Below are 72089 nucleotides of genomic sequence, written 5' to 3' on the forward strand. Positions count from 1 at the left end.
GTCAGCATCCAGTGTAAGCATCGCCCTTCCTCCAGGAGTGTAATCAGGCAGGTGGCCCAGGCGAGGGGCATTGGCGATGGGCTTTACAGTGTAAATAGGATTCACAAGCAGGAAGGGTGCTCTGGGCAGTTGGGTGACTTGAAGGAGGTGGCCCTTAGGGGGACAGAGGTTCTGGAATCCTGTGCCTGAGGCCTGAACCTGGGAGAGACATGCACAGACTGAGGGTCAGAGGGACAAAGCCAGCTCCCAAGAGTGGCCAGTAGGACCAGGTTTACCCTTGAAGGCTGAGGTAGAAATACCCTTTCTCCTCTTCCCCCAAAACCATGGCCTCTAACCCACCTCCACTCCCACATAGCTTACAGGGGACACAGAGACCTGCCCCACACAACCTGTCCAGTGGGGGTCCAGGTGGTCCCCTTAGGCCTTTGGGCAGCTTCAGGGGTCCCAGATACTCACAGAGTCCCCACCACATTCAAGGGAGGGAGAGCAGGGTTCTGAGTCCCACATACAAAGCCTGTGTCCTGGGTCTTCCTTACTCCCCCACTCCCCAGAGGCTCAGAGTCCTCACCAGGAAAATAGGTGAATGAAGGCCATCCCAGAACAATGACAAGGGCCAAGGGAGCCCTGGGTGTGTTGTCCATGCCCCTTCCCTGTCCGCCCTCACTCAGGGGCCCCAGCTTGAGCTCAGCTCCCTATTCACTTCTTCCAACTCAGATCCCACTTACAGTAGGACTCCGCCTTTTCAAGTGTTAATGAACCACGTCAATTATTTTGTTTTTTAAAAGTACTGGAACTTGATTTTTAAAATCTCCCTCACACAGTGAGACTAGAAGAAATCAGAAAGGCCTAACAATGGGGGGCTGGGCTTCCTGGGAGGCAGTGTAGCCGCTGTGGGGGATCTCCAGCCCAGCACCCACCCTCCTCTGGGTATTCACAGAACACAGAGCTCTGTGTGATCCCCTCCCTGACCCTTGTCAAAAAGCAGATTCTGACTACGGTGTGTGGGGGCTGAGCTCCTGGTGATGCTAATGTTCGGCTTACACTCAGCATCAGGGGCCATGGCAACACATGTCCAGTCTCGTTGGAGAGGACAAAGGGGCTGCTCTGGGCCAGGCAGAGCCCCATCAGTGCAGGAGTCTTGGCCCTCTCCTCATGGTCCAAAGGTGGTAGCTGCCTGCCAAGTCTCTCATCTGTATCCCAGGCCAGGAGAAGGGAATGAGGACAAACACCAGAAAGGGACAGAGAGCCTTCCTTCTTTTGTGGAGGTTTCACCCAGGCAGGTGGGCCTCCATTCACATATGCAGTATCTCTGGCCACAGGGGCCTCAAGGCCCAAAGAGGGGAGGTGAAACAGTGCTGCCCCTCAGAGAGTCCCATGAAAGGACAGCCCAGGACTCAGAACAACTCCAGGGTTCAAGAAAACATCCCTGAGAAGGCGATACCGAGCAATGGTGTGGAGTGAGGATTGTCCCAGGCTCTGTCCTGGGGCCATAGACCTGGCAGGTGGGAGTTGAGGGAGGGAATTTCCGGTGGCCTGGATTTGGGTTGTTTGAGGACTTCATCAAGTGGTGTTCTGGGGTGGGCAGGTGGGACCATCTGAACCAGAGTTTGGCAAAGCCACTCATTGGGTGCCTGCCACCATGACAGATACCACTAGAGGCAACACATGCTTTATTCAGCTACACAGGAAGCTGACACCAGGGCCCCAGTGGCACACCACAGGCAGCAGGGCTCTGGCCTAGCCCTGAGGTACCTGCTGAGGTCCTGAGTGGCTGGAGGTAGAGCCTTGAGCAAGGGGAGCAGGCCAGGGTCTGACCATGCAGGACCAAGGCCAAAGGCTGGAGCAGGCAAGGCACTAGGGATGCCGCCAGCAGTGGGTACTGCAGATGCCCCTGGGGTGCTCATCCCACTGTTCAGGGGACAGAGGGTCACAGTGCTGGAGCCGCTCTGAGCCAGATGCTAGAAGGAGGACCTGCCAACTACTGACAGGTCCAAACTATTTGCCTTGCAATGGGTAACCCCTTACTTCCTGGGCCCAGGAGTGAGGGGCTGAGAATAGGGAGAGGAAGTGGGGACCTTGGGTGGGGGTGCATGGCTGGATTGGGTTGTGCGGTCAACCTAAGACTTTGTGTCCAGCTGATCCCAGCAGTCCCAGCCATGGGGAACCCCTACCTCCTAGAGCATAATGGTTCTGGGGAACAATCCTCCATGCCAGCTCTGCCAGGACCGGAGATCACCAGCTCCACACATGGGGTGGGTCTCAGGCGAAACAGGGCTGGGTCCTTCCTGCAGGCTGAGGGGTCCCTGACTTTACTCAGAGGCTTAGTGTCAGCCTCATAGCAACCTATATGATGAACGAATGAGTGGACGGATACATGAACAAATGAATGAATGAATGAATGAATGAATGAATGAATGAATGAATGAATGAATACATTTGTGAGCACATGTCCTCAGCCCCAGGTCCCCACATGTCTCGTGTACAAGGACCAGCCTTGTTATTGACATTTTTCTCAAGTTACTTATCCCTTTGTTCCTGGGTTCTCAGTTACTGTCTCCCCTCCTAGAATGTTCTCTCCTGAAGTTGGTTGGTACCGTGGCTGAGTCTGGCATGAGCATGGTTGTCTGGTCTCTCGTTCTCTGAGCTGCCCTTGGCCAATCACCATGGCCATTGTCCTTCAGTTTTAACTCCTACAAAATGGGAATAGAAACCTCTGCCCTGAAAGGGCCTGCTGGGCAGCTGGGCAATAAGAAGCATGTGCCCTGCATTATGGCCCCTTTCAGCCCCTTCCTAGCACCAGCGCCCTCTCACCAGCTCCCCTTCTTCCTTGTGCAGTTATGGAGCACCAACGGTGTGCAGGCCCATCCCCCGGGCTCACAGTCTCCTGGAATAAAGCCAAAACATACAGGAGCCCGGCTGGGTGTCAGCCACCCATGTGAGCAGCCCTCCCTGCTTGGTCCTCCCTCCCCGGGCCCTGGGAGGAGAAGCAGGCAGAGACCCCACCCTCCAGTCTCTCTCCCCTGATCTGTCCACTGCAGGTGGCCTCTAGGGCTTTGCTTCTTCCCTGTTTGGCTGCTGGTTCTCCAAGTGCTGCACTACCTCCCTTGCTGGACCTCACTCTGGGTGGGCCTGGGCCTGTCTCAGCCCCTCCCCAACCTTCCTGGCAAGCTCTAGCTATGCTCCCCTCAGTGAGAGGAGGATGACTTCACCCCGACAGAATCTGGCAGCACGCGGTATTTACATAAACACTTTGCTCCCCCACCTCCTGCCCCTGGAACTGAAGTACAGAAAGGTGGGTAAGCTGCTCAGCTCCCCACCCCCTGGGTCCAGGCAGCTGGCCCAGACCACTGTTCCTCTCTAGAGCTACTTCTCAGGTGGCAAATTGGGCCAATTAAGCATCCCTTCCATGTGCAATCCCAGCTGGCAGAGTGCCAGGAGTCCTGTCTCCTGGCTCTCCATAGCCAGCCTACCCTGACCCCTCTTCCTGGACAGATCCACCCAGCTGAGAATAGAAACATTCTCACCTAGACCTCGAGCAGGCAATCTGGGAAGGCTACCTACAGGAGGCGGCAGCAGCCATGAGACTTGTGTATGAGATTTCATGAGGCAGATGGGAGGGTCAGGATCCAGGGAGAGTTGAGAGGCCTTGAGAGAATTTGGGCCACAGGAAGGGAGGGGACCTGGGCAGAGGGACCAAAGCATGAGGCCCACCCAAGGGAAAACAGCAGCCCCAGTTTGCATTTGAAGCCCTGCGGTGAAGACTAGTGGGCAGGGCAGAGGCTTGAAGGCAACTATGATGAAGGCACCAGCTGCCTCTGGACCAAGCTGATGAACCCTCACTCCAGCATTCCCCTGCTCTATGGCCACTGCCCTCTAACCCCTTCTGGTCACCACTCAGACCAGGGCTCCTGAGGGTCTCAGAACAGGTTCCATCAGTTTCAGGTTTTTGATCCCCGGTTGTCATGCCAGAGGCGGGCAGCTCTGGGTCTTCCTTGCTGGCACCCCTTACCTGGTGGGGTTGAGGGCCAACCTGGACCTGGGGCTCAAGGGCCAAGGCCTCCTCAGTCTTAACCCAGACCCCTGGGCTCTTGAGCACTGTCAGAGAGAGGGGGTCATGCTGGCTCCAGCCCCTCAGGCCTCAATTTCCTCATCCATGCACTGAGGGGATTGAGAAGGACCCTCCTGAAGATCCAAGGCTGAGTAGGGGAACAGAGGACTATGTCCATGCTGGAAGCCTTGGGACTGTATGGAGACAGGGGTTTTAGGACGACACAGAAGGGAGTCTGGCATCACAGCCCTGCCCCACCCACCTGAGGGGGAAAGGGTCCTCCAGGTCCCATAGGGACTCGAGCAGCTATGATCACTGGACAGAGATCAAGTGAAAGCCAATGGAGAGAGGGGTAAGGAGTGAGGGAGCCTCAGCACTTGCTGCCATTCTGAGCCCAGAGGGCAGAGGCCACAGGCAGGAGAGGCTATCCTGGATCCCACAGACCTCTCTCTGAGGGTACCCGGCCCAAGACAGGGATGCTGTCCCAAGAGTGGAAACCTAGAGTGTCCGGGAGCACAGGAGGGCTCCCCACACTCCACAGCTGCACCAGGCAGGACACCCCAGTGATGTGGGGTAAGAGGAGGGCCAGCCATCTGTGTTCACCCTCCATCTCCCCCAGGTCTCTGGGTCTCAGCCCCTACCTGAGAGAGGTGCAGATTCAGGAAGTCAACCTCTGAGAATCTAGAGCTGGCCCTGAAGTCTAGAGGGACACGGCTCTGCTCTGGGGTCTGGTCTAGGGGACACGGCCCTGTTGCCCTGGGGTCTAGGGGACATGGCCTCACCACAGGGTCTTGTATGGGGTTCCCAGCTATAATCAGAAGGGCTGGCTAATCCAGATGCCCAACTGAACCAGGAGCTAAGCTGCTTCCAGGCCATGGGTACAGGATGGCTCTAACCCCAGGGCATGTGGAGGGGCGGGACTCAGCTGGCCATGCAGCCCTGCATTCCTCTCAGCCGCTGGAGCGTGTCCCCTCTTCAGTCCAAACCTCAATTGTTCAGGAGCCTTCTTCAAAGCTGGGACTGGCCCTCCGGACATCCTGGACCCGAGGCCTGCATGGTTGGGCCCTCACATGGCCTGCCGTTCTGTGGGTCCTGCACCTGGACCCACCAAGCAGGCAGGGGATGTGGGGACAGTCCCTCAGGCCCCGCACAGACTGGGCCTGGGAGGCATGTCACTGCCAATAGATGTGGTGGTGGGTTTCTACAGAGCCACATGTGCAGAGCAGGCCAGGCACCTCGAGGGCCCTTGGGTGCTATCCAGCTGCACTCAGCTCTCCTTCAGGAGCAGGCAGCAGGCTAGGGCCCTCACAGCAGGACCCCTGAGGGTCCAGGGGACCACTTCCAGAAAGGCCAGCTCCTACGGGGCCTTCCTGTATTCTATGAGCATGCATTGCACACCACTGTGTGCCCTGAGCTCTCAGCCCCTCTCAGCTGGGGAGGGGAACTCAGGCACAGCCCAGCCCAGCCCAGCCCTGCTGGACAAGGGAACACAGCCAACAAGGCCGCTGAGACATTCCCCAGCTTGACAAGTTACATACTTGGCAGAAATTGGACCCAGGCAATGCTGGGAGGACCATTCAGTGCAGACGCCTGTAATAAAGACGATACAGCCCCCTGTTGTCCTGGTTTCATGTGCTTGTCACATGAGGCCCTGCTGAGCTGTCTGGCATGGAACCGCCCACCTCCCAAAGCAACATAAACGTCACTGACCATGGATACCACCAGCAGTGAAATGACCAATTTCCCAGCCAGCGCTGGGCTTCTCCTCCCTACCTGCTGTGTGACCTTTCGGAGCTCTCACCCTCTCTGGGCCCCCACCTGAAATGAGCTTGGAGACATGCATGAAGCAGGTGGGGGTGGGGAGGAGGAGAGAAAATGCCTCAGAGTGCAGGACTATGGGTCTAGTGTAGTCGTGACCACACAGAGAAATGGTCAGGGTGACATTGGAGGTTCCCCCGACCTGGACCAATACTCCTCTCCTGAGCAAGGACTCTTCAGCTGCCAAGCACTAGGCCTGAGCTGATGGGTCTGGATCTCCATTGCTTTCCCACAGTGGTCCAGCCCCTGGGTAACCCCACAGTTCACATACTGGAAGCTTCCAGGCTCTGTTCCAGCTGCCCTGCCCTGAACACACCCTTTCTCAGACACTAGGAAGTACTGGCTCAATAGTACCCAGCCCAGAGCTGGAATCCCTCCCAGCAATCTCAGCTCACACACACACTCACACACACTCACATAGTTACGCATACACACTCACACACGAGCCCTTTCCCCCATCCTATCCCCACAGCTACTCTCTGGGTCTGCCCAGCTGGCCCTTCTACCAGCCTCCTCTCAGACAGCCCTCACCCCACAGATCCTGCACCAGCTCTCTCACCGGCAGGCTCAAACCAGGTTCCTCAGCACCTGTGCCCCGACCTGGCTGAGAGAAGGCTCAGCTCCTCTCATCTCTAACCTGGAGGTCCGGATGCCCACCACCACCTTGCAGGGCAGCATCTTCAGGGTGTGGTCATGAGTCCCTCAGGCTTCATGTCCAGGCTCAAAGGACACCTGCCTGGTCACCCTGGGGCAGTCCAGTGCAGAGTGACAGGGACACCGTGGGTTATGTGCTCCAAGGAGAGCAGGGCTCAAGGAGTCACCCCTAAGCAGCCCACAGCCCCACTGCCTAGGGCTCCCCCCAGCGTCAGTACAGGGCCAGAAGCCATGCCCAGAGCAGCTGCACCACAAAGGGGGGCCTGCTCACTGCCTATTGCCCAACTTGACTCTGCTCTAAATGTCGGGTGCAGGGATGCCTCTGAGAGTGGGCAGGAAGGGGCTCAGCTTTGAGGAGGAAGCCCTTCCTAAACACCCGCTCCCTGTTGGGGCACCTCGTCTAACCACACGTGACTCTCCCCCTGCGGAGGCTCTGGGCCAGCCCCAGCAGTCCCCATCCTCACTGCCCCTATGACTTCCATGTCCACTGTCACAGTTTCTCCATGGAGACCCCCAATGCCCTGCTTCCAAGCCTCACCTCATCTATCTGCACTTGGACAGATGACCATGGTGGGCAGCCAGCAGGCCCACCCTCACCATGACCTGTTCCGGGATCCTGCCAACCAGCACCACCTGCTCACCAATAGCTCCTGGCCCCAGCTTTCTCCTGCAGGAAGGAATGCCCTCTTTTCTGTACCATCAGTTGCTCCCTGTTGCTCTCTCACTTCCCCTCACCCAGAACAGGGTGTGGGTGGTGGGGGGCACCCTCACCCATGCTCCTGTCTTTAGGGTGTCTCTATGCTGAAATTGTACCCATGATAGGTTGTCCTGTGTATTACTTAAAATATGATTTTATTGATTTTAGAGAGAAAGAAGGGAGAGAGAGAAACATAGGTTGGTTGCCTCCCACATGCACCAACTTGAGATTGAACCCAAAACTTGGGCATGTGCCCTGGTCGGGAATCAAATCGGCAACCTTTAGGTGGATGGGTCAACACTCAACCAACCGAGCCACACTGTTCAGGGCTGGTCTGTGTGTTTTTAATTTACTTGAGTGGTGCTGTACTGACCTTTTCTTCCGGGTCATGCTTTTGGATCAGCCTGTTTTGCTATTTGGCTCAGTTCAGGCATGTCTACCATCCCCTCTTCTCAGCCTTCCAGCTCCCTGGAGAGGGGAGGGGCTCCAGATTGACAAGAGGCAGCAGCACTTGGCTCTCTGCTCCTGCAATCCTGTATTTGAGCTGTGGCCAGTACAAAGACGTGTATTCTGCCCTCCAGGACAGTGACGGGGACATGGCTCTCTGGGTGGCTCTGGGTGCCTCCACAACCCGTTTCCTGTGGGGTAGCATGTATGCCCAGGCCCTGGCAAGAGTGCCTCTGAGGGCAGACAATGGAGCCACCTTCCCTCTTACTCCCCCGATATAATACACACCAGCACTCTGATTTCTCCTTGTGTTCTTGTGGTGTGTTCACAAAAGTTTTCACAAATGTACTTCCCTCTGTTAAGCAGATAGTTTTAATGTTTACATCCTTAATTTCAGCATTTGCATGTATCAGGTGCTCAACAGGTATTTTAATAAGTGAGTGAATGAATAGAGGACTCTTTTTTTTAAAAAGGCCTCTGGGCTGCACACCCTCTCTCCACTCCTCCAGGGGTCTGCACTCCTGCTCTCAGCTGACCTCTCCCCTGACCTGGGGTCATTGCTCCTGCCCCCGCCCCAGCCATCTCCAGGTAGAGCCTCATTCTCTGCATCTCCTGAACTGCTCTGTACAGTGCTTTTTCAAATAATTTACCAAAAAGAATGTGTAAACAAGTGAACTTTCTCCACCACCAGCACATTTTAAAAAAGAGAAAAAAGGGAAAAGAAAGAAGTGAACTTTCTGAGAACTTGCCTGTCCGCAAATGCCTCTGTTCTGGTTTTTCTGCAGGCCTGGCGAGGCACGACTCCTAGGTTGGAGATGGCAGTCCCTGCCCTTGAAAGGTATGGCTCCACGTTAGTGGAGCACCCCCACTACTGACGATGTCAGATGCCTATCCATCCTTCTCCAGGCTCCATGTGGAGTTAGGAATGATCTGGATGGCAGGTAACAAGACTCAAACAACATGAGTTTAAACAAACAGTTCATTTGTTTTCAATACTTGGAAACACACACATGCCAGAAATAGAAGAGGCAATATGGGAGTAGCTCAATGATGTCACCAAGCCTTTTCTATTTTTGCATCTTCATTCTTCATGCATGGCTTCCATACTCATGACCCCGGGATGGCTGCTGCAACTGCTCCATCATGGCCTATATTCCAGGCCAGAAAAGGGTGGAGGCGTAGAGGTGATGAGCAAAACAGGCATTTTCTTAGTAAGCTCTGCCTTTTCATTAGAGAAGGGACCCTCTCCATAGGAATTTATCAGCATATCTCCTTGGCCAAACTATCAGGTGATCTCGTGGCTGCAAGATAGCCAAGGAGAAGTTATTTATATTTTACTTGCTATATTTTTATTTCCAATAGTTCACTTTTCCTTTTATTGTTACTTTTCCATTGATTCTATTCTTATTTTGTGTAATTCCTTCACAAATCTTTCTAAGGAGCTAATGATTTTACTTAAAACTCCCTTCTGTGTCCTGAATTACCTCTATTTCTTCCAGCGTCATCTTTTTGTGTATCTCCCAAAAGCATCCAGAGTAATTCTATAACCACATTTCACTTCTGTCTAAAGCCCTTGGAATCCAGAAAGGCAAGACATCTTTTCAGACTGAAAGAAGGACAGAGAAGCCACTCAGAGGAGCCTCCCAGCCAAGTCTGGAAAAAACATCAGCCCTCAAAGCATAAAAGCAGCATTGCAAGATAAACTTCAAATTGAAAAAAAGACAATCCATATGTTGATAATAGTGAAAAGCCCATGAAGGGAAGTTACTTTGCAGAACAACATACAGTAACCACAGCTGGAATGGCAGGATTGGGACTTTGCCTGGAGAGCTCCTGGTGCCCACATAGAGCCTTGCCCAGGACCCACCTCAGCAGCCCTGAAGGGCAAACAGTACATGTTATTTTTTTAACAATACATGTTATATGGTCCTGGATCAGGAAATAAAAAACAAACAAGCTAAACAATGAGGTTTTTCCTCCAAGTTCAATTGCTGGGAGTCATGTGGGTGAGTGCCCATGTCATGGGAAGATGCACTGAGAGTGACAGGTTATGTGTTGGAATGGACCAGAGGCTTTCAAAGGGTAAAACAGATGTGTGTTTTTAGAAAGAGGACAAAGCAAACATGAGTAAGCTAACAGTGGGTGAAGTGAGTACGTGATCTGGGCTTGCAGGAGGCAGACAGGTGCCCCCGTTCCCTAGCCAGAGGCACATTGTAGCCGGAGGCTCATTTTATATAGGCCAGAAATTCTCATTCATAGTTGGAGGCGGAATCACATGGAAACTGCACCTGCCCCTGTGACAAAATGCACACGGAGGCCCTGCAGGCTGCGGCCCTGCTCCAGTTCCTGCCCTCCAGGTGCCCAGATCCCAGCACCTGTAATGCAGACACCAGCCTGCTGTGCTGGTCTCTCTTCTCATCCCCAAAGTCATGCAGACAAGCAGCAGCCCTCTCACTGTCCACTCCAGTGTCATCAAACCACAGCAGCACCTATGATTCCCTCCTCTGGCCTTCTCCCCGCTCCTCTTTCCTCTCCTCTTCTTCCTCTGCCCTCCCCTCCTTCTTTTGCCTTCCCCCTCCTCCTGCTTCCTCTTCCACGCCCTTCCCCCTCCTTTTTTCTCCTCTCCACTCTTCTCTCTTGCTCTGGGAAGGGCCTCTGCCTACCCAGCTAATAACCACAGCAGGAGCCTCTGGGCTCCTACTCCAGCCGTTTCCATGGACGAGGGCCCAACACAAACATGGATGCTGCAGCTCCCCTGCCAGCCCAGGACCCCCCACAGCACAGGGTTGGTGGGCAGATGAGGTCATTGCCACAGGGGCGGTAGGGGGAGGAGTACAGATATTTGTTTGGTCTTGTTACCATGGAAACCTGCTAGACCCCTCCTCCACTCCACTCAGTTTGCTGGTTCAGAGGACTAAGCTGCCCCAGGCCCCTAGCTCCATCTCCCACCCTGGCCTGGCCCCACCCAGAACCCAGGGCTGCCAGGGAGCAGCCATAATGGTCAGCCCCACCTCCAAAGAGTGGGGAAAGTGAGGCCTGGGAACCAGGCAACCAAAACACTTGTCCCCAGACAAGTATCCCTCTGTTATTGTCATAATTAGCTAGTTTATTAATAATAATAGGAAACAAGCAAAGGGAAGGCCAGACATTATAAGCATGATCATCTGGGCAGCTTTACCAGGAAGCTACAACTTCATGCTCCCCAGGGAACCACCAGTCCCTTCCCTGCAGATAATGGGAAAGGGGTTGAACAAAAGGGGAAATGGACACATGTACAGTGAAGCTGGGGTGATGTAGGTAGGGTAAGGGGTTGCCTATCAGTCTAGCCTGGGGAACAATGGATTGGCCCATCAGAAGCACATGAAATCTTGGAAAGTTGGTTGGTCAGTATAAAGAAGCTCCTGGGCTGCCTCCACACCTGTAACCAAACAGTAACCAAGACCAATCAGAAACCCCTCTGAGCAGCCTCCCAACCTGAGCCCTGAGCCCTGAGCCCTGAGCCCTGCAGGCTCCTCTTCTTTTTCTCCTCACCCACGGGGCCTTGCCCGTAAGCTGCAGGTACACCCTGTCCTCTGGAACTTCTTGAGGCCTCTTGCCTGCTCCCCCACAGACAGGAAGCAGTCTCCTAGGGGTCTCTGCCCACCAGGCAAAATGTGGTTGGATAAGGCAGATCTTCCCTACCTGAGGTGCTGGGCCAAGCCAGCAGCAGCTTTTCAGGTAGAGGAGACCAGAGGTGGGGCAGAAGGCCAGTCACAGGGCAAGGCGAGTGGCCAGAAAGAACAGCAACAGCCCAGCACTTCATCCTCACAGTACACACACACACACACACACACAGGCGGATACATGGACCCAGCCCCCCCCCCCACATGCTCACACACATGTACACACACAGACATAGAAACACTCAAAACTAGCCAGATGCACAGGGCAGAACCACCACACTCAGGACCCCAGGATCCAAGGAAGACCCAGGTGTCCAGAAATGGCTCCTTGGCAGGGGGGGCACATGCCCAGGCAGGAGGAGGGTAGACCCTGGTGGAGGCTCTGCACCAGCCTGTGCTACCCAGAAGCCCTGCTCCCTTCAGAAGCCTGGCCCCTGCCCTCTCACACTGGGTTGATTTCAGCTACAGTTTCGGCCACAATTTCCTAGGAAGAATGGCCCCATTCAAGCTGCCTGCTCCCTATGCCCAGGCAGCTCACAACCCCCTCCCACCAGGCACACAGACCTGAGACCCCCCCACTCAGGAGGAAGCTTTGGTCTTACAATGTGCAATGAGGAGGAGCTGACCCCTATGTATCCCCCAAGTGGTGGGATGCCCCAAGCCCCCCTCCACCCTGCTGCCCACTGCCCCATCCCTCATCCACAGAGCCAATGCCCAGCGGAGGGACCTCACAGGGCTGCCTAGTGGCCTTCAGTTTGGCAAAGATCTGTGCCAGGAAGTACACCTCGGGCTCCTCATGGCAGTGTCCCTGGGCCGGGGGGGGGGGGGTGCGGGGGGGGTACTGCCACCCTCTGCCTGGGCATGGATATGAGGAGGGTAACCCCACATTTTTCTCTGGGGGAATTAGCAGGTTCACATGGGACTGGAGATGGCCTGCCACCGAGGGTCCAGCAGGACACAGCACAGCTTTGGGGGAACACATGAGGTAGTTCGAGGGAAGACAGAGACCAGCAGTGAGGCTAAAGGGGCCTGGGGACTGGGGACCAATGAGGGTTGTGTGTTGTGCCCAGAGAACCCCAGGCTTAGAGCAGGTGAACAGATGGACCCATGGGCCCTGTTGGGGACCCGCTGCTGTAAGGAGCTGTGAGAAACCTGCTTCTGGAAGAGGCTGCAGCCTCAGAGCAGGAGGGAGAGCAGGCTTAAAGCACCCCACCCCCAAACACTCCTGGGGAAGGGAGGAGGCAGGGGCAGGTGCCCAATGTGCTGGAGGTGACTGCACCTCCAGCATTCTGGAGGCCTCTCCCCACTGACCAACAAAGGACATGGGCCTTGAAGTGCGGAGGGAAGGTTTGCCCAAGAAATTGCAGTCTTGTTTCCTAATGATCAAGGGAAGGTGTGTGTCCTGCCCTGCCTGCCTACCCGAGGGAGAGCTCAGACCTCCTAACCAGGGACCGGGCCTGCCCTCACCCAGGGCTCCATGGTTGCCATGGGTAGAGCTGTGTCCCCCAAAATTCACATCCACTTGACACAGTGTGGGACCTTAGTTGGAAATGGGGCCTCTGCAGATGTACTTAATGATCTCCAGCTTTGGGGAAACAAGGGTCTCAAGGCTCAGTCACCAGCTTGAGGCTATGCTAAGCATTGACAGTGGGCAAGCTGAACGTGCTGGGCTCCTGGGACCCCAGTGACGGCAATGTGAGAGGGACCATGCAGCCACTCAGATAAGGATCCCAGATAAGGTCTCTGCACCTGAGAGCTGTGGCCTCTCCAGGTATGACCACAAATAAACCACCATCCCACATATGGGTCCCGCTGTGCTGTGCTCGGGCTTCAAGAACACTCAGCTCCCTCCACACTCTCACATCAGGATCCACTGAAACAAGTTTTCATGTTTCTACCTCAACTCTTCTCTGTCCTGCCCAAGTCCCTACTTATTAGGTGTACCAGTTAATAATGCGGATTTTTTTCAATTGATGGAGTTACACATGTTGATATATATGCATTTGATATTTATGCTATTTTGTTGTATTGACAGCAAGCTTCAAAACTTCATATGTCAAATTTGCTGAAGGTGTTAACATCATAGATATTTTTAAGCTTAAAAATGTCGAATTTCGTGCCAAAAAAAGAGGATTTGTGGGAAGTTTTAATTCATTACTTTATTTTGAAGAAAAGTGCTGCTGAAAGTTATTGTATACTTCGGGAAGCTTATGGTGAACATGCTCCATCTCAAGATACTTGTGAACGCTGGCTTAAACGCTTTAAAAGTGTTTATTTCAATGTGAAAGACAAAGATCATCCAGGTCAACCTAAAAAGTTTAAAGACCAACAATTACAAGCATTATTGGATGAAGATGCATATCAAACTCAAAAACAACTTGCAGAAATTATTGCTCAGCAAACAATTTCCAGTCATTTACAAGCACTAGGAAAGATTGTAAAGGAAGGAAAATGGGGGCCACATCAACTGAATGAAAGACCAATGGAAAACTGAAAAGTCATCAGTAAAATGTTGCTTCAACGGCATGAAAGTCTTTTTTGCATCGAACTGTGACTGGCGACGAAAAGTGGATTTATTTTGAGAATCACAAAGGCACAAAATCATGGGTTGATCCAGGTCAACCATTAACATCGACTGCAAGGCCAAATCACTTCAGAAAGAAGACAATGCTCTGCGTTTGGTGGGATCAGGAATGTGTGGTGTATTATGAGCTTCTAAAACCAGGTGAAACCGTTAACACTGATTGCTACCGACAACAAATAATCAATTTGAACCACACTCTGATTATAAAACAACCAGAAAGTGCCAGAAGACACGGCAAAGTAATTTTGCTTCATGATGACACACCATCACACACTTCAAAACCAGTTAAAAACATGTTAAAAGATCTTGCCTGGGAAGTATTAACCCACCCGCCGTATTCACCAGACCTTGCTCCTTCAGATGACCACTTGTTCTGATCAATGGCACACGCACTTTCTGAGCAGCACTTCAAAACATACGAAGAAGTGGAAAATTGGGTCTCTGAATGGTTTGCCTTAAAACAAAAAAAGTTCTATTGGAACGGTATCCACAAATTACCTGAAAGATGGGGGAAATGTGTAGCTAGCAATGGACATTACTTTGAATAAAGCACTTTTGATGTTTCTCTTGAAATTATCGTGTTTTCTTTGATTACAAAATCTGCATTATTAACCAGTACAATAATCTGCATTATTAACCCTCCTCCCTCAGCCACTCCTCCCTCAACCCTCCTCCCTGGGCCCTCTTTCCTCAAGCCCTCCTCCCTCAGTCCCTCCTCCCTCAGCTACTCCTCCCTCAGGCCCCCCTCCCTCACATCCTTCTCCCCCATACCTCATCTCAGGCCCTCCACCCATAGGCTCATCATAACTACTCTGAAGTCATCAGACTGAGTCGGGCTATAATTTAAAATACGTTTATTTAGTGTTTCCATTTGTTTCTGATTGTGTTACACAAAGCCGTTAAATAAATACATTCTCCTAGTCACTCGAGTACACACCTACTCACTATATAGATGAGGTAGAGAAGTGGGTAGGCTGGCGGGAGAGCCTGAACACAGAGGAGTCAAGTGTGAATGCCCCTCCTCCCAACCTCCGGACTGGCTGAGCCCGGAACCCACATTCGAGGACCTGGTGGGGAGCAGGTGGCCGGGACCCGCCTGGCCCTCAGCATGGCTGCCCACCCCGCAGCTCCTAGAGAGGCTGACCCCGGGGCCCTGGCCCCACTGCAGACACGTTGCCTTCAGAGACCCTCCTGCCACACGAAAGAGAAGCACGTTTAGGAGAGACTCCATCCGCGCGAGTTGCTTCTTTGTTTAGCAAGACATTCTGATATATATTTATATATGAACAAGCCAGCCAGCAGACATTTTCAGTCTGCCTTGTTTTAAAAAATACTTTTCTTAATATTTATGACAAAAATAGCTAAATGTGGTATTTAATTTAAAAAATATATATCCTTCTTTTGACTTGCCACCTTTCCAGACCCAGTAGTGACTGGCTACAGTCTTGTCGTGGGAGTGTGCTGCTCCACCTGCTCTGGGCCCAGCGGGCAGGGATGCATGGGGATGACCAGGAGGCACCCCAGCTCACCCCTTATCCAGCCAGGCCTGCAGAGATGAGGGGCAGGTCCACATCTCCTGCCACTGAGGAGCCCACCTGGCTCCCTTCCAGGATGGGCCTCCACAGCAGTTATTCACGGTGTGTTCTCTGAACCACAGGAGAATAAACTTTACTATTTACACTATAAAACAGGAACAAAGAGACCCACATCAACATAAATAGGTTTTCTTTTAAAAACACAGTTCCCTGGGGTTCCTGGAGCCCCTGGGACTCCAAGGAATGCCCTAGCTCAGTAGTTCCTGCTTCCACACTGCCTGCACCCTTGGAGCACAGCTGCCAGCTGAGCAGGACAGGCCCAGGGCAGAAGCTCCAGAGCCAAGGCTGCCATTCACGTCAATGCGGGAAGGAGAGGCCCATGCTAAGGAAGGGCACAGGGTGGACCAGGTCACAACCCAACCACTCACAGACCACACCAACATACACACACGGGCACATGCGCACGCACATGCACACATGTACACACATCACCCGTGCTTCCACACATGTGCATACATAATGCATACAGCAGAGGCATGTGCTCAGATGCACCCATCCATATAAGCACGCACACCCACGAACACGTGCATATGTTCACGCACTCATGTATGCATACATGACATGTGCTTATACACACGTGTGCAGTCATGTATGCATACACATCACACATGCAACTTATACATGCACACGCTGCACAAGCATGCACACATCACACACAGAGACATACTCAAGCACACATGCACACGTGTGCGCACACTAACACCAAACCAGGTCGGTGTAGGCCATCCTTTACTCCTTCCGGCAAAGACAACAGCATGGCCAAGGAACACAGCCTTCCATTTGCCAAATCCTAGCCCCAAACACACTCCATCACATCTATCCCATCCTGCTTCCCCCACAATGACACAGAGCAAGCTGTGCCTTCCTTGTGAAATAAACGCTCAAGGGGCTGGCCCTGCCCCTCTGCCCATGCATACCCCTTGGGGAAGGCAGGCCAGCCTTGCCACCCCAGGCTCCAAAATCTGCATTTAGGGGCTGGAGTGCAGGACCATGTGCCCACATGCTCGCTTCCCAGAATGGCTTCCCTGGGGGCAGCAGCCGGGACCTGACTTCCAGAAGCCCTGAGGGAGGTGGCCAGACACATCTCGCTTTAATTCTTAGAGCAACGACAGCAATGTCTCTCTTGACTTAGTGGTTTCAAACACAAAGCAGATAAGGCAAATAGACGGGGGCGGGGGGCGGGGGGAGGAAGGGGCCCCTACAGACTGGGAGAGCCACAGCCTGGAACATAATGGGGACAAAGAAAATAATTATTATATATTAGTTAAATTAAAATAAGTTAAAAGTCACTGATATTACTCCAGAGAGAAGTGCTTGATGTCAGAGGGAGCAGCAGCGCCTCCCCCTCACTGGCTGTCCCTCTCCTAGTGGTTTGACTCTAACCAGAGCTGGTGGAGGGCAGCCAACAGGCTGCCACAGAGGCCCTGTGTGGTCATGAAGGTGCACCCATGCTCCTCAGAGGGAGCCCAAGTGGTGAGGGGCACTGAGACACAGGAACTGGACTCTTAGGACAAAAAGCATCAGTGCAATGCTGTCGGGTTCCGGGGAGGGAAAAGCAGAGGGTATGCAGAGGTCAGACCAGGCTGGGCTCCTGCCCCCACCTCATGCTCAAATGTGCTGGGAGCACCTAGCCCAGGGCTCAGTCTGCAAGTGTAGATGCCTCTGCTGCACACGCTGCCTGCACCTCCACAGCAGCCTGGCCACCTGGCGCTAGCCCTTGCAGGTGTAGACCTCCTCCCGCTGTGTGCACTGCCTGCACTCCACGTAGCAGCACCAGCGCACCTGGCACTGGCAGGGCCGTGTCACCACTCGGCTCTGTGTGTTGTGGCCTCGCCCACAGCAGATGCTCTCGCAGTTCTTCTCGCGATGGCACCTGCGGCCAGCAGTGCCTGGGGAGAAGCGGCCGGCCAGGCAGAAACTGGGCGAGTCATCCAGGTGCACAAGCTCTGGTGTATGGGGTAGCGGGTCACCACCTGTGCCCGAGGCCCGGCCCCTGGGTGGTGAAATGGCGCCTGCCTCACCAGCAGCCTCGTTGGTGGTGCTGCCCACCTTGAGCGCTGTCTCATACTTGTACTTCAGGCGCTTGCCCACCTCATGGAAGGGTGCCAGCTGCCGCCAGCACGTCCGCACAGTACAGGAACCTGACACACCATGGCACTTGCACGTGGTCTCCACCCCAGCCTTGATCACCTGGAGAGAGACAAAGGAATGTGAGCATGTGGGCCACACCTGGCAGAAGAGACCAGACCCCACGAATCACCCCAAAAGGGGCTGAAACTGGCACCCACCCTAGAACCAAACCCTTTGGCCCCAAACCCAGGCTCCCTGGCTTACATACCCATCCCACTGCCTTCAAGCCACAAACCACCTCGTACAGAAATCCTATGGCCAGCAGCATGGCCTCCAGAGCAGCCACCACAGCACCTGTGGCCCTTCCCGCCCAGATGTTCTTCCCTGTGTCTAGGGCTGCCCCTACACGGGCAAGGCAAGCCACCCTCCAGCCCCACCATCAGCACCCTATCAGTCTACTCTCTGGAGTGCTCCACACCCAATGGGCAGGACTAGCCACTGGCACCTATAACTCAGCTGACCACGTCCCTGCCTGAGCATTGGGACCTGGTACTACTGCACATATGAGTGCCACCCAACCAACACGGAAGGGAAAGCAGCTGGCCAGGGCAGGAGCAGGTGTGGCTCAGCATCAAGCTGTGTTCAGACTCTGGGAAGCTTCCCAAGACCCAGACCGGGTTCTTCCACTTCCAGGACTTGGGTGTCACCTGAAAAGTCAGGAAGTCAGGCCAGCTGCCCCACTGAGCCTTCTGCCAGACTGCCCACACAGGGGTCCCTGGAGGGATGTGGAGAGGAAGGGCAGGGAAGCCCTCCCAGTGGCCCAAGCCAGGTGTGAGCTCCCAGGGAGGGCCACCTGAGGGAATTAAGAAACAGCTACTCCTTGGCCACATAATGATACTTTGCTGAGAAACATGACAAATTTAATTAGAACACTACTTACCCAGGCCTGAAGCTAATGGAGCACTTTCATATTCTGACTTTTCATTTATAGCTCACAAAAGGCAAGTACAAAGAAAAAAAAGGGCTTGCCTGAAGGATTTAATCTCCCCACAACCTCCCCAGAGGACTGAAGGCGGGAAGGAGCTCCCATCCATGACTCAGAACTCCAGCTAGTCAATAAAGAGGCTCAAAGTAGGCTGGCTCTAATTACATTCCCCCAGGCCTGGGCTCCACATTCCTGGTAGTCCCCTGCCAGTCCCAGGCAATGGCTGAGCCTGGGGGGCATTTGGTGGCCCAGGTTGCTGGGGACCTAAGGGGGCAGGGCTCCAACCACAGTTGGGACTACAGGTACAGGCCTGATGCCTACACCAATGTTGAGGACCCAAGAGCCAAGGGACTGCAGAAAGGGTGAAGAGTGGCAGGAGCCAGCTCCCCCCAGGCCCAGTCATACTTGCAGCCCGCAGCCCCAGAAGGGCCCAGCCAAAACACTAAGGTACTCCTTTTCCTGAGTCTTCTGAGCTGAGTTCCTCAGAAGAGAGTCCTGGCCACAGATGAGTACCCTAAGCAGAGACACTCCCCAACACACACTTGGACCAGCTGCACCCAGGCCTTCCCTGGGACAGTTCCCAGACTGCCTCCACCTAGGTCCCTAGGAACAAGACCACATGCCCCTCAGCTCTGGCAGGCAGGGCTCTCAATCTGCCATCCTCTTGGATAGATGCTACCCATCCCAGAGATCCTCCTGGTGGCCTTGACACCCAGGGCCTGACACAGATCGCCCCATACCCACCTGACTCCTCCCCAACCAGTAGAAAGTAGGCCTTCCAGTTTTACCGCTCTAGGAGGGACCTCCACCACCACCACCACTACCCCATGGCACCCCTCCCCCACCCTGCTTGCCTTTACACCCACGAGGTTGTTGTGGAAATCCACACGGGCACGTAGGTCCTTGCTCGACCGCCGGCCCAGGAACTCCTTGACGAACTTGCTGCTGTACTTAAGGTTGTCTCCGCAGCCACCCCACTGCCAGGCCTCCCGGTTCTCCAGGTCAGGGGCTTCATCACAGGTACAGCGCTCCATGCGGCCTGCGCTGCAGGCCTTGGCCAGAGCGTGGGTCAGGCCAGCTGAGGAGATGGCGTAGAGGAAGGCAGTCTCCTTGAAGCCTGGGCAAGGGGGGCAGGGGGAGGGGACAGCAGGGCCGGTCAGTGGTGGCACCAGCAGCAGAACCTGTCACTATGTGCAGCTGAACCATGCATTCCTGATGAAGCCCCAAATCCTGGACTGCTGGAACCTTCCTGTGATCAACCTGGCGGGGAGGGGGAATACCTCCTGGGCTGAGGGCTCTCCTATGTGTGGGGGCGGGGGGTAGAGATCCAGAGGTACTGTGGCCTTCATTTTGCCTGGTGATCAGAGACCCCATCCATTCAGGTCTTTTACCCACCAGAATGGCCTGGGGCCCTAGGAAAACCCCTGCCTGTCCCCCGTTTTTTTTAACAAGGTCATCAAGAGGCTCAGATGAGAGTCCCCAGTAGCTCCCACATGCAGAGGGAGACAGGAGAGATGAGGCTCTGTGCTCTGGGCACCAGCTGGACCCCTGCCATCCCTATGGGCGCTGAGCCTTGGCCACAGGCATGTGGGAAAAGCCATCAGAGCTGCCTGAGGCCCTGGCAAAGCTGCCAAAGGCTCCTAGTTCTGCCAGCAACAGTTCAGGCCTGTGTGGGGACAGGGCAGTTGGAAGGGGCTGGGCAGGAGCTGGCTCTGGGATCTTTTCCTATGCCCTCAGCTCCTCTACCCTGACCTGGACCCAGTGCACCACACCTCGCTTGAGCAGGCTGGCCCGGTAGCGGCCCTCTAGGGTGCAGTTCCAGCGCTCAAAGCGGAACTGGTACTGGCACTCGAGGGCGCTCATGCTGACCGCTTCCACCAGTGTCTCCGCCACACCCGGGTCCCGGCGGCACATGCGCCGCTGCTTCCGCTCCAGCTTCAGCCGGTCGCAGGCCTTGTAGTGTGCCTGTACGGCTGCCTCGGGCTCCAGGGTCAGCGGGAGGATGGTCAGGGGCTCGCTGCCGGTCAGCCTGCACACAGAGAGCCCAGGGTGAGCACCGTCCCAGAGGAAGAGCCATCGCACACACCCGGGCAGGGCTCAGGAGGCCAGGCCTCAAGGAGGCACATACACTACACCCACAGTCTTGCCCGTTTACCCAGCTGGAGGAGCCCTGCTCCTGGATGCCCACCTCTGCCATCCCCATGTGGAGGTGGACCCTTGGGAGGTCCTTGCCCTCCAGCAGCCTGTACACATGGCCCCAGGTCCCAAGGGATCTCCCAAAATGCCTGCGCCAGAGCACCTCCCAGCCCGGGACCCACGTGCCACTGGGAAACCGGCCCCTTTCTCCTGTAGCTCCACCCAAGGCCCTGGCCCACGGGGTCTGTAGCCTGCTCTCTGTCCTGCTGCCCTCCACCCCCACCTGCTCCATCCAGGGACTGACAGGCCTGGCCTTCTGTCTGCTATGGCCTCAGTGTCCCCAGATAGAGCAACTGTACCTCTGGGCCTCAGACATGTCCATGCCCAGTCACATTCAGACCCTTAGCATTGGGAGGGAGAGATGCCCACCAGGACAGGGGCAGGACTCAGAGCTCCCATTCGAGCATCTTTGGAAACAAGCCTCCCACCCCAGCCCACCCATGGGGAGCATGATCCCCTCACCATGCCCCATCCTCCCTCCTGCTGCCTCTCGAAAGGCCACTCAGGGTTACAGTGGCTACCAGGCTGACTCCAAGAGCCCCAGCTTTCTATAGGAGGAGGGATGTGGTGGGCCCTCCTAGAACCCCACCTTGTGGCAGCCCCCCAGCAGTGATGCTCCTCTGGGGATAACCCAGGTACTGGCTTTCAAAGTCTCCCTGCCTCCGCTCCCTCTTACCTCCCACCATATACACCCCAGCATGGCCTCTCCCAGGCCTTGCCTGGGTGGGGGCCTCTACCCTGCTGAGGGCCCAGTGGGACTCCCAGACTCTGAAGAGACAGGGCCTGCCTCACTCATTCCAGTCAACTCCCCAGACAGGAGGTCCAGCAGGGAGCCAGGCAACACTGCAGGGACACCAGGGCAAAGGCCCCGGGGTGCAGAGAGGAGTGGCCAGTACATGGGAGCAGTCACCCTTGGAGGATGAGGCCACACAGGCAGGCCTCAGACCAAGGATGTGCCCCTACACTCCACCCCTTCCACACTCTGGCTCCATTAGAAGACACCCCTCTCCACCAAGCCTGGGCCCTGCTCTCCATGTGCCCAGACCGGCCTGGCACCAGAACAGAGCGCTGGCCGTGCCCCCACCAGCTCCAGTCCCAGAAGACTTCACTGCAGGGCCCGCTCTCCTAAGTGATGCTCTGAACCAGGAGCCCCCTTTGCTCCCCCCACCCCATGCACAGTGGGAGGCCAGCATGGACCCGGGCTGGGGGAGAATCCCAAAGGTCCCTGAGGCACAGGAGGGGCCTGGAATGGGTGGCCCTATAGTGCAGACAGAGAGACAGCAAGGTCTTTGAGGAGAAGTCTGTGCGCTCTGAGCTGGAATGCTGTGCCAGAGAGGAGGCGGTGAAGGACAAAGCCAGCCAGCCAGTGACCTGCATCCCCACTGCTGCCGCAGGGTTAGTGCTTCATTCCTAAGGGCACAGGGACTGCCATGAGTGGCTTCGTGGACTTCCAAGCCTCCTGCCCAAAGACAGCTGCTGAGGCAGACGGAGAACAGGCTGGGGCCCACAGACCCCAAGCTTGAGGCTGGAAAAGCCATGCTCCCCACACAAAGGCAGCTCACACAGTGGAGACTTGTCCCCAGACAGGAATGTCAACAGCTGTGCCCAGAACGGGTGCCAGGCAGCAGAAACCCTGCAGCCTCCAACCTGCACGAGATTAACCAAGCTCCAGGCGGTGCCAAAACATTCCAGCATCCAAGAGGACCCCCCAAAGGTGGGGCCAACGTAGGGGGATCTGAGGCCAGCCTAGAGAGGGCAGCTGTGAGAATGTACAAGGAAAGGGAAAGGATGGTGGGCCACAGTGTCCCCCAGTCCAGAGAGGCTGAGGACAGGGGTCCCAACACACCCAGGGCCACAGTGCTTTCTAGTTCAGGTAAGGAGAAGGCCAGAGTCCCCCTACACCCAGGGGGGCCTCCCATCCTCACTGCACAAGGGCAGGAGTCCCCTACCTGAGGTTGTACCCGGTCTATGCTATACATGGTGGCCGAGGGCAGGTGTCCACCCATACCCAGGGCCTCCTCATGCACACTGCATCTAGGGGCAAGAACAGGAGACCTCTGACACCTAGGGCCGACTGTGTCCATACTACACAGGCAGATTGAAGGCAGGGTTCCCCATGCACTAGAGGTGCAACCACACTGTTCTGCTCCCAAGGCAACCCCTTCCCAACTCTCTGACACCAGCACCCAGATGGTCCCTACACCAGACCCCCTACACTGCCAGGGTGCGTTCAGTGTGTGGTCTGCAGATAGAGCAACTATCTGGGGCTCACAGCCTGGGGTGCAGAGGACAGACCCTTGCGGAGGTGTCGGGTGGCAAGATAAGTGGGGAGAAGATGTTCAGGGTGCAGGAGGACTGGTTTCTGGGCGTAGCAGAATAAGTCCCAGTGACAGGAACCAGGGATCCAGGACAGAAACCCCAACACCAAGAGTAACCACAGCAGTGCTAGAGGAAAGATGAGAGGTTTATAAAACACTCCTAGAATCAGGAAGTCTTTTCTCAGAGTGAATCACAATCCAAAAGACCTTGAAAAATTAATAAATTTTACTCTTAAAATAAAAGAATCTCTGCACAGTGAAACAGTAGCATAGTTTTAAAAAACAATGGCCAATGGGAAAACATATTTGCCAAGGCTATTTCAGATAAGGTTTTAACCTCCAAAATTTACAGAGAACTCATACAACTTAATAAAAGGAAGGTAAAGGATCCAATAAAAAAAATGGGCAAAGGACCTAAATAGACACTTTTTGAAAGAAGACATACAGAAGGCTGAGAGACATATGAAAACATGCTCAAAGTCACTAATCATCTGAGAGATGCATATCAAAACAACGAGATACCATCTCACACCTGTCAGAATGGCTACCATCAACAAATCAACAAACGACAAGTGCTGGCGAGGATGTGGAGAAAAAGGAACCCTCGTGCACTGCTAGTGGGAATGCAGACTGGTGCAGCCACTGTGGAAGACAGTATGGAGTTTCCTCAAAAAGTTAAAAATGGAACTCCCATTTGACCCAGTGATCCCACTTCTCGGAATATATCCCAAGAAACCAGAAACACCAATCAGAAAGAATATATGCACCCCTATGTTCATAGCAGTACAATTTACCATAGCTAAGATTTAGTGCCCATAAGCAGATGAGTGAATTAAAAAATTGTGGTACATCTACACAATGGAATACTATGCCACTGTTCAAAAAAAAAAAAAAGAACCTTTACTATTTGCAACAGCATGGATGGAGCTGGAGAGCATTGTGTTAAGTGAAATAAGCCATAGGGAGAAAGATAAATACCACATGATCTCACTCATTTGTGGGATATAATGATCAACATAATTTGATGAACAAAAATAGATCCAGAGACAAATGGCAGGGGAGAGGGGGGAGGGGTAGAGAGCAACCAAAGGACTTGTATGCATGCATATCAGCATAACCAATGGACACAGACACTGGGGCGGTGGGGGCTTGCCCGGAGTGGGAATGGCTGTGGGTAAGGGGTCAATTGGGGAAAAAGGAGACATATGTAAAACTTTAGATAACAAATGTTTAAAAAAAGATTTTAAAAATTAATACTAATGACAGCAAAAAAAAAAAAAAAAATAGGTAAGAGTCAAAAAAAAATGTTGCAACTCCAATCCCAAACCAAGGGCCAACTTCCTTTTGCTTGTGTGCTTGTGCATGTGTGTGCATGTGCACGAGTGTGTGGATCTTTTCCTAAAGATCTATAATAATAAAAGTGTAATATGCTAATTAGACTGGACAGCTGAACAACCTTCTGATCGTCATTCTGGACATCCTTCTGGATGAAGCCGCAGCGGCGAGGGCCAAGGCAGAGGTGGTTAGGGGTGATTAGGCAGGCAGGCAGAGGGGTTAGGGGCATCAGGCAGGCAGGCAGAGTGGTTAGGAGCGATGAGGCAGGCATGCAGGCAGGCCAGTGGTTAGGAGCCAGCAATCCCAGATTGCAAGAGGGATGTCTGACTGCCAGTTTAGGCTGATCCTGCAGGAATCCCTGAGGGATTGGGCCTATACCGGCAGTCAGACATCCCCTGAAGGGTCCCGGATTGCAAGAGGGTGCAGGCTGGGCTGAGGGATGCCCCCCCACTGCATGAATTTCATGCACTGGGCCTCTAGTCATTAATAAAAGGGGTCAATTTCAGAGGACACAGGATATGAACATACAGTTCAAAGGTAGGAAATATAGCTGCTGTTAAAACTTATAAGAGGCCCCACCCCAATCAAAGAAACAAAATAGCCCAGCTGCTGTGGCCCAGTGGTTGAGCATCGACCTATGAACCAGGAGGTCATGGTTCGATTCCTGGTTGCCCCGGATTGCCAGCTCGATCCCCAGTGTGGGGCATGCAGGATTCTATCTCATCATTCTGTCTCTCTCTCCCTCTCCCTTCCTCTCTGAAAATTAATAAAAATATTTTTTTAAGAAAAGAAAAAGAAACACAAAATAAAACTATATTGATATGTTATTTTACATTCATCAGATGAGCACAAATTGGTGTCTGATAAGATTATTGTCCAAGGACAAGTAGAAAGAGATGTGCTGCAGGAATATGTTCCAAGACCCCCAGTGGATGCCTAAAACTGCAGATTGTACCAAACCCTTTATATACTGTGTTTTTTCCTATACATATACACCTATGATAAAGTTTAATTTATAAGTTAGGTGCAGTAAGAGATTAACAACAACTAATAATAAAGTAGAACAATTATAACAATATGCTGTACTTAGTGTATGGCCTCTCTCTCTCTCTCTCTCTCTCTCTCTCTCTCCAACCAATTTGATCACCAACACAGGGAATCTGTGACTAACAGGTGGGGAGTATCTACAGCACAGAAACACTCGACAAAGAGACAAGTTATGGCCCGGGTGAACAGAGCGGTCAGTGTAAGAGTTCATCATGCTACTCAGAACGTCACACAACTGAAAACTTATGAGATGCCTCCCGGCCAGTGTGGCTCTGTGGTTGAGTGTCAACTCATGCACCAAGAGGTCACCCATTGGATTCCCAGTCAGGGCACATGCCCAAGTTGTGGGCTCGATCTCCAGTGGGGGTCATGCAAGAGGCAGCCAACTGATATTGATGGTTCTCTTTCATCAATATCTCTCTCTCCCTCTCTCTCTCTCTTTCCCTCTCTCCCTCTCTCCCTCCCACTCCCTCTCAAATCAATAAAAACATATTTTTAAAAATTAAAATAAAACTTATGAATTGTTTATTTCTGAAATTTTCCATTTAAAATTTTCTGACCATAGGTAACTGGAACTGCATAAAGCAAAACTGACCCTGAATTAAGGGACTACTATACAAAAGACTGGAGACTGACTGAATAGCTGGGATCCACCCCTCTATGGCAAATTTGGTCTGCCTGCCTCAATGTTGTGTATGTGTTTGCGGACATATGGGCAACCCAGGACACAGATGGCCTGGGGCAGAGGAAACACTCCTCTCCCTGCAGCCTGTGAGCTTCTCACACATTGTGCTGTGCACGTGTGATCTATCCATAACAACAACGATCAGCATACAGCAGGTGGCCCAGGTGAGCCCCCCAACCCTACCCACTCCCCAATGCAAGCTCTCAACCCTGCATGCTAGCCTGGGCAAGGAGCCTCTGCCCACTCAAACTGCCTCAGCCCAGAAAGTGGCCAGGTCTCCTGGCACAGTACAGGCCTGCCCAGCCTGCCCAGGCCACCAGCTGCTCAACGCAGCTGCCACCCCCTGCACCACCCCTCCTGCCCCCTAACACACACAGCCAAAGCAAACGTTTGACCCAGGACAGATGAGCTCACAGGCCTACATAGACAGCCCGTGGAGGCAGTAAGCCCAGGCTGCCCACAGGTGGCAGCCCCTTGACAGACAACAGAACCCCTCCAGCCCCGCTTCGTCTGGCTGACCACCTCTCAGAGTGCTGAGCCCACTTCCCAGGAGGAAACAACAACAAGGTCTAAATGCATTGTACCATACTCAGGGATTTTCTTTTAATCTTTAACATTCTCATAAGATACAATATGTCCAGGAAAGTGTGGACCACAGTTCTCACTCAAAAAACAGCCAAATATTTAATGGAAAATTAATATGTATATTTCTTAAACTATTTTTAAAAACTGAAATGGAAGGAATGCTTTCAAACTCATTTTATGAAGCCAACATTACCCCGATACCAAAACAGATAAAGACACTACCAAAAGAAAAAAAGAGAGACGTACAGGCCAGTATCCTTGATGAACATATATGCAAAAATTCTCAACAATATATTAGCAAACTGGATTCAACAGTACATTAAAAGACCTTCACCAGTTCTCTCAGTGGTTAGAGCATGGGCCCATGGACTGAAGGTTCAAAGGTTCAATTCTGGTCAAGAGCACATACCTTGGTTTCAGCCCTTGTCCGGGAAGTGTGCGGGAGGCAATCAATTAATATGTCTCTCTCATATCAATGTTTCTTTCTCTGTGTCTCTCCCCGTTTCTCCCACTCTCTCTAAAAATCAATGGAAAAAATATCCTCAGTTGAGGATTAACTAAAACAAACAAACAAAACCCACTACATCAGTGGTTCTCAACCTTCCTAATGCTGCGACCCTAATGCTGCAGTTTCTCATGTTGTGGTGACCCCCAATCTCACTGTTACAAATTGAACATAATTAAAACATAGTGATTAATCACAAAAACAATATGTAATTATATATGTGTTTTTCGATGGTCTTAGGCGACCCCAGTGAAAGGGTCGTTCGACCCCCAAAGGGGTCGCGACCCACAGATTGAGAACTGCTGCACTACATTAAAAGGATTATACACATGACTAAATGGGATTTATACCAGGATGCAAAGATGGTTCAATGTGCATAAATCAATTAATACAACATATTACATTAACAAAATAAAAGATAAAACCCATCATCTCAAGAGATGCAGAAAAAGTATTTGACAAAACTCAACATCCTATTATGATAAAAACTCTCAACAAAGTGGGCATAAAAGAAACATACCTCGACATAATAAAGGCCATATAGGACAAATCCACAGCTGACATCATATTCAACAGTGAAAAGCTAAAAGCATTTTCCTTAAAGTCAGGGACAGGGATCCCCATTTTTATTGTTTTTATTTAACACAGTATTGAAAATCCTAGCCACAGCAATGAGACAAGAAAAATAAATAAAATGCATTGAAATAAGAAAGAAAGAAGTAAACCTCTCATTATTTGCAGATGACATGATGCTATATATACTACTAGAAAACACTAGAGACTCCAATAAAAAAACTATCAGAACTAATAAATGTCTTCAGTAAAGTTGCAGGATACAGAATCAATATACAGAAATTGGTTACATTTGTATGCATCAGTAATGAACAATCAGAAGACATATTAAGAAAACAATACCACTTACAATTGCATCAAAAAGTATGAAATATCTAGGAATAAATTTAACAGAAGGGGTAAAATATCTGTACTCTGAAAACTGTGAGATAATGAAGAAAGAAATTGAAGACATAAATAATTGGAAAGATATATCTTGCTCATGGGTTGGAAGGATGAAATTGTTAAAATGTCCATACTACCCGAAGTAATCTACAGATTCAATGCAATTGCTATTAAAATGCCAATGGTATTCTTGTCAGAACTAGAACAAATTATCCTAAAATATACATGGAACCACTAAAGACCCTGCATAACCACAGCAATCTTGCAAAAGGACAAAGTTGGAGGTATCACACTACCTGATATCAAACTATACTATAAGACTATACTAAGCAAAATAGCATTGTACTGGCATAAAAACAGACACATAGACCAATGGCACAGAATAGAGAACCCAGAAATACGCCCATCCCTACATGTAAATTAATCTATGACAAAGGAGGCAAGAATATACAACGGGGTAAAGACAGTCTCTTCAATAAATGGTGCTGGGAAAACTGGATAGACACATGCAAAAAAAAATGAAATTGGACCACTTTCCAACACCATATATAAAAATAAACTCAAAATGAGTTAAAGACTTAAATGTTAAAATTCTTAGAAGAAAATATAGGCAGTGAACTCTTTGACATCACTCTTAGCAATATTTTTCTATATATCTCGTTGAACAAGGGAAACAAAAGGAAAAATAAACAAATGGGATTACATCAAACTAAAAGGTTTTTGCACAACAAAAGAAATTGTCAACAAAATGAATGGGAGAAGATATTTTCAAATAATACATACAATAATATCCAAAATATATAAAGAACTCATAACTCAACACACAAACACACACAGACACAAACCAATCTGATTTTTAAAATGGGCAGAAGGCCTAAATAGACATTTTTCCAAAGAGGACATACAGATGGCCAACAGATATATGAAAAGATGCTCAACATCACTAATCACCAGGGAAATGCAAATTAAAACCACAATGAAATATCATTTCACACCTGCCAGAATGTCTGTCATCAATAAATCAACAAACAAGTGTTGGCGAAGATGTGGAGAAAGGGAACCCTGTGCACTGCTGGTGGGAACGCAGATTGGTGCAGCCACTGTGGAAAACAGTAGAGGTTCATCAAAAGATTAAAAATGAAACTGCCATATGATCCAGCAATTCCCTTTCTGGGTACTTATCCAAAGAAAACAAAAACAGCTATTTGAAAAGATATATGCACCCCTATGTTCACTGTTGCATTACTAGTAATAGCCAAGATACAGAAGCAACTTAGATATCCATCAATAGATAAATGGATAAAGAAGATGTGCTACATATATGCAATGGAATATTATTCAGTAATAAGAATAAAAATTTGTTATTTGTGACAACATGGATGGACCTATATGGTATTATGCTAAGTGAGATAATTCCGACAAAGACAAATACCATATGATCTCTCTTATCTGTGGAATATAAAAACAAAATGAATGATCAAAACAAAAAGAGAACCAACTGATGATTGCCAAAGGGGAGGCAGTGGGGGTCAGAAAAAATAAAATAGCCAAAGCAACTTAAAAAAAATGAAGTTGGGGGGCTAACTACCAATTTCAAGATTTATTAGAAAGCTTTTATTTATAAGAAAGTATAGTGTTGGTGTCAACATAGACAAAAAAATCAAAGGAACAAAATACAAAGTCCCAGAAATAGGCCCACGTATAGTATATGGGAAACAGATTTTGTTATTAAAGTTGCAAAGGCAATTGGATACAGAAAGAATATTTTCTACAAATGGTACTGGAGCAATTAGATAGCTATATGCAAGTAAATACTTTCTACTATATACAAATATTCACATATTAATTCAATATGAATCATAGACCTAAATATAAAGTCTCAACTTTAATACAGGAAGGAAAGAAGAGAGGGAGGTATGGAGGTAGAAAGGTAGAGAGGGAGGGAAGGAGGGAGGGAGGAGGGAGGGAGGAGGAAGGGAGGGAGGAAGAGAGGAAGGAAGGAAAGGAGGAAGGAAGGAAGGAAGGAAGGAAGGAAGGAAGGAAGGAAGGAAGGAAGGGAGGAGGAGGGAGGGAGGGAGGGAGGGAGGGAGGGAGGGAGGGAGGGAGGGAGGGAGGGAGGGAGGAAGGGGCTTGTGCTCAGGGGCTCCTGAATCCTTCCCTGCAGAGGTCAGTGGGAACCACCGTCCAACCCCTGCAGTAACCGCAGGAGGCACAAACATCCTACAGAAAGGGTAGGAGTTTCCCCTTTGCCAGCGAAACTCTCAACATAAAAGGAACATACCTTCCCATTTGCTTCACAGTGTCTTTCCATAAATGAAAGTTCTTAACTTTATTGCACCTAAATTTTTAGCCTTCTCCTGTCTATGTTACCTCTACCTCATTTTAGAAACCCATCCCTATTCTAATATCATGAATACAGTTCCCTAAATATCCTCCAAAAGCTCCCCTTCTCGCTGTGCACCAATGCTAGGAAGTGAGGACCCCTGCCTTGTTGTATCCCCTCCACATACACAAGCTCACAGAGGGGGGGTTGGGGGAGGAGGGTGCCCTAAAGGCTGGCAGAGCACTACAAGGCTGAGACTGGGAAAATGTGCCCGCAGAGCCAGAACACGCTCACTGCTTAAGAGAAAAATACCATTTTGCTTGAGGGTCTGTTAAGAGAGCTGGCATCACCCACATTCAGACAAGATGGCAACAGGCATCCATGTCTACTCCTGGTCTTAAAGAAAAGCTTTTACCATTTCACTGTTAAGGATGAAGTTCACTAAGTGTCTTCCCTGTATCAAGTTAAAGAAGTTCCCTCTGCTTTTAGTTTGCTAAGAGCCTTTTAAAAATCACAAATGGATGTTGAACTTCATCAAATGTCATCCCTGCACCTTTTGATATGTGACTTTTCTCCTTTGATCTGCTCAAGTAGGGAATTCCCACACTGGACACCAAGTGATCCTGGAATGATGGATCTTGGCATTGCTTTGTCTGGGCCTTTTGCATCTGTTTGTAATTTTCTTCTCTGTGTTCTTCTTGCTGAGCTTAGGTACCTTAGTGAATGTTCTTTTTTAAATTTCCTGGAAGAGTTCTGTCAGATTAGAATTTTGTCTTCTTAACTATTTGGTAGAACTTGCCATAAAGCCATGCGGGCTGACCTTTTCTTGATGGAAAGATTTCTTTTCTGGTCCAATTTCTCTCTTCTGTTTTGTTTTTAAACAGCTTTATTGAGATACTAGAGGCCAGGTGCATGACATTCGTGCACTGGGGTGGGTCCCTCAGCCCAGCCTGTGCCCTTTCGCAGTCCAGGACCCCTTGGGGGATGTCCACCTGCCACGGAGGCAGGAGAGGTTTCCACCACCGCTGCTACACTCGCCAGCCATGAGCCCGGCTTCTGGCTGAGCGGCACTCCTCCTGTGGGAGCACACTGACAACCAGGGAGCAGCTCCTGCATTGAGCGTCTGCCCCCTGGTGGTCAGTGTGCATCATAGCAACTGGTGGTTCCACTGTTCGGTCGATTTGCATATTAGGATTTTATTATCCTGTCTAATAATAGACAGACATGGTAATTAACCGTAACTTCGCTACCCTTCCCATTGGCTAATCAGGGTGATATGCAAATTAACTGCCAACAAAGATGGCGGCCGGCAGCCAGGCAGCTGAAGCGACAGGAGGCTTGCTTGATCCAGTGATGGAGGAAGCCAACGTTCCCCGCCTGCCGCTGCCCAGGTCTGAGCTGCAGTCTAAGAAACATTGTTGCAATTATAGAAGCTAAACAAGCTCCAGATACCTGCTTTCAGCCAGCTTCGGCCTCAGAGCTTAGAGCGGCAGTGATGGCAACAATGTTTCAATTATAGAAGCTAAACAAACTCAGATACCTGCTTTCAGCCAGCCGCAGCCTCAGAGCTGGAGCCGGGCCTCAGAGCTGGAGCCGGCTCTCAGCTCCAGTGAAGCTATAGAAGGTAAATAAATCCCAGAATAAAAAAACCAAAAAAACAAAAAAGAAAAAACAGAAAAAAAGGAGAGGCTGGGAGCTTCAGTCACCCACCAGCCTGAAAACGGCCCTCAGCCCCTCACCCAGACTGGCCAGGCACCCCAGTGGAGACCCCCATCCTGAAGGGGGTGTGACCAGCTGCAAACAGCCATCATCCCCTCATCCAGGTTGGCCAGGCACCCAAGTGGGACCCCCACCCTGATCCGGATCACCCTTCAGGGCAAACCAGCCGGCCCCCACCCGGGCACCAGGCCTCTATCCTATATAGTAAAATGGTAATATGCAAACTGACCCTAAGAGCAGAAGGACTGGGAATGACTGGTCACTATGACACACACTGACCACCAGGGGGCAGATGCTCAATGCAGGAGTTGCCCTCTGGTGGTCAGAGCGCTCTCACACAGGAGGAGCTCTGCTCAGCCACAAGCCAGGCTGATGGCTGCCAGTACAGCGGTGGTGGTGGGAGCCTCTCCTGCCTCCTCAGCAGCGCTAAGGATGTCCGACTGCAGTTTAGGCCTGCTTCCCGCTGGCAAGTGGACATCCTCCAAGGGCTGCCGGGCTGCCAGAGGGATGTCTGATTGCCATCTTAGGCCCAATCTCCCGGGGAGCAGGCCTAAGCCAGCAGGTGGTCATCCCCAGAGGGATCTCAGACTGCGAGAGGGCACAGGCTGGGCTGAGGGACCACCACCACCCCCCCCCCCCCCCCCGCGAGTGCACAAATTTTTGTGCACCGGGCCTCTAGTATAGAATAAGTCACCATAGAATTTAAAGTACACAATTCAGTATTTTGTAGGATATTCACAGATATGGGCAAGTTTTAGTATATTTTCATCATCTCAGAAAGAAACCCCTTACCCTTTAAAAATCAACCCACATTGCTCCCCCTGCTCTGGCAATCACTAACCCACTTCCTGTCTGTGGATTTGCCTGTCCTCGATGATCCATAGAGTGGAATCACACTCTGAGGCTGTCACTGAGCAGTGTTTTCAAGATTCATCCACGCTGCAGTGAGTGTCTATGCTTCACCCCTTTTTATTTTCATACAGCGTTCAATTGTAGGATGGAGCACATTCTGTATTCCTTAGCTGACAGACAAGCAAATGTGTTCACTCTCAGCTCTTATGCACAATGTCACTATGACCACTCACATACACATTGGTGCTTGGATGTATGTTTTCATTTCTCATGGGTATGTCCCCAGTGGAACTGCTGTGTCACAGAAGAAATCTGTACTTAATTGTGGGACTGCCAGTGTTTGCCACAGTAGCCTCACCATTTACATTCCAGTGCCCCAATTTCTTTGCTTATTATGGTATCAGTCAACATTCTATCTTGAACTTGTTTCTGATACTTTTCAAGTTTTCTTTATTTCTGAATTTTCAGATTTATTGGCATGAAACTCTTCATTACATTCCCTTGTTTTATTCTGTAGAAACTGTGAGATGTTCCCCATGGCATGACACATGTCCTAAGCCTCCTCCTCAGTCTCCTTAGCCATTCACAAGACCTACACAGACACAGATCTGTTCATCTCTAATGCAGGTCTGTTTTTATTTTGTTCATTTCTCACTACTTCTTCATTCCCTCTACATCCTTTGTATTTAGCTAACTGTTCTCACTTCTGTGACAGATGTTTGCTGAGGACTTTCGAGCTCCTTCCCATTTCTAAAATATGCATTTAAGCTGCCACTGTCACCACTTCAGTCTCTCCAAAACCGCAGCATCAGGTCACCAAACAGAACCTGAGTCACAGCTCAGGTCACCATGAGGAGCCTGGGTCACGGCTCAGGTCACCATGCAGAGCCTGGGTGATTGTACTGAACCTTGGTCACAGTGCATCCTTCACTCTTTTCCCTTGTTTCCTCTTGGTCTTACGGCCCATTGAGTTGGTATATCATTTCTTTATGTCCACTATGTGTCTCTAATTCGCTAGGACCTGACCACAACCCTGCACCCATCTTACACCTGGGGCTTTAGTTCATCCTTTCTACCGGCCATGCCTGCTTTGTTTCTCTTTTTCTCCTCTCTTGCCTCTTTTGGGGTTATTTTTATTATTCCATTTTCCCCTTTGTAACCTGTAGTACATTTCTGTTATTTTCATGAAGACCCTCAAAATCACATGAGTCTGTAATTTACCCACACACAACATGGTCAACACTGCCCCTCTGGGCAACAGGAGGCCTGAGAGCACAACTCCGCTGAGGCCGGATTGTATGCTGTTGGGTATTTAGTTCTACTTGTAGGACCTGACAAGAAGTTGTTCAGTGCTCCCCATCCCTTCACGTGACAGTCTCCTGGCTTCACTCCTCCCCCTGTCTGAAGTACAGCAGGGCATTCCCCAGGCCAGAGCCGTGCATCCATGTCTCCTTCAGAGCAACTCTTGACACAACTGACAATGTCTTCTTTCACCTTACTCTGGACAGTTTCCTTCTTTCACACACCAAGTGGATTGTCCTGCTGTGTCTCCAGTGAGATGTCAGCTCAGGACCCTCAGAAGGTAACCTGCATTTTGTTTCCTCAGACTGCTTTTTAATTCTCTTGTGCTCAGGGTTTTGTGCTTCCAAGTCATTATGTTCCAGCCTGAATGTTCATGTTTCTGCTTGAAAAGGCACTGGGCCTCTTGAGTCCTCTTAATTGCTCCAGTTTCAGTAAGTCGTTGGCCATTCTCACCAGATACCACCCTGTCCCCACCTCTGGGCCCTGGTGAAGATGGGGGCATCCTCTCTGCCCAGCTTTCATGCCCTCTCTGTTTCCCATGTGTCTCCTGCCCCAGGCTACGCTCTAGTAATTTCTCCTGACCTATCTTCCAGTTTGCTAATTCTGTTCATCAGTTTCTAATCTGCTTTCAAATCATCCATTACTTAAATTTTTTCCCAGTTGTACTTGGTTTCTCCAGACTTGCTAGGTCAGTCTGTATCTCTCACTCCTTGCAGACAGTGAGATTTCCTTTGTGCTGCACACTGACTGATCTGCTGCCATCATTTTGGCAGGGCTTCAGTTTCATTTCCTCACAGAAATTGTTTGCAGGAATAATCTGAAGCAAAAGATAAAGGGACCCACAATCACACCCAACTAGAACCTCAGAATGTGACCTTATTTGGAATAAGAGTGTTTGCAGATGTGATCAAGGTGAGGATCTTGAGATAAGACCATCCTGGATTAGGTCACATACTGTCGAGACCCCACCCCTGACCACTGAGCAGCTCTGCTGAGACTCCACCCCAGCCCCATAGAGAGTGTGAAAGAAGCTAGGATAAATAGAGTCAAGTTGGGGACACCCATCCCTCTCTGAGGGCCAGGCCTGAGGGCCAGTGGCTGCCTCTCTGAGCACTCAACTGGTCACACATCACCACACTTGCCCCCAAGGGCAGCCAGGTGGCAGATGGACACTGCTAGATGGGGGTTGGGGGTGCAGGTATACCCCAGGTGAGGCCAGAGATGTCCTTGTCCTCAGGGTCCCACCCATGAACAGCCCAGCAAGGTTCAGCCCACCCTGCCCAGCAACTCTCCTCCAAGTGTCTCGTTACTTTCTGCTTGAGGCAGGGGGGGACAGGGGAGGGGGAGGACACTACAGATTTTGACAGCCCTTCCTCCCACCAACAGACTTGGCCATCCCAAAGGGCCACCCTGCCCGCAAACTCAGCTCCCCATGTGTGGGGGGAGCCTGAGACCCTAGTTAGGCGGAGGGGAAGAGGCTGGAGTTCCAGAAGCCGCAGTGCCCTGCCAAGGAAACCTCAGCCCCACCAGACGGCATTTAATTTCTATGTGAATCAAATTCAAAACAAATTCCAGCACTGAGACACTGGTTCTAAGATTAACCCTCAATTCTCCTGCAGCCTGTGGCCTCCCACCCAGCACGTGGATGGCAGAGATAGGGTGGGCAGAGACACTGACAGGGTCCGGGGGCTTCCAAGGGCTCTACCGTCACCCAATACCCAACATGCCAAGGAGGCCAGGACAGGAGGTTGTGGACAGGAAGCCATGGGCAGAGGGCAGCCCCATGTGGACAGGCCATTCACACTGAGGTAAGGGCCTCGTGTCTATAATGGTTGTCATCTCCGTTGGCTGGGAGAGCCTCGGGACCCCGGCTTCCCCACCTCACAAGGCCCCAATATTCCAGGGCACAAAGAGCTCTTGTTCAGCCCTCAGTTTCATCACTGACCAGCCAGCCACCCAAGCAGAGCTTCTCGCCCAGGTCCAGCCACCCTAGAAGTCAGCTGGTAGACATATGACTGAGCAAACTCCAGGACACTGGGACCCACAGCACTGCCTAAATGTCCCTGTCCACACTTGGTGGCCCCCAGAAAAAACAAAACCTGCAAACCCTGAAGACCTCTAGTTTACTGGTGGTTCCTTTCAGGAGCAGGATGCTGAAGCCCAGAGTGGAAGCTGTGGGATCCCAGCTTCACTGATGGGTGAGAGGAAAGGATGAGCAGCAGTGGCTTCATGGAGGAACCAGAGTGGCCAGACAGCCTCTGTGTCCCAGTCACCAAACCCCAGGCCTCAAAGACAGCTACAGATCCACAGGGATGTCACATGAAGAGATAAGTAGGACACCAGGCAGGTGCTTGGAAAGCCCCAGAGCCACCTCGATGACAGGGTTTCTTCCTGGAGCTGGCCTACCAGGTGCAGGGCACAGACAGGGTGGCCGGGCTGGAGGAAGCAGCTGTGACATGCTCTGATCTGGGAGCCGCTGGCAGCCTCTCCACACAGGCCAGACCACTTCCCTGGCCACATCTACCTCAGGTATCGCTAAGAAAAACAAACTCAGCTTGAGGCTTGCCTTTTTCCATTCCCTCGTCCGGCTGCTGGTCTCCAGGTGCAGCGCCTGCCAGCTGGGCGGCCGTGCTTCCTCCTGCGGCCAGAGGCACCAGGCCAGCAGAGAACCATTGGGAGGGGCAGGGGAGGACGCGGGCTGGTCCTCGGGTCATAGAACCCGGCGGCCTCATGCCACCCAGGTCGGGGGCTACCCTTCTGTGGCAGCCCCAGCACAGCCACCTGCCAACCAGACTGGCCCAGCCCACAGACATCCCTTAGTGATTAGCCCTCTCAAGAAAGCAGGCTGGTCATCGCCCAGCCCAGGCCACCAGGCCTGCAGTACAGCCAGCCACTCTGCCCCACCCTCATCCGGCAGAGCCCCAAGCTTTCACCTCACACCTGCACCCTGGGGACTCCAGGAAGCCTTCCACCCCTTAGCACAATGCCCATGCCACTAGAAAAGTTAGCTTCTAAATATGTCCAGGTTGGTGGTCTGCTGCACCTGGCCCACCATCCATGCACTCAAAGTCAGCAGGTATGGGCACAGCAGGCAGAGGTCAGAGCCAGGGGTAGCAGAGGGCTGCCTACCTGGTGAATGAGTACCTCAAACCCTACACTGGGCTCCTGGACCCAGAACCAGAGGGAAGGGACCACCACAGGCCTCCAGTGGAGCACAATTGGAGGGGACTCCATGAGGGACCCTCCTGGCCTCCTCAAACATGAGCTCTGGTTACAGTAAAGAATGATGCTACTGGGCTGTCCTCTGGCTTCCTAGAAAAGTTGACAGCTAAGGCCAACCTGGAGCATGGAGGCCCTGCTCTCCACTTCCCAGAGGCTTGTCTCCAAGTGGGGCCTGACCTTACCCACTTTCCCCAGACAACTGTGCCTCCTCCTAAAGCCCCCTCCCCAACACTCACCCCCAGCCCAGTGAGAGGAGTAGGTACCACAGGGGTACCCGCCACCTGCAGGGACAATACACAAAGGGAGCTAGAAGTGCTCCCAAGCCAGGATTAAGAGGGCCCAGTGCTGGCCCCTGACAGGTGTCATTTTTCTGCGACCAGGTGATCCGAGCCAGACCCTTATCAGCTCATCACTCCTCCTGAGTCCAGGGCCCACAGCCCAAAGGGAGGAATCGTGTGTGCAGATTCTTTCCCAGGAGAAAATCTACCCACACACTTCTCCCATTGTCCTCAACATCGAGAGGCCCCTGGGCAGGCGGCAGGCAGTGCCCTTGGCTAGGGCCACCTTGGAGTCGACCCACCTGGGAGACCTCAGTCCCTCTGATGGCCTCGGGGTTCCTGGGCCATGGGTACTGGCAGAATCCCCCCTCCTTCAAAGGCTGGAAACCAGGTCCCTCCACACACCACCCCCCATCCTCCCTTGACCTGAGTGTGCCCCCCCCCCCCCCAGCCAGAAGCCCTACCCTATATACCCCTTGCCTGACTTTTGGAGGTCTCACCCACAAAGCCACATCCAAGGGGTCTTGACAGTCTCCCTGTGGCCCCTTGATAGTCCTAGACATGGTGATAAGGTCCTTCTCATGGGTACCCCTCCCCTCCTCCTCCCCTCTCCCTCTGCCACTGCTCCTGATGCAAAACTACTCTCTTGACACCAGGCATGTGGCCACATGGACCCTCCAGATGGACTCCTCAGAGCGCTCTGCTCTCCATGGCCTCTCCCCCAAACTCTGGTGCCCAAAGCACTGGAGTTAGGTCCAGGGCCACAGTGGCAAGGACAGGAGCAAGATTAGACCAGCTGTCCAACCACCCCCAATCCAGATGGCCACCGGCTGTGGCAGAACGTCTGCTCACACAGCTGAGGGAGCCAGGTGGCCGTGGCTTCCTCCTCACCTCAGGCCCCAGCGCAAGGCCTGCCTGCACACAGCACCACCCGTCACGAGGCCCCAGCCCCGAGTCCCATCCTGGCCCCATACTCTCACCTGCCTCTATCTGGTCTCTGTATTGGGGGGCCAGGGCAGAGTCCCCCAAGGACTGTGAAGAGGATCAGGGCAAACTGGGGATCAGGGCAGGGTGGCCCCCCAAAGCAGACTGGCTGGGAGAAGGGAGGAAGGAGGACAAACATTGGAGACCATAGATGCAGGAAGTTGCTGGTGCCCCCAAAGCATCTCCTCAGTCTGTCTGCCTGCCCCTTCCACCTGTCTCCCCACTCCTGCCCAGACTCACCTGGGATACAGTCCCTCTAATGGCCTCAGGGTCCCTGGGCCATAGGTACTGGCAGAATCCCCCCTCCTTTGAAGGCTGGAAACCAGGTCCCTCCACACTCCATCCTCCCTTGACCTGAGTGTGCCCACCCTCCCCCCCCAACACCCCGCAGCCAGCAGCCCCACCCTATATACCCCTTGCCTGACTTTTGGAGGTCTCACCCACAGGCCCACATCCAAGAGGTCTCAACAGTCTCCCTCTGGCCCCTTGGTAGTCCTAGACATGGTGATAAGGTCCTTCTCATGGGTCCTCCCCTCCCTCCACTCCTGGTGCAAAACTACTCTGTCCTGATTACCCCCTCCCCAGAGTGCTCTGCTCTCCATGGCCTCTCCCCCAAACCCTGGATCCAGGCACGGTTGTCCTGAGGTGTGTCTCCATGGACAGCACCTTCCTGACTATCATCCAAACTCCTGACTGTTAGCTCCAGGCACACCATTCCTGTCCCCCAGCCACGGAATTACCTCCCTTACTGCCAGTCCAACCCTGGTCATCCACAGGCAAGACTCAGCCCCCAGCGCCACACACAGCCCCCTATGCCCCACTGGAGCTGTCCCATTTTCTTGGCAGCACCTTAACTTGCTCCTCACCCCCTCACCGGCCCATCGTGCAGCTTCATCATTCTATACCAGGTTTGCTCCTCTGGTCCCAAGAAAATGCCCTCCCTCTCCCCACCAGGGACCAGCTCAGTACCCCACCTCTGAGAAGCCAGCAGGCATGCAGCCACATGGACCCTCCAGTTGGGCCCTAGGCTAGGTGTATGGAGAAGCAGAGAGAGCCCTCACCTTCCTGACCTTGCATACACAGCCCCATAATAGCAGCCCCTCCAGAGTGCCACCGCAGAATAGTGTTGGGGCAACCTCTTCAGCCAGGGCCCCCACCAGGCACCCAGACCACTCTAGTAACCCAATAATCACCTGCACCCTGGCTCCCCACGCAGTCAGGGCTGGGGACAGCGCTATGAAGAACTGTGGAGGCAGCCTCTGTGTGCAGGAGCCAGACAGTGTGCTGAAAGAAAGCAGGTTCTCCTCAGTCCAAGAAAGATCCTGAATATATAAACTACTCTTACAACTCAACAACAAAAAGAGAAACTCAACCAAAAATTGGGCAAAGAACGGAATAGACATTTCTCCAAAGAAGACACACAGATGTCCAACAAGCCCATGAACTCTTCACCAGGGATGTGCAAATAAAAACCACAGCAAGAAAGCAGTCACACCCACCAGGATGGCTAGAATAAAAATAATTAAAAATTATAAAACCAGAGAATAACAATCATTGATGAGGATGTGAGGAAACTGGAGGCTTTGTTCACTGCAAGTGGGAATGTGACACGATGCTCCCACTGTGAAATACAGTTTGGTGGTTCCTCAAAATATTAAATATAGACTTATCATGTGACCCAACAATTCCACTTTAGTGTATACCCAGAAGAATTAAAAACATACGTCCACAAAAAAACTTGTACACAATGTTCACAGCAGCATTGCCCACAATAGCCAAAAGGTGGGAACAGTCCCAATATCAACTGAACGGATGGAGAAAAACTGCATGTGTCCATCCAGTGGAATATTTTCAGTCACAGAAAGGAACAAAGCACTAACACACACTATAACATGGATGAATATTGAAAATGATATGCTCAGTGAAACAAGCCAGACACAAAAGGCCACATATCGTATGATTCCATTTCTATGAAACATCCAGAATAGGCAAATCCAGAGACAGAAAGTGGATTAGTGGTTGCCAGGGCTGGGGGTGGGGCGGTGGGATATGAGGTTTCTGGGATGATGAAAATATTCTGGAATTAGATAGAGTGCTGGCTGCATAGCCTTGTGGATGAACTAAAAACCACTGAACTGCTATAACAGGGTAAATTTACAGGATATGAGTTACATTTCAATAACAAAAAGAGCCTCACACCCAGTTGGCCCCCAGAGGGCCTTAACTGCCTTTCAGACCTGCTCCAATGCCCCTCACATGCCAATGCCCACCCAGGCTAGGGGAGTCCTCAGTGCCACGCCTGGTGCTGCCTCCTCCACGCAGGCCTCCAGGCAGCCTGAACCAGAGATGTGGGACCAGCCTGCAGACCTCACAGGAGGGCCCCACCTCCCCAAGCCAGGCTATAAATGCTTCCTGCAGAATGTGGGGTGGGGCACCAACACTATGAGACAGCCTCAGGGCTCATGCCACCCCTCCCTACTTCTTTTAAAGAATAACCAAGGTAGAAGCCACAGGCCTCCACTCATCTGGGGCAGCACTATGTTGCAGGTCTAGCAATCTCCCTGGGGGAGGTCTCTTTGAGGGCTGCCTAAGCAAACATCAGGATCTCTAAGAAATGGACAGCAAAGTGTCTAGGAGCCGGGCACAGTTCTCAAAAAGCCCCAGACTCGGCCCCTGGCTGCCCGCTCAGGAGGCAGAAGGGCCTTTCCCCTGGGGTCTGGAGAGTCCCTTCCTCAATAGGTTTCAGCACACACCTGAGGACAAGGCCAAGAAAGGGGCCAGGTGCTGGTGCTCTCCACCCCAATGCAGGCCAAAGCTTCCAGCCCACCCAGGTCCATGAGTGTGTATCCCAAATTCACCAAGAGACTCAGGGCAGCCCTCCTTCTGGGGGCCAGGGCCCCCCCCTTTCCAAGAGGGCATCTGGCCAAGAAGTCTAGGCCCCCCAGCACAGGCATCTCCAAAGCCCCTGGAGAACCAGATGGAAATGCCACCTGCTAATCATGCCTGAGAAGAAGAGCCAGGCCTGGAAGGTCCTGCCTAGTGGCCAGAGGCCAGAGGAGGGCAGCAGGAGCAGGGCAGCAGCTCATGGGTTGGGTTGCAGCCTCAAGGAGGGGGCAGGGAGGACTCCCACCACCCACGTGACCCTCCCCCAGGCCAGCCTCTCTGGGTTTCTGGGCTGTAACTGGAGCTGCCCTGACTGTGAGCCTCGGTGCCAGGCAGAGATTTCGGAGAGGGGGAAGGGATAAGCGGGCCTGGATCAGGTCCTTCCTCCTGCTCCCTCTGCCCTGTGCAGCGCATTGAGAGGCCCCCTGGCTCCAGACAGACCCTGTCTCCCTTGGGCCATCTCCTACTCCCTCTCCCTCTGGCTTCTGCCCCTTTGCTGGGCCAGGTGAAAGGACCCTAGAACCCCAGCCCAGCAGGTCACCGTGGGCCAAAGAGGCAGAGCCTCCATACACAGTAGCATAAAACAGAGTGTGTGTTGCCCCCTCTCCTCCTCCCAGGACTGGCCCTTCCTGGAGCAAAAAGCAGGGCAAAGTCAGCTGGTCGGAGGACCCATGGTGTGCCAAGCTTTCCCCACATGCTACATGTCCACCAGGACTTTTCTCTGAGAGGGAGCTAAAATACACACACTAACAGCTCAAAGACTTCCTCAGAGGCAGAGTGCAGGGAAATCGGAAAGAGGGATGCTGGGAGGGGAGGGGGCAGCTGGGAGCCAAGACCCTAACCTCCCCCTGACTGATCTTCCCCAGGAGGAGTGGGCAGCAGCAGAGCCTAGGCAAAGCACAGCTGGGGCAGACAAGCCAGAGCAGACAAGCCCGGGGTGTGTCTGGAGCCTGGGGAACAGACCTGTGGCTGGGCCAGGACAGCAAGAAGGCACAGCTGGCTGACAGGCCAGTGTGACTCACCCATGGACCTGCGGCCAGACGGCCATCCTCTGACCCTCCCTCTGCCCATGAGGGCGAGGTGAAGGCTGCACAGATGGCGCGCAGGGGTGTGCCAGCCTCCACACAGCCTGGGCCCCAGGCAGGGCCAGACCCACCAGCAGCCAGGAGAGGGCCTTGGGGTGGGGGCTCCAGATAAGACACGGAGCTGACCCCGAAAGACAACCCAAGAGAAAGGAACAGAAGGAGAAGGAGGGAGCGGGGGACACAAAGGAAAAGTTTCCCATGAAAATATTTTATTTTCTTTGAGAACAGGATACACCTGCAGGGCTCCTCGCCCAGGCGGCCTCTCCCCGCCCTGGCGGTGCCACATTTCTGGACCAACAGGGCCCTCTGCCGGCCAGGCCACCGCCTGCCGGCGCGGGGGCCAGGGGCTAGGGAACAGGTGAAGGGTGAAGGGCGGAGGGTGGCAGCGGGGCGCGGCAGAAGGGAAGGGCACCTCGGACAGGTGCCAGGCCGAGAGAATGGGCCATAACTTCAGGGTTGGTGCGGGGGTAGGGGGGAGAGGAGGCAGAGAAGAGTCGGAGGGCTCCCCTAACGATGCCACCCCAAACTTAAGTGTGCCCATATGCGTATCGCAGCGAGGGTCTCCAAAGGTCGCTGGGTTGTATGTCCCAGATAGGGGAGCGAGGAGTGAGGAAGGGCAGGAAGAAACCGCGGAGAGGGGCGCGCGGAAACCATGCGCACTGCTGCTGCTCAGGAGAAGCGCACAGCGCAACGACCCCCAAGACAGCGCGGAACAGCGTTCACGGCCCCGCTGGGCCCGGCGCTCCGGCCGGTCCCACAGACGCGCTCCCGCGAGCCGGGGCAAGGGAGCGTCAGAAGCAAAGCGCAAGAAAAATAAATTCCTCCGGCTTGGAGTTATTTTTTTTTCCTTTGGGGCTCAGTACAAGGAACATCTGGATTTTGTACGTATTTTTTTGTTGTTGTTAAATTAACTTCTCGAGGAGAGAGAGGAGGGGGAAGCTGCAAAGGGGGTGGGTGGGCAGGGGCTGGGAGGTTCCAGTCGTTTGGCAAGAACTCAGCGGCCTAAGGGAGCCGGGACCACACCTTGGTCCCCGAGTTCCAGGGAGCCCGGAGCTTGGCTGCGGCCGCGACAACGACGACTCCGGAGTCACGGAGGACAGCAGCCTCACGCCAGCCCGTCAGGTACTCGGGCCCCGGTCCCCACGCCGCGCAGCGGGGACACGGACTCGCCGACCCAGCGACGCGCGCACCGCAAACAAACAGCTCCAGGCAACCCGGCAGCCCCCGCAGGCCGAGCCCCGCGCACCTGGTCGCGAGCCCCGCGCCGCCCCCGCCCCCGCCCCGGGCCTGCCCGCCCGCCCGCCCTCCGGGCCGCCAGGCACCTACCCGAAGTAGGCGGCCGAGGGGCGCAGCGCGGCCAGCAGCAGCGTCAGCGCGAAGGCCACGGCCAGCCAGCGCGCCAGCAGGGGCCCATCCAGCATCTTGCCGCGCCACGGCGGCTGACCATCGCGCTCCTGGCCCCGCGCAGGGCGCCCCGCGGCCGCCGCCCTCTTATAGCGCCCGGAGCGCCAGGCCGGGGGCGGGGCCGCCAGCTGGGCCCGGCCCGCCCCGCCCGGGGAGGGATCACGCCGGCGCCGGGGGCGGGCCGAAACCCGAGCCAGCCCGCCGCCGCCGCACCGCCTGCCGGCCCCGCGGGCCTCGGAGCGCACCCGGCGCTCGCGGAGGGGCGGCGTGCGAGGGGCGGTGGGACCTCGGGACCGGCGGGAGGGGCGGGAGCACGCAGAGGGCCGAGGGAGAGGACGCGCTCCCCGGCGGCTGTGGAGGCGGAGCCGGGGCGGAGCGTAGGCGGCCCGGGAGGAGACAGGGGTGAGGGTGGGGTGGGGCGAGCACTGGCTGGGCGGCGGGCGGCGGGCGGCGTGAGAGCAAGGGGTGGGAACGTCGGGGGAGCTGTGGGGAGAACTCGGGGCTGCGGGGGTGGTAGGGTGGGCCGGAGCGGGCCCGGGGTGGAGCTCGAGGCCGGGACGCCGGGGGTTAGGGCTGCTAGGGACTGTGTCAAGCCCGAACTGAATGGAGTCGGTCCGCTCCCTGGGGAGTTTGAAGAAAAGGGAGCCGAACAGCAGGTGATGTCCGCGCCCTTGGCGAAGCCTGACCGCTCAGGAAGCGAGGGGAGGGGTTAGAGGCGCTGATCCCTGGTCTGTTGGCCTGGGAATTGGGCTACCTGGCCATCTCAGGCCCCAGCCGAGAGGCTCAAGCTTTTGGGACCTCTGTCTCCCCATCCTTAAATCGAAGATGAGGTAGAGGCTAAGGTCATAGTCACTGCTGATCCTCTGGAAGAAGGGGGCTCTAGGGGACGAGGGGAAGGCCTGGAGTTGGTAGAGGCAGAAAGGAGAGATGGAGCCACTTTTGAAGCAAATCGTGTCACACCGAGACACCCAAATCTAAATTAAAACAGATATATTAGGAGGGGGTATGGCATCAAGGAGAATCTTTACAAGCCTCCTGGGCTAGGGGTCTCCCCTGTCCTGCGGGGGAGGAGAGCATGGCTCTGAGTCCCGCTGAGCTGCACTGGATGCCCACACAATGTTGGCAGCCTTTAGATGACAGTGAGGGGCCCGGAGACTGGGGCAGCGGGGCAGAATGTAGCTCCCTATCAGCATCTGAACATGGAGAACCTGCCTTCAGGCCCAGTGCCCTCAGTCCTTGGTGACCTGTCTCTGGATGAGAGGCAAAGCAAGGGGGTGGAAAATGCACTTCTCAGTGGTCCTGGAGCAGGACATTCAGTTCCTGCCTCTCCCGGAAGGCCATCCAGGTGAGCATGCTTTGTCCTCCTGGGGAGCTTCTGGTGCATGACTGGGTGAGGGCTGGGCAAATCATTCTCTCTCTCCGCCTGTTTCCCCATCTGAGACCCATCAACCTCCAGGGAGTTGTGGCTCTTTCTAAGCTGCAATGTCATGTTATGGAAGCCCTGCCATGGCTTTGCCTCTCCATGGGTGTGACAGCCTGTCATTCCTCACTCCAGAGACCCTTCTGTGGGAGGGGGTTCTCCCTTGCCCACTTGGTCACCTCACCAACAAGCTAGCACAAGAGAGAGAGCTCCAGCCCACCCAGGCTGCAGGCCTGGGGGCACCCCGCCCTCCCCACCACAGCCGGCACAGCCTACAGTGCCTTCACCTGAAGGCCTGGCCCCACACCCGGGAAGTGTGAGGCATGGCGTGGGGGGCACAGAGTGATGACATGTTTAAAGGCACTGAGATGTCGTCCAAGAAAAATGAAGTGTGAGATTGTAAATGTGTGTCTGGACGGCACTGCCGGCGTTACTAGTACAGAACTCCCTTCTTTGAGAGCTCAGGGTTCTTGTTAGCTGCCTAGTGAGTGTGAGCAAGGCAGCCACCTGAGGCCCAGCCTGGGACCCATGGGCAGCAGCTGGTACAAGGGTCTGGAAAGATGAGCACCTCCTGTGGACTCTGAAAGGGGAAGGCCACCATGGTCCTGTCAGCTCAGCCAGCCCTAAGCAGCTCCACTGTATCCCATTTGAAACCCCAGATATCAGCAGAAGAGGGGTTCCAAGAGACCCCTTCAGTGTGGAACAAAGCCTACAGAAGAACCAGGCTTTACCAGGCCACATGGTGGAGGCAGCGCCCAATGCAGGCAACATTGGGTACACATGAGTTCTGGGAAAGCCGCCTCAGCCCCTGCCCCTGCACCTGGGGAGATGGCAACTGGTGGAGATGGTACCACCATCTACCCCCACCTCTGGACCTTGGACACAGCCAAGCCTTAAACCCCACCGTCCATCAGGCCTGGCTGCTTTGCCCCATCCCTGCCTGCATTCTAACCCCTCCCTCCCCCAGTGACTGGGGCGGGGGAGTGGGGGGGAGAGTGAAGGTGGCCCTCAAGGCACCTGTGGAGTCCAGCCCTCTCCAGAGGGTACCTTAAGGTTCCCACCTCTGTGCCTGTAACTACTGCCTCCCCCACACCCAGTCCAGTCCACCTATGCTAACTCTGGTCACCTGTAACACCTCCCCTGGCCACTCCACTTCTGTCCAGGCTGGAGAAGGAAAGTGAATTCATGGAGAACAGCTATTGATAAGCCAGCACCTGCTCAGTTGATCCTGGATGGTCAACTGAGGTCCAGAGAACTGCTGAAGGGCACAGGGCAAGCTTTGGGACAAATGCCTGAGCCCAGCTTCCTGCTTTCCCAGCTCAGTCCCCTCAGAGATCATCTCACTGGCCTCAGGCACAGCATGAGGATGTTGAGAGACATCCCCAAGAGCAGATGTCTCTCAACAAGCATGGTGTGCTCTGGGCAATGGCAACGTGGCCCTACATCAGAGAAGCTGAGCTTTAGGCTTCCTTCATCCCTGTGGCCACCAGGCCTGCCTGGCACAGACTAGCTGGCCAGGAGAGGACAAGCTGGCAGGGACTACAGCTGCCCTGCACAGAGTAAGGCAGACAAGGAATGGTCCAGGCTGGGCTGGGTTTGTCTCCGCCCTGCACACTTGCCTAACAAGGGTTAGAATATGCACAGCCCCAAGAGGGCCACATGGGTGCCCAGAAGTGCTATGTGCTCTGAAGCAGAGCCCATTCAAGGGTGAAAAGCATAAAGGCAGCAAGCCATGAATGCTGACCAGACCCGGTGTGTTTGCAAATGTCCATGAGACCTCAGCCCTGTGAGCTGCCGGGGTCAGCACAATAGGTCCTGAGCGTGTTGACACAGGGAAGGGCCTGACCATGCAGAAGGCTGCCAAGGCCTCATCAAACAGCAAAGTCCTGCTAAGTCAGGGGTGGCCAGCATGACATCAGGCTGGATGAGGGCAAGCTACCCAACATATATGCAGGGCACTATCTGGTGCAATAGTGAGGCCCCAATGGTCCTTTCAGAGACTTCTCAGTCACCTCTTTCTCAGGCCAGAGACAGAGAGCGCGGAGGGGACAGGACAGGAGGTCCACCTTCCCAGTTGGCCGGGATGGCCATGTTGCCAGGCTGCTGCCTGGGAGGGGGAGCAGTTCTCCCAGGTGGTCTGGGAGAGTGGGTGAACAGCCACTTATCAGGAAGCATTGCCTAATTGGGAAGGTTTATGGGGCCAGGCAGGGGGTCTCCCTGGGGGAGACAGCGAAAGCCACTTATGAGTCATTTGAAACTGAGCTGGACAAAGAGCTCAAGGAGAAATGATCCCACCCAGGCTGCCAGTCTGGGCAGAATGAGCTCATGGGCTGTGGAGCATGCGTGCTTCCATGCATGTGTGTGCGGTGTGTGGCTGAGTGGGGTGGGGAGGGGAGAGAACACTGGTGCTCAAACAGCTGGGACTGGGAATTGGAGCCCAGCAGGGCCTTCACCATAGCCCTCTCCCTGCATGGCCAGGCTGCCCCCTGCAGGTTGGCAAGGAAAAGGCCCAGCATGTAGTCTAGCGTCCTGGTCTAGCATCCAGTTCAGCATCCTCATCCAGCATTCTGGTCCAGCATCCAGTTCAGCATCCTGGTCCAGCACGCACACACCCTCTGGACAGTGCCCAGCATAGTACCTTTCTTGGGACAGATGCCAGATAGATGTGGAGGTTATTCTTCATGATGGGACACTGTTCATATCGTCTTGTCCTCTGTGAAACACATGTTGGAGACTGGATATATGATACGCAATTTTTTATTTCAAAAGTTTTAAAACATTGTTTTGAGAGAAATGTAGATTCGCATGCAGTTGTAAAAAATAAAGAGAACCTTTGTACCCATCACCCATTTCCCCCAATGGTAGCATCTTGCAAAACCTTAGAACAATATGCCAGGAAATTGACACTTGCTACATGCACTCATCTGTGTGCACATGCATAGTTCTGTGCACTTTTATCACACGTGGAGGTTTATATGTCTACCACCACAGTCATACTGAACATCTCCATCAGCAGAGGATCCCTCATACTCCTCCCCCTACCTCCTGGCATGCTAATCTGCTATCACTTGTATGTTCAAAAATGCTATATACCTGGAATCATACAGTATGTAACCTAAGATTGGCTTTTGCATTGAGCATAATTCTCTAGAAATTCACCCAGGTTGTCAAACGTATCCATAGTTCCTGTTTATTGCTTCAAAGCAATTCACTGTATGGATGTCCCATAGTCTGTTTAACCATTTGCCTGTTAAAAGACATCTGGGTTGCATCCAGTTTCGGCTACTACAAACAAAACTACTGTAAACATTAATGTACTAGTACAGGGTTTGTGTGAACATGGGTTTTGTTTCTCTGGGACTAATGCCCAGGAAGGCAATAGCAGAGTAAGGTGGTTGCATGTTCAGTTTTGTAAGAAACTGCCAAACTGTTTCCAGGAGGGCTGACCATTCACTCCCATCAGTAGTGTGTGAGTGGTCTAGTTTCTCACCTCCTCATCAGCACTTGGGTTGTTGCTGTGTTTATTTTAGTCATTCTGATAGGGGGTAGTGGTATATAATTGTGGTTTTAACTTGCATTTACCTAACAGCTAATGATGTTGAATATTAATGATCTTTATCTGCTATCTGTATCTCTTTGGTGAAATGCTTGCTCATCTTTTGCCCATTTTCTTCTTGGATTATTTTATATTGAGTTTTGAAAGTTCTTTATATATTAAAGGTATGATTCTTTTGTCAGATGCCTGCTTTGCAAATATTTTCTCCCAATCTGTAGCTTGTCTTCTCATCCCCTTCCTATGGGCTTTTGTAGAGCAAAACTTTTTCATATTGATGATGTTTATCAATGGTTTTTTTTTCCATTGGTGATGTCTAAACTCTTTGCCTAGCCTAAGATTCTAAAGATTTCTCCTTTTTAAAATACAAGTTTAATGTTTTTATGGTTTACATTTAAGTCCATGTCCCATTTCAAGTCAATTTTTTTCTAAACTGTGAGGTTTAGGTCGAGGTTCATTTTTTTGGCCAGTTGCTTCAGCACCATTCGTGGGAAAGGCTCCTTTCTCCTCTGAAGCGCTTTTGCACGCCTGTCAAAGATCAGTTGTGATGTCTGTGTGGGCCTCTTTGTGGCTTCTGTTGCCTTCCATTCGTCTCTGTGTGTGTTTCTCTGAGACAACACACTGTCTTTTTTGTTAAATATATTTTTATATCTTTCAGAGAGAAAGGGAGAGGGAGAGAGAGAAACATCATTGATGAGAGAATCATTGATCTGCTGCCTCCTGCACCGGGGATCGAGCCCACAATCCAGGCATGTGCCCTGACCAGGAATCGAACCATGACCTTCTGGTTCATAGATTGACGCTCAAACACTGAGCCACGCAAGCCAGGCCCACACTGTCTTTTTTTTTTTAATTAAATTTATTGTTGAAAGTATTACATAGGTTTCCTTGTTCCCCCCAATGACACCTTCTAGCCCGCCCACAACCCCTCTTCAACCTCCCACCCCCCTTTCAAGGCCTTCACCATCCTATTGTCTGTGTCCATGAATTATGCATATACGCAAGTTCTTTGGTTGATCTCTTCCCATCTACCCACCCTCAGCTGCCTTCCCTCTGAGTTTTCCCAGTCTGTTCCATTCTTTCAAGTCTCTGGATCCATTTGGTTAAACAGCTTATTTTGTTCATTAGATTCCACATATGAGTGAGATCATGTGATACTTGTCTTTCTCTGACTGACTTACTTTGCTTAGCATAATACTCTCCAGGTCCCTCTATGCTGTCTCAAAGGGTAAGAGATCCTTCTTTTTTATTGCTGCATAGTATTCCATGGTGTGAAGGGATCACAGCTTTTTTATCCACTCATCTACTGATGAGCACTTGGCTGTTTCCAGATCTTAGCTATTGTAAATTGTGCTGCTATGAACATAGGGGTGCATGCATTCTTTCTAGTTGGTGTTTCGGGTTTCTTAGGCTATATTTCTAGAAGTGGGATCACTGGGTCAAATGGCAGTTCCATATTAAATTTTTGAGGAAACTCCACAGTGGCTACACCAGTCTGCATTCCCACCAGCAGTGTACTAGGGTTCCCTTTTCTCCACATCCTCACCAGCACTAGTATTTGTTGATTTGTTGATGGTAACCATTCTGACAGGTGTAAGGTGATACCTCATTGTAGTTTTAATTTGCATCTCTCTGAGGATCAGTGAACCTGAGCATTTTTTCATATGTCTCTTGGCCTTTTGTATGTTCACTTTGGAGAAGTGTCTATTGAGGTCCTTTGCCCATTTTTTAATTGGATTCTTTGTCTTTCTTTTGTTAACTTGTATGAGTTCCTTATATATTTTGGTTATTAAACCTTTATCAGATGTATCATTACCAAATATGTTCTCCCATACAGTGAGCTCCATTTTCATTTTATTAAATGGTTTCTTTTGCTGTGCAGGCACTTTTTATTTTGATGTAGCCCCATTTGTTTATTGTCTCCTTGGTTTCCTTTGCCCTAGGAGATGTATCCATAAATATATTGCTACAAGAGATTTCTGATATTTTGCTGCCTATGGTTTCTTCTATGATTTTTGTGGTTTCACGACTTACATTTAAGTCTTTTATCCATTTTTAGTTAATTCTAGTGTATGGTGTAAGTTGGTGGTCTGGTTTCACTTCTTTGCAAGTATCTGTCCAATTATCACCATTTATGGAAGAGACTGTCTTGACTCCATTGTATGTTCTTGCCTCCTTTGTCAAATATTAATTGAGCATAATGGCGTGGGTCAATTTCTGAGATCTCTGTTCTGTTTCATTGCTATATATGCCAGTTCTTGTGCCAGTACCAGGCTGTTTTGATTGCAGTGGCTTTGTAGTATAACTTGATATTTGGTATTGTGATCCCTCCAACTTGGTTCTTCTTTCTCAAGATTGCTGAGGCTATTTGGGGTCTTTTTTAGTTCCATATAAATTTTTGGAGTATTTGTTCTAGATCTGTGAACTATGCCATTGAGATTTAAATAGAGATTGCATTGAATCTGTAGATTGCTTTGGGTAGTATGGGCATTTTAATGATGTTAATTCTACCAACCCATGAACACGGTATATTCTTCCACTTGTTTATATCTTCCTCTATCTCTTTATTCAATGTCCTGTAGTTTTTCGAGTACAAGTGTTTTACCTCTTTGGTTAAGTCTATTCCTAAGTGAAAGGGCGAGGACTACGCCCTCCATCTTACCCTGGGTTCTCCATTTTTGGGCAGAGCCATGTGCTCGGCAAGGCTTCTTCCTGGAAGCCCAAGCCTCTGCTAGCCACACCCAGGATTTCTATGGACTAACCAATGATAATCAAGGGAAGTGCACGCTATCAATATGACCACATCCTGTGTAATGAGACACCGACTTGCTCATGGCCAATCGGCGGGGCCCACAGTCCCCTCTCCTGCCCTTACTCCACCCCCCTATAAAACTCCTCGTTCCATTGGGCTAGGCCTCTCTCTGCCACCTGCTGCTGTGTCAGTAAGGAGGGTGGGGGAGCCGACTCGAGTTTGAAATTAAGGACTCTTTGCTTTTGCATCGGACTCCCTGGCTCTCTGGTGGGCTCTTGGGAATCTTGAAATCTGGGCATAACACTAAGTGTTTTAATTTTTTTGTTGCAATGGTAAATGGGATTATTTGTTTAGTGTCTCTTTCTGAGAATTCATTCTTGGAGTATAAAAATGCCATCAATATTTGGATGTTTATTATGTATCCTGCTACATTGCCAAATTCATTTATTAAATCTAGTAATGTTTTGGTGGAGCCTTTAGAGTTTTCTATGTACAATATCATGTCATCTGCAAATAATGAGAGTTTTACACCCTCCTTTCCAATTTGAATGCTTTTATCTCTTCTTCTTGTCTTATTTCTGTGGCTAGGAATTCCAGGACTATGTTGAATAAGAGCAGTGAAAGCGAACATCCCTGTCTTGTTCCTATTCTTAGGGGAAATGGTTTTAGTTTTTGCCCATTGGATATGATGTTGGCTGTAGGTTTGTCACATATGCCCTTTATTATGCTGAGATATGATCCCTCTATTCCCCCTTTGCTGAGAGTTTTTATCAAAAATTGGTGTTTTAGCAACAAAAAAAGCCCACTGTAAGCAGAAGGAAGGAAATAACAAAGATCAGAGCGGAGATAAACGACATAGAGACAAAAAAAACAATACAAAAGATCAACAAAACCAAGAGCTGGTTCTTTGAAAGGATAAACAAGATTGATACACCTCTAGCCAGGCTCACCAAGAAACAAAGAGAGAGGACCCAAATAAACAAAATCAGAAATGAAAGAGGAGAAATAACAACAGACCCCATAGAAATACAAAGGATTGTTAGAAAATACTATGAACAACTCTACTCCAACACACTAGACAACCTGGAGGAAATGGACATATTCCTAGATAAATACAACCTTCCAAAACTTAACCAGGAAGAATCTAAAAATCTCAATAGGCCAATAACTATGGAGGAAATCGAAGCAGTAATCAAAAAGCTTCCAGCAAACAAAAGCCCGGGGCCAGATGGCTTCACAGGGGAGTTTTACCAAACATTCAAGGAAGACCTAATACCTATCCTCCTCAGACTATGTCAAAAGATCCAAGAGGAAGGAACACTTCCCAGCTCATTCTATGAAGCCAACATCACCCTAATCCCAAAACCAGATAAAGACAATACAATGAAAGAGAATTACAGACCAATATCCCTCATGAACATAGATGCCAAAATCCTCAACAAAATCCTAGCAAATCGGATCCAGCAGTACATCAAAAAGATCATACACCATGACCAAGTAGGATTTATCCCAGGGATGCAAGGATGGTACAATATCCGCAAATCAATAAACGTGATACATCACATAAACAAATTGAGAGAAAAAAACCACATAGTCATATCAATTGATGCGGAAAAAGCATTTGACAAAATCCAACACCCTTTCTTGATAAAAACTCTCAGCAAGATAGGAATTGAGGGATCATACCTCAACATAATAAAAGCCATATATGACAAACTCACAGCCAACATCATAATCAATGGGCAAAAACTAAAACCATTCCCCCTAAAAACAGGAACAAGACAGGGATGCCCCCTCTCACCACTCCTGTTCAACATAGTACTGGAAGTACTAGCCATTGCGATCAGACACGAAGAAGAAATAAAAGGCATCCAGATTGGAAAAGAAGAAGTAAAACTGTCCTTATTTGCAGATGACATGATACTGTACATACAGAACCCTAAAGACTCCATCAAAAAATTATTAGACTTAATAAATGAATTCGGCAATGTAGCAGGATACAAAATTAATGCTAAGAAATCCATGGCATTTCTTTACACCAATAGTGAACTTACAGAAAGTGAAACTACAGAAGCAATCCCATTTACCATTGCACCAAAAAAATTAAAATACCTAGGAATAAACTTAACTAAGGAGGTAAAAGACTTATATGCTGAAAACTACAGGACACTGAAAAAAGAGATAGAGGAAGACATAAACAGATGGAAGAATATACCGTGCTCATGGATTGGTAGAATCAACATCATCAAAATGTCCATACTACCCAAAGCAATTTATAGATTCAATGCAATCCCCATTAAATTACCAACGGCATATTTCACAAATCTAGAACGAACGTTCCAAAAATTCATCTGGAATAAAAAAAGACCCCGAATAGCTGCAGCAATCCTGAGAAAGAACAAAGTAGGTGGGATCTCAATACCAGATATCAAACTGTATTACAAAGCCACTGTTCTTAAAACAGCTTGGTACTGGCACAAGAACAGACATATAGATCAATGGAATAGAATAGAGACCCCAGAAATCGACCCAAACCACTATGCTCAATTAATATTTGACAAAGGAGGCAAGAGCATACAATGGAGTCAAGACAGTCTTTTCAATAAATGGTGTTGGGAAAATTGGACAGATACATGCAAAAGGATGAAACTAGATCACCAACTCACACCATACACAAAAATAAACTCAAAATGGATAAAAGACTTAAACATAAGACGGGAAACCATAAAAATACTAGAGGAATCCACAGGCAGCGAAATCGCAAACATATGCCGAAGAAATTTCTTCTCTGATAATGCTCCTAGGGCAATGGAAACTAAAGAGAAAATAAACAAATGGGACTACATCAAAATAAAAAGCTTTTGCACAGCAAAGGAAACCATCAACAAAACAACAAGAAGACCCACTACATGGGAGAACATATTTGCCAATGATACCACCGATAAGGGTTTAATTTCCAACATTTACAGGGATCTCATGAAACTTAACAAAAGGAAGGTAAACAATCCAATAAAAAAAATGGGCAATGGACCTAGATAGACACTTTTCGAAAGAGGACATACAGAAGGCCGAAAGACATATGAAAACCTGCTCAAAGTCACTAATTATACGAGAGATGCAAATCAAAACGACAATGCGTTATCATCTCACACCTGTCAGAATGGCTATCATCAACAAATCAACAAACAACAAGTGTTGGAGAGGATGTGGAGAAAAAGGAACCCTTCTGCACTGCTGGTGGGAATGCAGACTGGTGCAGCCACTGTGGAGAACAGTATGGAGCTACCTCAGAAGACTAAAAATGGAACTCCCATTTGACCCAGTGATCCCACTACTAGGAATATATCCCAAGAGACCAGAAACGCCAATCAGAAAGGATATATGCACCCCTATGTTCATAGCAGCACAATTCACCATAGCTAAGATTTGGAAACAGCCTAAGTGCCCATCAGCAGATGAGTGGATTAGAAAACTGTGGTACATATACACAATGGAATACTATGCTGCGGTAAAAAAAAAAAGGAACTCTTGCCTTTTGCAACAGCATGGATGGAACTGGAGAGCATTATGCTAAGTGAAATAAGCCAGTCAGAGAGGGATAAGTACCACATGATCTCACTCATTTGTGGATTATAGAGAACAACATAGACTGATGAAAAGGGACAGACCCAAAGACTGAGAAACAGCGATCAGGCTGTCAATCCCCAGAAGGAAAGTAGGGGAGGGCGGGGGTGGGGGGAAGAGATCAACCGAAGGACTTGTATACATGTATATAAGCCAAACCAATGGACATGGACAGCAGGGGGATGGGAGCATGAGTTTGTGTGTGGGGGGGAGGTTGGGGGTTAATTGGGGGGATGAGGACACATTTGTAATACCTTAACTAATAATAATAATAAAAAAATTGGTGTTTTATTTTGTCGAATGCTTTTTCTGTATCTATTGATATGATCATGAAATTTTTCTATTTCAGGTTGTTATGATGTATCACGTTTACTGATTTGTGAATCTTGGACCAGTCTTGTATCCCTGGAGTAAATCCCCCTTGGTCATGGTGTATGATCTTTTTAACATATTGCTGGATCCAATTTGCTAATATTTTATTTAAGATTTTAGCATCTATGTTCATCAGGGATATTGGCCTGTTTCTCTGGTTTTGGAATTAGGATAATGCTGGCCTCATAAAAAGGGCTTGGAAGTGTTCCTTCCTCTTGAATTTTTTGGAATAGTTTGAGGATATAGCTGTTAGTTCTTCTCTGAAAGTTTGGTAAAGCTCCTCTCTGAAGCCATCTGGATCAGGGCTTTTGTTTGCTGGGAGTTTTTTGATGACTGCTTCTATTCATCAGTTGTTATTGGCCTATTCAGATTTTTTTATTCTTCTTGATTCAGTTTTGGGAGATTATATTTTTCTAGGAATTTGTCCATATCATCCACATTGTCCAGTTTGTAGGCATATAGTTGTTCATAGTATTTTCTTAACAATCCTATGTATTTCTGTAGTGTCAGAGGTTACTTCTCCATTTTCGTTTCTGATTTTTTTATATATATATTTTTTTATTGTTTCCAGAAAAGAAAGGAGAAAGCGAGAGAAAGAGAGAGAGAGAGATATCAATGATAAGACAGAATAATTGATCAGCTGCCTCCTGCATGCCCCATACTGGGGATCAAGCCTGCAACCCAGCCATATGCCCCAACTGAGAATCAAACCCTGATCTCCTGGTTTACAGGTTGATGCTCAATCACTGAACCACTCTGGCCAGGCATCATTTCTGATTTTATTAATTTGGGACCTCTCTCCTGGTTTCTTGATGAGTCTGGCTAACAGTTAATCGATCTTGTTTATCTTTTCAAAGAACCAGCTCTTGGTTTCATTGATCTTTTGTATTGTTTTTTTAGTCTCTATGTCATTTGTTCCTGCTCTCATCTTTGTTGTTTCCCTCCTTATACTTACTCTGGACTTTTCTTGTTGTTCTCTTTCTAATTCTTTAAGTTGTATGGTTAGATAGTTTATTATTCATTTTTCTAGCTTTTTTGAGATAGTCCTATAGTGCTATGAACTTCCCTCTCAGGACTGCTCTTACTGTGTCCCAGAGATCTTGGGTGTGTTCACTGTCATTTGTTTTCAGGAAGTTTTTTATTTCTTTCTAGATTTCATTGGCAACCCATTTGTCTATAATAATAAAAGCGTACTATGCTAATTAGACTGGACAGCCGAATGACCTTCCGGACGTCATTCTGGTTGAAGCTACTGCAGCAGGGGCTGAGGCAGAGGCAGTTAGGGGCAATCAGACAGGCAGGCGAACAGTTAGGGGCGATCAGGCAGGCAGGCTGAGTGGTTAGGGGTGATCAGGCAGGCAGGCAGAGTGGTTAGGGGTAATCAGGCAGGCAGGTGAGTGGTTAGGGGTGATGAGGCAGGCAGGCAGAGGCAGTTAGGGGTGATCAGGCAGGCAGGTGAGTAGTTCGGGGTTATCAGGCAGGCAGGCAAGTGGTTAGGGGCAATCAGGCAGACAGACAAGTTGTTAGGGGCAATCAGGCAGGCAGGCAGGTGAGCAGTTAGGAGCCAGTGGTCCTGGATTGTGAGAGGGTGCAGGCCAGGCTAAGGGACCCTGAATTTCATGCACCAGGCCTCTAGTTGTTTAATAACATGCTATTTAGCTTCCATGTGTTTGAATTTTTTTTACTGTTTTTACTATAGTTCAGTGGTTCTCAACCTTTCTAATGCTGCAACCCTTTAATGCAGTTCCTCATGTTGTGGTGACCCCCAATTTCACTGTTACAAATTGAATATAATTAAAGCATAGTGATTAATAACAAAAACAATATGTAATTATTTATGTGTTTTCCGATGGTCTTAGGCGACCCCTGTGAAAGGGTCGTTCGACCTCCAAAGGGGTCATGACCCACAGGTTGAGAACAGCTGCTATAGTTGATTTCTAATTTCATTCCATTGTGATCTTAGAAGATGCTCGATATGATTTCAGTCCTCTTGAACTTGTAGAGACTTGTTTTGTGTCCTAACGTGTGGTCTGTCTTTGAAAATGACCCATGTGCACTTGAGAAAAATGTATATTCTGCAGCTTTGGGGTGAAATGGTCTATAAATGTGAATTAAATCCATCTGATCCAGTGTGTCATTTAGAGTCACTGTTTCCTTATTAATTTTTTGCTGGAATATCTATCCAGTGAAGTCAGTGGGTGTTAAAGTCCCCAATCTAACTATATTGCTGTCGATCTCTTCCTTAAAGTCCTCTAGAAGTTTGGTGTTTTTTTAATATATTTAGGTGCTCCTATATTGGGTGCATATATGTTTACCAGATAGCTTGCTGAATATAATAATCTTGGTTTCAGATCCTTACTATTCATTACCTTGAGTACTTCATGCTATTCCCTTCTGACCTGTAGAGTTTCTGATGAGAAATCAGCTGACAGACTTATGGGAGCTCTTTTGTAGGTAATAAATTGCTTTTCTCTTGCTGCCTTAAAGATTCTCTTTGTCTTTTATTTTTGGCATTTTAATTATGATGTGTTTGGGCATGGGCTCGTTTGGGTTCTTCTTGCTTGGGACTCTCTGTGCCTCCTGAATTTGTGTGACTTTTCCCTTCACCAGGTTAGGGAAGTTTTCTGCCACTATTTCCTCAAACACATTATCCCTTGCTTGCTTTCTTCTCCTTCTGGCATTCCTATTATATGAATATTGTTACATTTCATGTTGTCCCACAGCTCCTTTAAGCTGTCAGATCACACAATCAGAGAACCAAAAAGAAAAAACAATTGAAAAACAGGAGTTTTCTACCCTGTCTTCTAATTCACCAATCCAATCCTCAGCTTCCCCTAATCTGCTGTTTATTCCTTCCACTGTGTTATTAGTGCTATGTCCTTCTTTATTTCTGACTGGTCTTTTTTCATAGTTACTATATCTTTTCTCATGAGGTGGAGCATCTTTGCCATCATTATTCTTGACTCTATATCTGATAAATTTCTTATCTCCATTTTGTTTAGATCCTCTTCTGGAGAATTCTCTTGTTCATTCATTTGGTAGTGGTTGTTTTTTGTTTTTTATCTCCCCATTAGGGTTGCCTGTTTGGGTTTGTGTCTATGTATTAGGTAGATCTGCTATGACTCCCAATCTCTAGTGCAGGATTATGTCAGATGCTGTTTCTGACTGGCCCTGAGTACCCTGTTTGGAACCATCAGCAATTCACAACTTGGGGTACCCTCTGCTGGGGCTGCTTGTCTTTGGAAAAGACCAAGACGTGCACCAGGGTCTGTTTTTCCTAACCCTGGGCCCAGAAGGAGATCAGGCAAATACTCAAAGCCTCCAGAGACCCACCTCTGACCCATTCAGACTTGATTAGCCTCAGGCTATCAACCACAGGATCGAGCAAGAGGTCTTCCCACAGGATTCAGCAACTGCCTTCCCCCAGGGGGGAAATTGCCTGATAGCAAAGGTCCATGAAGAAAGATGTCCTCTGCAGCATGAGTGAATGACTCAGCACAGAAAACAGGTGGCTGTCCTCTAAGCTCCAACCCCCGAACCCCCAACTCTGGACTCTTCTCACACATCTCCAATCCACACTGCCTCCCTCTACCAGAGCCCAAGATGAGTGGCTGCACACAAAATTTTGTGTGTTGGCCCTTTAAGAGGGTTCCTGCATTTTCACTGTCTCTGGCTGGCAGACAGCAACTCTGCTTTTCACAGCCAGGTGTTATGTGGGCATCTTTACCAGTCTGGTTCTCTGGAACAGGGCGCTCAAGTTGGGGTTTAAACCCCAGAGTTTTCGGTGGGAACCCCCTATAGCTGAGATATCCCTCCAGACCTTCAGCTGTTGTCTGTGGGACCCAGACAGCCCTTTCTCATCTCTGCATTTCCTGCCAGTCTCTACGCAGTCTCCACTTTCTGTCCTTAGCTATCAGGGTTCTCTCCAGCTAGTCTTCAGTTGATTTTTCAGGGTGGTGTTTCTATATTTTAGTTTTATTTCGTTTGGTCCAGAAGAGTGTCAGTATAGCTTCCACTTACTCCACTATCATTTTTAAGCCTCTGATACCACACTGTCTTGATTACTGTAGGTGTAAAGCAGCTTTAATGTTGGGTAGAGTGATTCTTCTACCTGTTTTTCAAGACTGTTTATCTGTTCCAGGGCCTGCACCTTATCATATAAATTTTAGAATAAGCTTGTCTGTGCCAACAAGAAGCTTTGCTGGGATTGTGATAGGAATCATGCTATACCTGGAGACCAATGTGGGGAGAATGGAGTCTTCGGGTCCACAAACACAGAATGTGTTTTTATTTAGTTAGATCATCTTTGACTTTTTCTGTCAGCATGTTGTCTTCTCAGCAAGCAGATATTTGACACGTTGTGTTCAGTTTGTAACTTTTGTTTTCTTCGGAGTGATTATAAACAGTGCTGTGTGTTGCACCCCAGTTCCCACATGCTCACTGTGAGTATCTGGAAATGTGTTTGAGTTTTGTGCATTGTCCTTGTATCCTGCAACCTTACAGAACTCACTTAGTTCTAGAAGGTTTGGGGGGGGGATTTTCTATGTAGATAATCATGTCATCTGTCAATAGGAACAGTTTTTTCTTCCTTACCTATGTGTATGATTTTTATTCTTTTTTCTGTCCTATTCCACTGACTAGGACTTCCAGCACAGTGTTTAATAGTTGTGGTGAGAACAGACGTCCCTGCCTTGTTCTCACTCTTAAAAAGAAAGCATTCATCTTTCTCCACTATGTATGAAATGAGCTATAGGTTAGTAGAGGTGTTTCCCCTCTATTCTTATTTGCTAAGAGTTTTGTCATGAGTGGGTGTTGGCATTTTTCCAAATGCTTTTTCTGCATTGATACAATCATATGGGTGTGTTTTTTTCTTTAGCTTGTTGATATGATGAATTACATTGATTGACTTTAAATGTTGACTCAGACTTGCATACCTAGAATGAATCCCACTTGGTCATGGTGTATAATTCTTTTCATACATTGCTAGATTCAATTTCCTAATATTTTGTTGCAGATTTTTGCTTCTGTGTTCATAAGGGATATTAGTCTGTAGGTTTCTCTTTTTTTGTACTATCTGCCTGGTTTGGGTGTCAGGCAGGGTAATACTAGCTTTCTAAAATGAGTTGTGAACTATTCCCATCTCCTCTATTTCCTAGAAGGAATTGTATAAAATTGGTGTTATTTCTTCTTTAAATGTTTGATAGAGGTCTCCAGTGAATCTATGTAATCATGCAGATTTCTTTTTTGGGTGCTTCTTTTTTTTCCCTTCAATTGCAGTTGACATTCAATATTATATTAGTTTCATGTGTACAACATAGGAGTTGGATCAGGGGTGGGCAAACATTTTGACTCGAGGGCCACAATGGGTTCTTAAACTGGACCGGAGGGCCGGAACAAAAGCATGGATAGAGTGTTTGTATGAACTAATATAAATTCAAAGTAAACATCATTACATAAAAGGGTACAGTCTTTTTTTTTTTTTTAGTTTTATTCATTTCAAACGGGCCGGATCCGGCCCGCGGGCCATAGTTTGCCCACGGCTGGGTTAGACATATATATAACTTATGAAGTGATCTTCTTGATAAGTCTAGTACCCATCTGGCACCATACAAAGTTATTGCAATATTATTGACTACTAGAGGCCTGGTGCATGAATTCGTGCACAGGTGGAGTCCCAAGGGGGAGGGGTTGCTGAGACGTGATCAGCCCTCTGGGTGGGCAGTGGGACCCCCTTGCCGGCCTGTGACCCAGATCCGTCCCACTGATGTTCACACCAGTTGTCAGGAACCACCTGGCAGCCACTTTTATATCCTTTCTCCCTCGTGGAGTGACTAGGGTTGGGAAACAGCCACAGTACAGGAGGCTGACTTCCAGGAGGCCAGCAGCGCTGTCGGGATCATGCTGGTGGCTCTGGTCCATCGGTGCCTGGCCCATTCTCTGGAAATTGGACCTGCAGGACTACTGAGGGAATGGCTACCGCCAGGCCAGTGGGCCGCCAGGACAGGTCTGTCAGCTGAGTGGTGCTCCCACTGTGGGAGCACACTGACCACCAGGGGGCAGCTCCTGCATTGAGCATCTACCCCCTGGTGGTCAGTGTGCATCATAGCGACCAGTCATTTTGGTCGTTTCAGTCATTTCAGTAGTTCCAGTCATTCAGCTGTTCTGTTGCTTAAGCTTCCTATCTAATAAAGAGGGAATATGCTAATTGACCCTCACACCATCGCAAAGATGGTGGAACCCACAGCCAATAAGGAGGGAATATGCTGATTGGCTGCCCGGTCCTCAAAGATGGCGGCGCCCACAGCCACAAGATGGCAGTGCCCAGTCTCCTCATCCCCCCAGCCACTCGGGGCCAGCCCAAGGCGCAGGCAAGCCTCAGATGGCAGCTGCCCAGGTGCCCAGGGCTGCCCGAAGCTCAGGTAACCAGGGCCAGCCGAGGCAGCAGCAGAGGTGTGATGGGGGCGTCACCTTCACCTGATCGCTGGGTCACCTCCTGCCATGAGGGCTCCTGGACTGTGAGAGGGGGCAGGCCAGGCTGAGGGCCCCCCCCCCACTCCAGTGCATGAATTTTCATGCACCTGGACTCTAGTTTACATATATAGATGTTCCCTATGATGTACTTTATGTTCCTGTGACTATGTTGTAATTGCCAATTATACTTCTTACTCCCTTCACCTTTTTACCTAGTCCCCCGACCCCTTCTCATAAGGCAACTATTAGTTTGTTCTCTGCATCTACTAGTATGAGTCTGTTTCTTATTTACATCAATTTTTTAAAATGATAATACATACTCTCCAAAAATTCATCTGGAATAAAAAATGACCCCGAATAGCTGCAGTGATCCTGAGAAAGAACAAAGTAGGTGGGATCTCAATACCAGATATCAAGCTGTATTACAAAGCCACTGTTCTCAAAACTGCCTGGTACTGGCACAAGAACAGACATATTGATCAATGGAATAGAATAGAGAGCCCAGAAATCAGCCCCAACCAATACGCTCAATTAATATTTGACAAAGGAGGCAAGAACATACAATGGAGTCAAGATAGTCACTTCAATAAATGGTGTTGGGAAAATTGGTCAGATACATGCAAGAAAATGAAACTAGACCACCAACTTACACCATACACAAAAATAAACTCAAAATGGATAAAGGACTTAAATATACAACGGGAAACTATACAAATACTAGAAGAATCCAAAGGCAACAAAATCTCAGACATATGCAGAAGCAATTTCTTCACCGATACAGCTCCTAGGGCATTGGAAACTAAAGAGAAAATGAACAAATGGGACTACATCAAAATAAAAAGCTTCTGCACAGCAAAAGAAACCATCAACAAAACAACAAGAAAACCCACTGCGTGGGAAAACACTTGGGCAAAGGACCTAAATAGACACCTTTCAAAAGAGGACATTCAGAAAGCCAAGAGACATATGAAAACATGCTCAAAGTCGCTAATCATCCGAGAGATGCATATCAAAACAACAATGAGGTACCATCTCACACCTGTCAGACTGGCTATCATCAACAAATCAACAAACGACAAGTGCTGGAGAGGATGTGGAGAAAAAGGAACACTTGTGCACTGCTGGTGGGAATGCAGACTGGTGCAGCCACTATGGAAGACAGTATGGAGTTTCCTCAAAAAACTAAAAATGGAACTCCCATTTGACCCTGTGATCCCACTTCTAGGAATATATCCCAGGAAACCAGAAACACCAGTCAGAAAGGATATACGCACCCCTATGTTCATAGCAGCACAATTCACCAGAACCACAGGAATGCTGGCTGAGTGGAAGTCCTACAACTAGGAGGAAAGAGAAACGCATACAGACACTCAGAGGAGACGCAGTGCTGAAGTCAAATTCTGAGGTGCGGAGTGCACGGAGTGGGCTGGCGGCGGAGGGCGCGGTTGGCGTTTTCAATCCAGAGGGAGTCGCAGACTCTGAGCTCCAGATACGGGCGAGTCTTTAGGGACCCAGACTCAAACGGGAGAAGCAGGACTGTCTGGCTTGGGTCAGAGCGAGTGCAGCTTTCTCTCTGAGGTTTGCAGCAGTTGCTGGGACTCAGAGAGGCAGAGCCTCTGGGGACAGGACTGAGAGCCGCCATAACTACTCTCTCCGGCCCACCCTGTTGATCCTGTGCGACCCGCCCTGCCCAAGCCCTGCACAGAGGCATTTGCCAGATAGCCTCAGGCAAAGGCTAGATTAGCACCTCCCTAGAGGACAGAAGTTCTCTCACTGCAGACACAGCTGATTCTCACAGCCACTTGGCCTGGAGGTCAAACCCTCCCTGGTATTAGCTACAACAATCAAGGCTTAACTACAAGACTGCGCACAAAGACCACTAGGGGGTGCACCAAGAAAGCATAACAAAATGCGGAGACAAAGAAACAGGACAAAATTGTCAATGGAAGATATAGAGTTCAGAACCACACTTTTAAGGTCTCTCAAGAACTGTTTAGAAGCCGCCGATAAACTTAATGAGATCTACAAGAAAACTAATGAGACCCTCGATCTTATATTGGGGAACCAACTAGAAATTAAGCATACATGGACTGAAATAACGAATATTATACAGACTCCCGACAGCAGACCAGAGGAGCGCAAGAATCAAGTCAATGATTTGAAATGCGAGGAAGCAAAAAACACCCAACCGGAGGGGCGGAATGAAAAAAGAATCCAAAAATGTGAGAATAGTGTAAGGAGCCTCTGGGACAGCTTCAAGCGTACCAACATCAGAATTATAGGGGTGCCAGAAGATGAGAGAGAGCAAGATATTGAAAACCTATTTGAAGAAATAATGACAGAAAACTTCCCCTACCTGGTGAAAGAAATGGACTTACAGGTCCAAGAAGCGCGGATAACCCCAAACAAAAGGAATCCAAAGAGGACCACACAAAGACACATCATAATTAAAATGCCAAGAGCAAAAGACAAAGAGAGAATCTTAAAAGCAGCAAGAGAAAGAAACTCAGTTACCTACAAGGGAATACCCATACGACTGTCAGCTGATTTCTCAACAGAAACTTTGCAGGCCAGAAGGGAGTGGCAAGAAATATTCAAAGTGATGAATACCAAGAACCTACAACCAAGCTATCATTCAGAATTGAAGGTCAGATAAAGAGCTTCACAGATAAGGAAAAGCTAAAGGAGTTCATCACCACCAAACCAGGATTATATGAAATGCTGAAAGGTATCCTTTAAGAAGAGGAAGAGGAAGAAAAAGGTAAAGATACAAATTATGAACAACAAATATGCATCTATCAACAAGTGACTCTAAGAATCAAGTGAATAAATAATCTGATGAACAGAATGAACTGGTGATTTTAATAGAATCAGGGACATAGAAAGGGAATGGACTGACTATTCTTGGGGGGGAAAGGGGTGTGGTAGATGTGGGAAGAGACTGGACAAAAATCATGCACCTATGGATGAAGACAGTGGGTGGGAAGTGAGGGCAGAGGGTGGGGCGGGAATTGGGAGGAGGGGAGTTATGGGGGGAAGAAAGAGGAACAAATGTAATAATCTGAACAATAAAGATTTAATTTAAAAAAAAAGAAAGAAAGAAAGAAAGAAAGAAAGAAAGAAAGAAAGAAAGAAAGAAAAGAAAGAAAAAAGAAAAAATAAATAACCACAGAAATCTCAGAGGCATTGTGGATCATGGGAGTGGATTCAAAAGACAAGATAAGGAGCCTGATTTTCAGAAGGGGGAAAGTGAGAATCATGGAAACCACAAATGTGTAACTTGGAGGCTGATCCATTGTAGTGCTCACCTAGATTTTACTAATAGATAATATATAACTTCTTAAAAGGACATAACAATTGTTATGGACTGAATGCTTGTGTTCCCACCAAAATGCATAGATGTTGAAACCATAATTCTCAATGTGATAGTATGTGGAGATTGGGCCTTTGGGTGGTGATTAGGTGACAAGAGTGCAGCCACGATGATGGGATTAGTGCTTTTATAAGAAGAGACACCAAAGGCAGCATGCACTCCCTGTTTCTCTCTCTGTGTCACCCCATGTGAGGATGTAAGGAGAAGATGGCAAACCAGAAAAAGAGCTCACCAGGTCCTGACCATGTTGGCACCTTGATCTCAGACTGCCCAGCCTCCAGTACTGTGAGAAATAAATGTCTGTTGCTTATGCCACCAGTTTATGATAATTTGTTATAGCAATCTGCATTAAAACAATAATCACCTCAAAAAAAATAAAATAAAATGATAATAGAACTATTCAGGTTGTTTATTTCATCTTGGTTGAGTTTTGGAAGTCTAGTTTGTGAGGAATTGGTCAATATCTCCTTAGTTGTTGTATTTATGAGCAGAAAGTTGTTCATAGCATTACCTTGTAATCATGGTAATGTCCCCATTTCATCCTGATATTGGTGACTTGTGTCTTCTCTCTTTTTATCTTCTTCAGTCTTACTAGAGGTTTGTAAACATTATTGATTTTTTTTGAAGATCCAGCTTTTTGTTTTACTGATTTCTCTATTGTTTTCCTCTTATTACGTCCTTCCTTCTTGCTTTGGTTTTATTTTGCTCCTCTCTTTCTAGTCTCTTAAGACAGGAACTTAGAATATTGACTTGAGAACTGTCCCCTGTCTGATGTAAGCATTCAGGGCTATAAACTTCCTATCTCTGCTTTAGCTGCATCCCACATATTTGATATGTTGTATTTTCATTATAGTTTCCAAGTTTGTGCACATCAAACAACAGAGCCTCGATATCCATGAAGCAAAAACTGTTAGAGCTGAAAGGAGATGTAGACAAACCCACAATTATCGGGCACATCGATGCCCCTCAGTCAGCAGTGGGAAGAATTACCAGATAGAAAATCAACAAGGGCATCAGGGAATTCAACAACCGAAGAAGTCTGATTAACACCCATACAACAGCATCAGAATGTGCCTTCTTTTCAAATGGCTGTGCAAATAGACCAATCTGAGCAAATGTAAAAGGAATGAAATCATTGGGGTGTATTCTCTGACCACAGTGGAATCAAACTAGAAATAAGTGCCAGAAAAGCACCTGGAAATTTTCCAAACACTTAAGCTAAACAACACACTTTCTTTTTAAATTGATTTTAGACAGAGAGAGAAACATTGATTTGCCATTTCACTTGTTTATGCATTCATTGGTTGATTCTTGTATATGCCCTGACCAGGGATCAAACTCACAACCTTGGCATATCAGGATGACGCTCTAACCAACTGAGCTACCTAGCCAGGGCTACAACACATAACCCATGGGTCAAATAGTCTCAAAGGAAATTAAAAAATACACTTTCAAATTTTTGTTTTTTAATTAAATCATAAATAGTCTATCCCCTAATTTGACACTAACATCTGATTTGAGAAAAGATTTTGTATGAATAATCTACTCCAAACCAGAAATCTGAATAGGCTCTTCTTCCTTGGTTTATCCACCACTGGTAGAGACAGTGCCCCTAGCACATGGTCCCAGTCAGTGAGCACTGATCCATGCCCACCACAGACCCAGCAGAAAAAGTGGACAGGTGCTCAGACTGAATGACTGTTCCCACATAGAGCATAAGTGAAAGAGGCAATAGTCCCACTTAGGGGCTGGATTGACACATGCCATGATCAAGGCCTGGCTCCTGCCCCTAAAGGCCACTCCTCATGGCTGGAGTTCAGTGGCTGACGACTCATGGCATTCAGGCTCTTCCCTTTCCTCTCTGGCCTGTGGAGCTCTGACACTGAGACCCCATGTTCAGTCAGGTGCCCCTACTCCTGGGGTTTGCCAGCTCACAAGAGGGGATGTGGATGCAGAGGCCATGCCAAGCCTCCCCAGTGGTCAGCATGTTCCCTGGGATTGGCCCTGACCCAGGAGCAACTTCAATGTTAGCAGGTTCCTCTGAGTCCAAGGAGGCAAGGTTGTCAGCTCAGTAGGGGTCCAGATGCCAGCAGCGGAGAGACAAGGATGCTGAGGAGCCTTCACCTGTGGGAGCCTGAATCACCGCCCGCCAGGTTGGACCTGTCTTTCCCATGACTTCGTCCTGCAGACTCAGCAGCCTGGATCCCTGAGATGTAGGTGCCAGGCCATGTGGTCCACTGTACCTTCTGGACCTTCCAACTGGCCAGGGTGTGCTGACTACAGGGCAGAGAGCAGCAGCACCCCCTGCAAGAATACCTGATTTACCTCCATTCCCTCCTGCCTGTGTGCAGTCAGGTCTTAATCACAAAGGTAGCACCTCTTCAGGCAGTCTGTCTCTGCTCCAACTTGACCTATGGTGGGAAGACTTTTCTGAGATGCTGGGTGCCAGGTGAGGTGCTCTTCTGTCAGTGAGGGAGGCTGCTGGTGTCACAGCTGGGCCAGCAGGACCCAACAGGCATCCTCCTGGACCAGACCACAAGTTGGTCCTATCTATGTCTGTGTCCCTCCCAAGTGCCAGTCCAGCCCTATGGCCACTGTGAGGTGGGTGGACGTTTAAATGTGCAGCAGGGATATGTTGACTGAAAATTGATTTTAAAGAGAATAAATTAACTATTTGAAAAAGTCACACAAGCCTGGCTTTGCCATAAACAATTTTCAGAGGGATTAAAGGGACTTTAAAATAATGAAAATAAAATACAGGAGAGTTTCTGTACAGTGAGAAAGCCCTTCCTCAGCATAGGAAGAAAATGCTGGCAAGGGCAGGGTAAAATGCACACTTTTTGTAGGCTACCTGGCAATAGAGCTCACTAACCACATCAAAACTTGGACCCAGTCTCTAGGCATTTATGCTAGAAAAGTAACAGAGAGGCACAAACACTGTAAACAGGGATAGTTATCAAAGCATTATTTGTAATAGTACAAAATTATAAGCAGTATAAATGTCCTCCAGAGGACAAATAACATTTTCAAATAACATTTCCAGGACAATTTAACTGTCTAAAGACATGAGACAATTGCTGGCAAAAGATGACTGCTGAGCCCACACATTGATTTCTTCCTCCCAAGACCTTGCTAAAATGATAATAAATGAATAACATGTAAGATCTATGGGACAAGGTGACCTGGAGAGGTTGAGGAGAGATTACAACAGATTTTTGAAAGGAAGAACACAGACCACTGATTTGGCAAAGTGGAGAGCTACTACCAAAAGGAGAATGGGTTCCCCAGGCACATCCCTGGGGACAAGCATGGCTGGCAGGAGGACGAGGTTGGAAAAGGGGGTGCGGAGGCAGGCTAACTGTCTGCACTGGGGAGACTTCTGCTCCAGCCAAGATTAAGTAATAGGGACAAGATTTACCCTACCTTTCAAACAACAGAGAAACTAGACAAAGTTTATGGAGAGGTTTCAGACGTTGGATAGCAGGCAGCACAGGACAGTGACCCCAGAGGGTGAAGAGTGCAGTGAGCCTGGGTTCCCCACACATAGCACAGGCAGGGGGTCCAGATGGAGTCCTAGGTTGAGGAGACAGCCAGAATCCAGGGAGACTGTTATGGCTATGTTGTGCCCCCATCCCTTTAATTCACATGTTGTAGACCAGCCCCTAGGACTTCAGGGTGAGTATATTTGGATAAGGGCTTTCACAGAGGTGATAAAGGTGAAATGAGGCCATCAGGCTGTCCCTAGTCCAGGGAGGAAGAGAGTAGAAATGAGATTGGGGCCCCTGTGGGATGAGGGGGAACAGTGGTATGGAGGGTCCAGTCCAGGCCTACCACCCTGCTGTGCCTCAGTTTGCCCATGCGGTGTAAGGCTGAGCATTTGAGCTGAGATTCCATGACTCTCAGAAATGAAACACTGCCTAGGAGGGCCAGGCCTGAGGTAGGGTGTGTGTAACCAGCATCTTTTCTTTCCAGTGTCACAGTTTTTCCCAGATCAAGGATGGGTGGAGACTGCTGCTCCCTGAGTCATTCCTCTGACAGAGCTCAGCTGACTGGTCCATGGCGGGGAAGTACCTTTTGCTAACTACAGTGTCCACCTAAACCAGGCAAGCTCCCCACTGCCCTTTCCCCATCTGAGCAAAGCAAGCTGAATGCATGTGCCCCATTGTCAGTGCCTGGAGGCCACAGAGTGCAGGAGGGCCAGGGGACACTAGAGAATCAGATGGACACCAGGGAAGCAGATCACACAGGGTCTTGTGCTGAGCAAGCAGGCATACAGGTCTGGAGCCCAGGGTGTGGTCTCTAGGGCTGTGGGGCAAGGATAGGAACAGGAACTGGTGGCCATGTGCTTGGACCAGAGAGCTGGCAGTGGCAGACAGGCTCTGGCCATCCTACAGGGAGAGCTCACAGGCCTCCCAACACTTGGGACAATGGGGACCTTGGCCTGGAACAACAAGGACTAGGGTTCTGCCAGTAACCTGAAGAAGACCGACGGGACAAAGTGACCTGGAGAAGTTGAGGAGAAGCTCACCTAGTGCTGACCCTAGTCCAGCCTCCTGATGAGAATGCAACTGCCCACCCTTGGTATCTGCCTGGTAGGGCCCTGCACAACTTTTCCACCAATACACAACTATCTTCATGTGCCTGTTGATAATTCCAAACCCCTGCCACTAATATGCTCTAGCTCTATTATTTTGTCATTTCAGGAAGATTCTACACATGAAATCATGCAGCATGCAACCTGTTGAGACTTGGCTTTTTCACTCAGCACAATTCCCTTGAGGTCCATTTAATTTGCTGTGCATATCAATTATTTTTTATTGGTAGGTAGTACATTGAAAGTTTGTCTAGCCATTCACTTGCTGAGGGATATTTTGTTGGTCTGAAATTTTTGGCCACTACAAATAAGGTAGGACACAAATCAAAATGGACACATGAAAAACAAAAATCTATGGGACACAGCCAAAGCAGTTCTGAGAGGGAAATTCATAACACCACAAGCCTATCTCAAGAAACAAGAAAAATCCTATATAATAAAGAGCTAATATGCAAATAGTCATCATGCACCAGGCCGGGGGACCTGAGGCTGCACCCCCAACCTTGGGGCATGATGGGGTTGGGGCCAGCCGGGTCTGTGTCTCACGTGATTTCGAGGCACATGCAGGTGGGCAAGGACTTGACTCTGGGTCCTGTGGCATGCCCCAGACTCTGACAGGAGGGAGATTTTTATATACATTTTACTAATTTTCTTTCATCTCTGACACTTCTATTATAGAGAAAGGGAAAATAGAAATATTAAAATATTTTCTCTAATTAATTCCCTTTTAATGTGCACAAATTTTGTGCACCAGGCCGCTAGTTATAATAAACTTTTTAACCTTACAATTTAAAGAACTAGAAAGAAAACAAAAGAAAAGCCCAGAGTAAGTATAAGGAGGGAAATAACAAAGATTAGAGCAGAAATAAATGACATAGAGACTAAAAAGAACAACACAAAAGATCAATGAAACCAAGAGCTGGTTCTTTGCAAAGATAAACAACATTGATGAACTATCAAGAGACAAAGAGAAAGGACTTAAACGTAAGATGAGAAACCATAAAAATACTAGAGGAATCCATAGGCAGCGAACTTGCACACACATGCCAAAGGAATTTCTTCACTGATACTGCTCCTAGGGCTATGGTCGGCAAACTGCGGCTCACCAGCCACATGCGGCTCTTTGGCCCCTTGAGTGTGGCTCTTCCTAAGCCTTAGGAGTACCCTAATTAAGTTAATAACAATGTACCTACCTATGTAGTTTAAGTTTAAAAACTTTAGCTCTCAAAAGAAATTTCAATCGCTGTACTGTTGATATTTGGCTCTGTTGACTAATGAGTTTGCTGACCACTATCCTAGGGCAATGGAAACTAAAGAGAAAATAAACAAATGGGACTACATCAAAATAAAAAGCTTTTGCACAGCAAAGGAAACCATCAACAAAACAACAAGAAAGCCCACTGCATGGGAGAACATATTTGCTAATGTTATCACCGATAAGGGTTTAATCTCCAGCATTTACAGGGAACTTATAAAACTAACAAAAGGAAGCTAAACAATCCAATCAAAAAATGAGCAACGGACCTAAATAGACACTTTTCGAAAGAGGACATTCAGAAGGCTGAAAGACATATGAAAACATGCTCAAAGTCACTAATTACACGAGAGATGCAAATCAAAACGACAATGCGGTATCATCTCACACCTGTCAGAATAGCTATCATCAACAAACAACAAGTGTTCGAGAGGA

General features: G+C 49.6%; 1 protein-coding gene across 1 annotated transcript; it reads right to left on the reverse strand.

Moving 5' to 3' along the window:
* Positions 1-14747: 14747 nt before the first annotated feature.
* On the reverse strand, positions 14748-44511 carry WNT9A (Wnt family member 9A). The gene is made up of 4 exons (XM_036313849.1): positions 44163-44511; positions 20333-20589; positions 19415-19677; positions 14748-17695 (listed from the first exon to the last, which is right to left on the reverse strand). The coding sequence occupies exons 1-4, from the start codon at positions 44255-44257 to the stop codon at positions 17216-17218; spliced, it is 1095 nt and encodes a 364-aa protein (XP_036169742.1). The 5' UTR covers positions 44258-44511; the 3' UTR covers positions 14748-17215.
* Between the last annotated feature and the right edge of the window lie 27578 nt (positions 44512-72089).

This window comes from Myotis myotis, unplaced genomic scaffold, assembly GCF_014108235.1.
Source record: "Myotis myotis isolate mMyoMyo1 unplaced genomic scaffold, mMyoMyo1.p scaffold_m19_p_6, whole genome shotgun sequence".
NCBI classification, from domain to species: domain Eukaryota; kingdom Metazoa; phylum Chordata; class Mammalia; order Chiroptera; family Vespertilionidae; genus Myotis; species Myotis myotis.

Bases quoted from the DNA above. Each gene is read 5' to 3' on its own strand.
- WNT9A (XM_036313849.1), bottom strand. From the start codon at position 44,257: ATGCTGGATGGGCCCCTGCTGGCGCGCTGGCTGGCCGTGGCCTTCGCG. The intron at 20,590-44,162 runs GTAGGTGCCTGG...CTCTGTGTGCAG, and splicing joins CCCTCGGCCGCCTACTTCGG to GCTGACCGGCAGCGAGCCCC. The intron at 19,678-20,332 runs GTGTGGTGCACT...CCCCTTGCCCAG, and splicing joins GGCCAGCCTGCTCAAGCGAG to GCTTCAAGGAGACTGCCTTC.